Source organism: Tinamus guttatus, unplaced genomic scaffold, assembly GCF_059628265.1.
Source record: "Tinamus guttatus ecotype Peru unplaced genomic scaffold, ASM5962826v1 Tinamus_guttatus_pri_ptg001087l, whole genome shotgun sequence".
NCBI lineage: Eukaryota > Metazoa > Chordata > Aves > Tinamiformes > Tinamidae > Tinamus > Tinamus guttatus.
This window is the reverse complement of record NW_028289621.1, coordinates 1,200,363-1,270,173: the sequence shown is the minus strand read 5'-3', so window position 1 is coordinate 1,270,173 and position 69,811 is coordinate 1,200,363. Positions and strand designations below refer to the sequence as shown.

Genomic DNA, 69,811 nt, shown 5'->3' with positions numbered 1-69,811 from the left:
GCCACTCTGGGGTATCCAGCTGAGCTGTTTTTTAAGGGGATCGTCCCAGATGTGTGACAAGACCCACTTCATCCCAAAGATGAACATGGTACCAGGCCCTCATCCTTTGCAGCTGCCATCAGCTCAGCGCGGGCGGCTGGTGGCCATCATTTGTGGCATGCTGAACCATTTGCATCAGTTATTTCTTATTTTACCCAGGGAAGAGCTTTTGGCCTTTGTAGGAGCTCTTGTCTTCTCGCTCCTCACATCTCTTTATTGCCTGGCTTGGTTCGCATTGGCTTTTCTTTCCCCACCCCCTCAAAAATCTTGGGATTTGCAGTATTAAAATTCCATCAATCCAACTTTTGGAGCAGTGTTGACGCAAGGGTGCAGGCGGGCAAAGGACAGGGCAGTGATCACTTGCTGGTGTCATGGTCCAGAAACCACCATGGTCAGGGCCAGGAAGGAAGAACATAAGGAATTATGACCTTCATTAGCTAATCCTCAAATCTAACCTGATTGCATTTGGCATCACCAACAGCAAATCCTCAGAACAGAAAAGCTTCATGGGCAAGTTGTGTTCTATTAACATGACCCCTCGTACTCTAAGCTTATTGTGTTCACCACATCCAAATTGTCTTGTAGGGGAAACAGAAAATTCAGCTCATGCTTTACTGTACTGTTGTGCCCTTTTCTTGCTGCGTAGAGGGAATCCACTGCCAAAATATGGCATAGAGCTTGCATCTGCTGCTGGGATGCTTGCAGCTGAGAGCCTGAAGGTGATGGTCCTCTTGAACTATTGAACTGTTTCCAGCAGCACCCAAAAATCAGAAGGGTGGCATTGCTTTTGACCCGCGCCTTTATTTTTTTTTCCCCCTTTGGCCTTAGGTGACTTCATAACACGTCTTTTACAAACGTGTATATGTGTGCGTGTATATATATGTGTGCGTGTGTGTACATATATATACACATATATATATTCAAAAGCCAACCACAGACTCTGAAAGCATTTAGCAATAAGTTGAATTGCAGGAACAGGAGCTTATTGCTTCTTTAGCAGTAAGTTGAATTGCTCCTGCAGGAGCAGGACTAGCGCTCGGGCATGAAAGCTCCTTTGCCGCAGCGTGCTCCAAGTCCACCCAACGGCATCATCCTTGCGTAGGAGCTTCCATGCCTCGCTCCTGCCAGTTCTGTATGGGCAAAAAGGGACCTGCTCCATTGGGTTGTAAATAATGAGAAATGAACAGAGAATTTGCAAATTTTTAGAAGATTTTCTTTTTTTAAAAAAATACTCGGTGCCAGAATTGTAAATACGTTGAGCGTTGCTGCTCGGCTGGCCCCGTTCTGGTGTGCGATGAGGAGCCGAGGGGACTTCCCCGGAGCGCCTGCGTTCTCTCCCTGCCAGCGGACGATGACATTTTGATGAATGGTTGAGTGCTGTCACTTACCCAACTTCCTTTGGGTCATTCACATCAGGGTTTTGTGATGCTGCTATTAATTTATTAAAGAAAATTTGTTGGTTTAATCACTCCTACTTAACTTTTTTTTCACGGTCTGTTGGAAAATAAGCAAACAAACGTGCCCTTCCTTTCCTCCATCTGTCCCTGATTAAAGTGTGTCCTGACCAAAGGAAAAACAACAAAAGTTAGAACAAGTAACTTTCATTCATCTTTCTGCTCTTGCAGTATAGTCCACTGTTGCTTAAGCCCCTGAAATTGGTGCCAGCAGATATCCCTAGACTCCCTAAGCTTGGTAAATACAAAGAAAGTGATAAACTCTTCCACCATTTCCCCTGGAATATCTCTCAAACATGACATTTTTTAATAAGTGTCTCAATGTAAGAAGCTGATTTCGTTCTGTGCACCTTAGCAAAGGCCAGGCTGTGCTTGCAGCAGCTTTGTGCCTGCTGACTTGTGCTGGGAAAGCTGGTTGTGGCATCCGTGCCCTGCTGTGTTCAGGCTAGGAAGCATGAGAAGATGTTTGAGCTCGGGAGCACCCTGTTTTACACCGGCTGGGTGCAAGGCTGGCCCTGTCCGCAGGGACAACACTTGGGAAGAGCCCTAGGGCCATGACTGGTTGACAAGGCTTCCCGCTGCTGCGACTTGTGAGTTAGCAGCAGCTTTTATCTGAGTGGTAATTTAGGGATGCTGATGCATATGTGGGAGCAGTTGGTGTGAACAACGTGGTTATCCTGGTCTCTTTCCCTATAAAGCCGTTGCTGCCTTCTTTGTGGACAGCTCTACAACGAGGTTCACCTCTGGTGCAGCTGGGGCTTTCCAGCTCCACGTCCCCATAGCGTGTACCCTTGCAGCAGGCTGAGTGCAGTCATGTGCTGCACTAAAGTCACCCTCCCTGGTGATGGAGACCCAAATTCCAAAGGAAAAAACATCTTTTAAGGAAAAAAAAAAGCAAATCACAGGTAGATCCTCCTGTTCAGAAATCTTATTTAGCTTTTAGCTGGTGAGAGGTGTTGGACAGTCCTGTAGACCAGCGATGCTACTCTGGCGTTCCCAAAGCCGTGGCCATCATGGGATATAGACGCAGATGTCACTTGGATGGGTTTCCTGGTGTGGTCACAGTGTCATTCGGTAGCCGCTCACCAAGCCAACAGCTGCGCTCGGCTTTGCCTCCATGGGAGACAAGGGTGGAAAAGGCATCAGAAGCATTTTGCTGGGAAAAGGCTTGTAGGGGTGGGCTGATGTACGCACCGCTCCGTGCCCCAAACACAAGGACCCGCAACCCGAGCCCACGGGAGGCAGCAAGAGCCATCGCGTTTCAGCCGACCCTGAAGAAATGGGGAGAGCTGAACAGCTGGGGGTGAAAACTGTAATGGGGAGATCAAATGTGGGGTGTAGGTGGCATGGCAAAACGTGGGCAGTTTTAATGATGATCTAATACCAAAGGTGCACGCAACACAGAATGCCTTCTGTTTTTAACTGTGATGTTGTTATTGGCTGCCTGTCCCTTGTTTTTCATAGTTGCAGGTCTTCTGCTTGTTTGCTTGCTTTTACCTACCCTGGAACTCCTGTCCTGAGGCTCTCAGGAGTCAACAAACACCCGTGAGGTGTCATGCCCTGTCAGCTGTGAAAGCAACAGCGTGAAGATGGCCCGTTTTCAGGTGGGTGACTTTAGATGTGTATTAATGATGGACAATCAGCGCAGCAAGGTGGGCACTTAAACAACCATGTCAGAAGATCTTTTACGGTCAGCCAAATGCATGAGATATATGTGCTGAAAAAACGCTTGCTTAAAAGCTGTCCGAATTTACGGGCCCTGCTGATGGCTGCATGGGAGCCCCCAGCATGGGGTCCTCTGCGCTGGTTTTCTGGCTCAGTGCAGCACGTCTTGACGTTGAACACGTTTTGTCCAACAGTCTCGTGGGGTGGCAGCTGCTGCTCTGCCACTCCACTATTACCCTCTATATGGGCTACAGGCACCTACGTAGCTGCTTAGGTGACCTGGGGAATGAGTCATGTATGCAGTGTCACAGAGGACACGCTAAACCCTCTGCTCTGAGCTTTCCTGTGCTTGAGTCGTAATTAGGTCAACAGCAAGTTGGGTAAATTAATGCTTAATTAAAATGCAGTCTAATTGTTCAGTGTGTATTTCTTACAGAATCTAGTTGTGACATTTTGAATTATTTAAATTGTTGACACACGGAGACCAGTCTGTCAGCTGGCACCTAGTTGCATTTGTTGAAGTTTAGGGGAGAGCTTTCCACTTGCTATACTGATGTTCTTGTCTCTTGCAGAAGAGCCACACTGCAACCTGGTGCTGGTGACCGGCTAGTGCTAACGATGCTAATGAAAAGGACCGAGGAGGTTAGTGGGGCTCCTTGTCATGAAGGGTTGGGCAGCAATTCTGCGACTTTTTGGAGAGAAAGGTTTCACAACAACTCCTGCAGAGCCCTCACGTCCCAAAGATTGTGATGTTGCTCAAGGGAACAGGTGACTATATGAACACCATGCTGAGATTCCTGCTGTGCTGCAGCACCCCATGGTGAGCAAAAAGGTTTTTGTCTGGGTCTTCTCCTTAGCCAGATCTTTATTCCTTGTGGGTGAAATACTCATGGGAGTATTCTATGGAGTCTGCTTTAAGAAGTAGACTGGAGTGTGTGTTGGGCCTGAGCCAAAGTGCCTGTGCCCGGGGACCACGTGGTGGCTTGGAGAGACCTTCTCATGGGAAGGGAGTAGAGAGCTTGGCTTGTTTCTCCTAGAAAGCAAAGATGGGGAGGAAAGCTCTCCATAAAGGCATCAGGGAGTAGCTATAGTGACTAAGGAAGGAGTTATTTAGGTGACAGGAAAGAAAAAAAAAAAGCCAGGCCAGAAATAAACTAAGAATGAGAAGCAGGTTTCTAACAAGCAATTGTTGCAGGTCAGGAATGGCACCTTCTGATGCAGCAGGGACAACAGTGACAGAAAAGCCTGCTGGATGCTCCTGCATTGAGGAAGGGCTGCATGCCGTGGTGCCACGGGAGGACCTCTATGTCCTGCACCTGGCAAAGCCTGGGATGATGAGACGTCGTCTGCATGATGCCACCCTGAACCTCCTCGGTGACCAGTCCCAGAGCGTGGGAGGAATGAACATCTTGAAGCAAGGGTGATATTTGTGCGCTATGATCCTTCCCAGTCCTAGGGAAGCAGGAAAAAAAGGCCACAGCTTGGGAGGAACTAGCAGGTGAGACAGCCCCAAGTGAATGCGTGTCCCGCCAGGAGGACGAGCACCAAGTCAAGGGATCGTGGAGGCTGCGTGATCCCAGCCCGATCCATGAATGAAGCGGATGAAGTAATAGCGCTTTTGCACACTCCAAAGCCTCCAGAATTACGCTCGAGCTTGTAAGTAAGTTGTATTTACCCACAAGAGCACATCTGTGGACACGGAGCATTGCTGGCCCAGCTTTGGTCTGCTCTGGAGAGCTGCAGCATTAAGGTCATGTCCTGCTGGTGCAGCTCGGAAAATGCTGTGAGTAGCTTTCAGTGGCTCTGTGATGGCTCTGTGCTTGCATTGCCCTCCTTTCCTTGGGTCCCTGCTTCCAATTGTGCAACTGAGAGCTCCAGGCTTTCACTTTAGTAAAATAAATCAAATAAATCGTGCTGCTGGCCTCTTCAGGGCTCTTCTGTTAGAAATGGGCTCAGCTGAACCTGGCAGGCAGCATGGGTATTGTCTCCTCAGCATCAGTGTTTCTACATAATGACCAAGACTTCTGGATAGAAGACACAACGCGAGCCCCAAGGCTTAGGACGTGTGTCCAGTTCGGCAATTATGAGCTGGAGCATCATCAGATAAAAGGCAAGGGGAAGCCTCTGAGGGGCTTTGGGGGAACCGGCTTGAATGGCAGAGACAAGGCAGGAAAACATCCTTCTCTGGGGCTCCTGGTGTCCCCTGTTTCCTTGTAACAAGCTAAAACCCATCTGTTTTAAAGCATGAATCACCAGAATGCCCAGGAGTGCAGATGTACAGCTGCTGTCTCTGAGCAGATTGGTAGCTGGTTCCAACGCCATGATAGCACAGAACTTTGCACAAACTTAGTGGTAACGTAGCTGCTATCCCCCAAGCAGAAGACCTGGAGGTTTCTTGGCACAACCTGGGAGCAAATACAAGGCAGAAGGTGCATCATGCAGGGACCACTTGGACCTTGCGTGAGCATGAGGGCTGTTTTGGGCGTTGGGACCCTGTGATTCTTGGCTCCATTTCTTCCTTCCATGTGAATTTTATATGGTTAAGAAGTGCATTTTGCACAAGCAGGAGGCAGAATTGCAGCAAACGCTGCCTTGCATCTCCTGCACCGTGACCACAAAGCTGGGCCAGGGTAGGCACTCACAGTGACTCTGCTTTGGCTCCACGCTCCTGGCATCTCCAATTTATCTGGCATATGTTTGACTGTGACCTTTCTCTCTAAGCGCAGGCGGATGGGGAGCTCCGACACTGCTCCTGGGCTATTCCTGGTGCTGGAGGACGGATGTGTTTACTGAATTTAGCCTTGAAACACAGACCTTTCCCAGGAACCTTGTGGTGCAATTTGGTATGTATGTTTTCACCACCACTGTGTGAATTCCAGGGTTTTTAGGGCAGAAAGATATCTGGGTAAAGGAATTCTATTAAAGGAAACTGTTCTGTGCTCTGTGGGAAAAAAAAAAAGTATTTATTATTTGTTCTTTTCCTAAATGAAAATGTATCCTGCATTTCAGACCCAGGGGCCTTCATGAGGTGGGACACCCAAGCACACCAAAGGAGTCACATGCCTCTACCACCCACATTCACGGTTTCCCAGGCAAAAAAAAACATGTTCCCAGGAAAAATATATTTTGCAGATGGCCACTGATGGGCCCGACCAGGGGGCTGGGCTGCAGCCTCCAGCTGCAGGAGCCGAGTTGGGACCTCGGGCACCTTCCAAGATGCAGGAGCCGGGCTGGGACCCTGGGCACCTTCCAGCAGCATCGGGAAGCTGCTGCCCAGCTCAGTGCTGCAAAGCTGGGGAGGTGCCTGCTGGCCGTGGGGGCGGACGTGCGGAGGCATCCAAATTTCATCCGAATCCATCCCGAACCCAGTGGATTTTGACACGTTTCGCAGAGCTGTTCCCAGTAGTCTTGTTAAGCACAGGCATCGCTGGGCTTGTTTGCTCCGCAGCTTTTGAGAACTGCGGATCCTCCAGAGAAAATCGGGGTTGTGCACGGACGTAGGGAGCGTGGCGGAGCTCCCGAACGTGCTCTGCTGCCCGGGAGGCGAGCGGCAAAGCTGCTGCAGCCGGGAGGTTTCTAGCTGCACTGCGCTATTAGCTATTGCTATTCCACTCTGGGAAATGGGAAGCAGCGGAGCTGGGGACTTCCCACCTTCTCAGGGTCCCAGCAGCATCCCGAGAAGGACCTGCCGCTGCCTGTGCCCGCTCTGGCTCTCAGGCTGGGTTTTGCAGTGGCACCAGCTCCGTGCTGGGCTCTGCGGTGACACAGGAGCTGTGCTGGGCTACATGGTGGCACCGGGTCGCTGCCAGCCTCTGTGGTGGGACCCGATGGGCACTGGGCTCTGCGGTGGCACTGGAGCAGCACCGGGCTCTGCAGTGACACTGGGGCAGCAGCAGCCTCTGTGGTGACACCAGGACCTGCGCTGGGGTCTGTGATGACACTGGGCAAAGCAAAACCCCAGGGGAAGCCAGGCAGGGGCTAGAAGCAATAAGAGCAGAGCATGCGAGTGATGCCTTTGAAAGAGCTTTACTGAAAATATTAATTATGGGCTACAGCAAAGGGATTCAACCGCTATGCTGCAAAGTACAGCATGAAGGCAAGAGGGAAATAGGCTAATTCTGTGCATTCAGTGGAGCTGGGGAGCCTAATGCTGAAGTTGTGGTGGAGTTTGGGGTGTGAGGAAGCAGAGGTGGCCACGTACGAGGACAGGGAGCTACCTGTGCAAGGGTGTTGGGGTGTCACTGCAGGACCAAGCCTTTCCTCCCCTCCGTACGCACGTAGAGCCGAGCAGATGCAAGGAGATGTCCTTAATTTATCACTCAGTTACTAGGCAGGTTTCTAGGCTTGCTTCAGCTTGAGTTTTCTGTTTTGTAGTTACAGAAATAGCACTGATCTTTTCTGGGGCGAGTTGTGGTGCTGGAGGTGCAACATCGTTCCTTTGCCACCTGCCCCTTCTCTTCCTGTCTTTTTCCCTTCTTATCTCCTTTGGGACAAAATTAGGCTGGAAGCATTGACCCGGCTCATAAAGCAGTCCCTAAAGAGCACTCCAGGGTCGTGGCCTCACTTCTCCTCCTATGGGCAACACCTTTGGGTTTTAACCGTTATTATTAATGCAATAACCATTGCTCATGCTGGCAGGCCTGAAGTCCCATTGCCCAGATGCTCCGCAGTTCTGGATGCTCCGCAGTTCTGGATGCACCCCAGTCCCACGGTTGTCCCAGCACCAGAAGGACCTCAGCGCTAGCCCAGCAACCAAGTGCTGCTCTGGGCTGTGTCCCAGCTCTGTCCCCTCATTCCCGGGTTCCTTCACCATCCCTGTGAGCCCAGTGCATGTCCCTGGATCCATCCTGCTGCAGTGGTGGAGCTGAACACGGTTCAACAGCATCGCACGCAAGCTGCTATTTGCAGCTGTAGAGCCCCAGAAGCAGCAGAGAGCATGGACCAAAGTTGGGGCTCTTCAAAACAACAAGGATCGAGTGATTCCATTCATCCCCACTCCAGTTTTCCTGGTGCTTTCCTGCTTTGCTTGCTCCCTGAATAGCATTGGATTGCTGCGCATCAGACAGGGGAGTAGCTGGTTAGACTGAATAACTCTGTGGTTGGGAGCACAAGACACCACTTGACGTTGTTTGCTGACAGATTGTATTAACGGGGCTCTTTGCACATCTGATTGCTGCAAACTTGATTTTCTTTCTAAACTTCCCCCATTCACTAGAAATTCCCATCTGGGAGTAAATGCTCCCACAAGAAAATGTGTTCTCTGGCTTGGTCAGAGGAAATGAAAACGCAGTAAACACATGTGTTTTGGGTTGGTTCACTTTGTTTTTTTTTAACAGACAAGCCCAGAACTGTGCTTGGTGGATAGTGTTTCATCTGGAGTTCACCCAGCTGTGGTGGTGAGATACATATATATATATATTTATCATCATAGGGAAGGGTTCCTTAGAAGCCAGTAAGCAATTCCATTAGCTGGATACATGGTGTCAAGCACCATCCAGGGTACTTCATGGGCTCTGGGACCTGTACTCCCTTCCTAGAGAAGTTTCCATACTTTCCTTTGCCAGAGTAACCTTTTGTTTCTCCTTTTAACCATCTGCCATTTGCGGGAGCTGCAACTGTGACTTTTTACAGCAAAATTTTCTCTCGAGGCTTCCTGACTTGAGCTTTGCAAAATGCAAGGTGTGCCAGGTGAGGAAATAAATACAGCATGACCAAGGGCAGCAGTTAAATACTGTCAGCAGGCTGAGTTAGGAAAGAAGTGGAGAGGGGCACAGCGGCTACGTGCAGGCATTAGTTTGCAGCACTGTGTGTGGGGCGTTGCTCTTCATAAGCTTCATGCTCACATGGAAAGGAAAAAAAAAAACATACGGCAGAGGGGTGTCTGTTCATTGCAATCCCCACTGCCTGCTTTTGCTCCCTTGTGCCGTTATCGGAAGCGTTTTTTGCTGCAGAATCAGTTTAGAAACTCTTCCTGGGTCCGTTGTGGGCTTGAAATCCAGCACCAACCTTGTAAATGGCAGCAAGTAGAAAAGGCCCAAGGGGACTTGGGGTAGCTCGGGGCTCCTTGGGATGCTCTTCCAAGGGCAGCCCATCCAACGGTGCCGGCGTCCTGTCAGCGGGGTTAGCATCCCATGGACACGGGTGGCTGCTTTCCTGCTGCGGATCTGAGGAGGACACAGGCTGTTATTACCAGCAGCAGGAGGGCTGGTGGCCCCCGTGACACCCCACACGCCCTGTGACGATGCAGGAGGAGGCTTTTGCTTTCCATGGGCTTCTTGCTAGCGTCTACGCTTAGCTCAGATTTCATGAACACATTTGAAAGGCAGATACAACACAGAAGTATTCATCCATGCATTCATCTATCAAAAATGCATTAATTCCTCTGTTACAAGAGCACCAAGTTATTTCTAGAGCCAATTCTCCCTCATAGTGATGCCTTGAAGAACATAAATTCTACCCATATGCTCATCCTCTGCAGTCTTACTATGGAGTAAGGAGAGGATAATAGTCCCTGTAGCAGGAGATCAGCTCCGAGTGTTCCTTCTGACCTGGAGGAAATGTCACCAGTGCCTGCAACTCGGATATGAGCAAATTCCTCCCCTGCAGCAGCTTCTGCCCATGCAAAGTGACATGGAAATGGATGCGATGGAAGGGTAAAGAGAAGGAGCCCCAGCCCAGGAGAGCTGCATTGCTTTACTTCGGCCAGGACAAAACAAAACAGAGGCTGCTGTCCAGTCTCTGTTAATGTATTTGTCTCTGCTGTGTCACCTTGTGGATAGCGGGAGCCTGGTGCTCCAGGCTGGAAGGGCCCTGTGGACACAGCCTGCCCCGTTCTTACCTTTTCTTGCACTGGCCAATGAACAACAACATGATGAGGCTACACGAGCAGCTCAGGATGACTGGGATGAAAATAAATAGCCACTTGTCCTCTTTTCTGGATGCTGTGGAGAGAATGACAGTGATTAAGGCAATGGCAGTTTGCAGGACAGGTCGTGTTGCCTCTTTGGAAGCAAAGTCTGCGTGTTCGAGTGAGCTGCTGCCCTCCAGCAGAGCATTTATCTGCAGCCACCTCTATGCAACCATCTCCTGATGACAGGACCAAGGCAAATAGGAGCAGCCCTTGAGGAGTCTAGGCTTTGTGAAGTGTCAGTGCTTCTTTGGGAGTTAAGGCATGGTCCTTCTTCTCAGTTTGTCCCTATTTCTCCTAAAAACAGCCCTCGTTTCAGCCGAATCCATCTGGAAGCCCTGGATAGGTGGAGAAGGGTCTCTAAGGGCCTTTTTTTCCTTCCTGGTGAGGAAAGGTTACTATTCTGGGTCTCGTTTGCTAAGTGCCATGGAGAAACAAAGCCGTAAGTGCAACTGTGCTGGATCAGACTGAGGGGGACTGCACCAGGATCCATCCCCGGCACTGGACACCAGCAGATCTGCAGCCACCAGCACCTTGTCCCAACCCGGCTTTACAAGCGTCACGGAAGCGATGCCGCTTGCTTTGGGTTTCCATACCCGAGAAACACTCTTGTGTCCATTCGCTCCAGAAGCCCTGGTCAGCACAGAGGATATTTGTTCGGCCCCTGACACGGACGCACGAAACGCGGCTTTGGTTTTCTTTGGGAATGGTGAAGGCCGTCTCCATTTGTGTTGACACAGACTGAGAAGCAAAACAACATGGAAAGCAAAGGTCAAGGAATTACATCCCACAGCCAGTAGCTCTCTGGCGTGGGCTGATGTTTCTGGGCACGTTATCCAGACTCTGCAAGCGGTTTGGCCGTTTTAAGTGATTTCACAATAGCTTTGGGCCAAACAGTGCCAGCAAGATGACTGTGGACATTATGCTACTAAAAATGTACACATTCAGATGTCCCCACCATGCATGTTGCTGTTCGTGTGTGCTAATGGAATCCTTCATGAGACTGGCTAAGTAGATCCATATCTTAACAGTGAGGGTGACAGAGCACTGGAACAGGCTGCCCAGAGAGGTTGTGGAGTCTCCTTCTCTGGAGATCTTCAAAACCCGCTTGGATGCAGTCCTGTGCCACGTGCTTTAGGTGTCCCTGCGTATGCAGGGGGGTTGGACTAGATGATCTCTAGAGGTCCCTTCCAACCCTAAGCATTCTATGATTCTATGATTCTATGATTCTATCTAGAACAGGAGGGAACATGGGGTCCCTATGGTTAATTAATTTTCACGTTTTTGCTCTTAAGACTGCAGCTGAAGGATGCAGCAGGAAGCGGCGCAGGAGCACGGGCAAGAGGGTGGCGGGACAGGGATCTCCTCCACGGGCATCCTCCCCATCCCGGCCAGCAGGCAGGATCCCGATCCCGGCCAGCCCCTTCCCGGGCTCCTCTCGTACCTCCCAGGCGGCCGCGCTGCCCCCCGGCTCCGCCGCCAGCTGCAGCTCGTACTCCAGGCACTGCGCCGGCGTCTCCCCTCCCGGCGGGCTCCACGTCACCCGCAGCTCCTCCGCACCGGACACGGACACCAGCAGCCCCTCCGGAGGCGACGGCTTGGCTGGGAGGGAAGAGCAGCGATGCAGGACACGAGCGGATTCGGTTCATCCACATGGGCATCCGGCCTCACACCCGGTTCTCGCTCTCACCTGGGCTCGCTGCAGGTTCTTACCTAGGTTTTGGAGGCGAACGGTGACGTACAGAGGTCTCAGCTGCGTGGCCGCCGCCGACCCGTTGACGCAAATGGTCAGGTCCTTGTATTCTGCCTGGCTCAGGTTTTGCAACGTGCAGCCCACGTTGATGCCGTGGTCCTGAATGTAGTGATCGCACTGCTCGGCGTGGTCCAGGCCCTCGTACCTGGAGATGTGTCAGGAAAACAACAGAGAAAAAAAGAATAAAGAGTTAAAAAAGCAGTAAGTATAGCAGTAATTTGCAATACAGCCTTCCCCCCACCTCTTTTCTGTTTTTTTTCTTTTGGAATGGTTGGGTTGGAATGCCCAAACCTAAGCCACGGATATCTCCTCCATCCTACCACCCTTTAAGTTTGGAAGTGACTCCAAAACACATCGTATGAGACATCTCATCTCCTGGAGGCCTGTTGTGGATGGAGGCAGGGAGGGAGGGTGTGGGAGGAGGGAAATAAGAAAAAAAAAGGGGAAAATAAAAAAGAATAGAGTGCGTTCATAGCTTGTGAGGTTGTTTTACAGACTGGGCCAGGCATGGCGCGTATGAGGACTGTGGTGCTGGCTTGGACCTGCAGCCTCTCCCGCCTTCAGGCCTCATCCCTGCGCTCTGGATGGGGATGCAGAGCACGCATTGCACACACACACACACACACACATTGCACACACGCGCATTGCACACACAGACACGCATTGCACACATTGCACACAGGCATTGTACACACACATTGCACACATTGCACACACGCGCGTTGCACATGCGCATTGCACACATGCATTGCACACATTGCACACACACGTTGCACACATGCATTGCACGCGATGCACACATGCATTACACACATGCATTGCACACACGCATTACACACACGCACATTGCACACATTGCACACATGCATTGCACACATTGCACACACACGTTGCACACATGCATTGCACGCGATGCACACATGCATTACACACATGCATTGCACACACGCGTTACACACACGCACATTGCACACATTGCACACATGCATTGCACGCATTGCACACACGCATTGCACGCACACATTGTACACACACATTGCACACACGCATTGCACACACACGTGTTGCACATGCGCATTGCACACATTGTACACACGCATTGCACGCAGTGCACGCATGCACTGCACACACGCATTGCACACACGCGTTGCACGCATTGCACATGCTCATTGCACACATGCATTGCACGCATTGCACACACGCGTTGCACACACACACACATTGCATGCATGCTGGCCCCAGTCCCCAAAAGTGCTATTTTCTGCCGCCTTTTAAGAGCCCTTCTGGGGTAGTGCCACTGCAGCCGGGCTGCTTCTGGCCCCGGCACTCAGAGTGCTCCAACTTGATCCATACCAAAACTCCGTGTGCCGGGAAGCTGCAAAAACTTACGGGATCAAAGAGAGGCTGCGCCGCCTCCCTCCCACTCATGTTATACAACAGACTCCGGATCCAAACGCCTGCTTCCATTACGAGCATTTAAAGAGGGTTTATTTTATTTACTTGTTTATTTTCCAGGACTGAATCATGAATTTCCATGGTTTTCTTCAAAGAACCTTTGAGGTTATTAACTTGCTTTTCAAGCAGTGTTGCTGCTTTGCGCAGCATTTCCAAGAGCGATGTGGAAGGAATTTTTAAATCACAGACAGGTTTCTGCCTGCAGGCTGCCTGGGGGCAGCAAAGCCAAGTCACCCTCCATGCCCCATGCTACAAATGTAGCACTTGCTTTGGCCAAAAATGCAGAAATCAGGCTCTTTCTTAAAGAAGGAATCATTAAGTTAAGCAGGAGCAATGGGGAAGTACATCTGATTCCTGCACATGGGCAGCACGTGCCAAGGTGGCCACCTTGATGGCTTGGTGACCTAAGGGGTGGCCCAAATGCTCAGGGTATCTTCAGTGAAGGCACAAGACGTTGTTGTTTCCCCGTTTTGTTGGTACCTACCAGTAATAGAGGCCGTATCGCGCCCCGCGGGGCGCCAGCAGCCCCGGCTGCCACGTGCACTGCAGGTATTCCCAGTCATGGTAGATGCAGTGAAAATCCTGAACCTCCGACTCCAGTTTGCCTGTCAAATGGGAAATAAGGGCTGTTTAGAAAGGTGCTATTCGGGCTGAGCCAGAAAAAAAAAAGTAATTTTTACATCTTTGAGCAATTGCGCATTGCAGTCAGAAGAGAAAAAAGGGCCAGTCACTATTATAGTGGTATTATATCTATATTATAGTAGTGTATATCTATATTATATAGATAATAAAAACGTTATTTGGCCTTGGGGGTCTATCTGGGCATCCCAGCGGCGTCCAGAGAGGAGCAGGACACGAAGCAATGAGCAAGGAGGAGCAGCAGGAGACCTGGCTGATGCTTTGGTGTCTCCCCAGCGCGGTGTCTGTGGCCACCAAGCTGCAGGTGACAGTAGCCCGGGCAGGGGCTCCCAGCCACGCTCACCTTGCAGCGGCGCCTGGAACCTGGCCTGGATCCACTCGCTTTGGACCTCCACGTGGTCGGTGCACCGGCCCTCGAGCAGCGTCTGCACCTTCGCTTCGGCCGTCCTGCTGAGGTCAAAGCCAACTCTGAATTTTTGTTTCCTAGTAAAAATCACCTGGTTGAAAGACAGACTTTATAAGCACCTCCTCTGCCGCTAAGCGGGCCGCACGCTTTGCAAACAGAGCTGCTGCTCCGGCTGCTTTGGGGCTCGGCTGGTGCTTTAATGTTGAGTTTCCTCACGTGTCTACCCTGCTTCTCCTGCCCGCGGGGTTTCCAGCCGTGTTGGAAGGCAAGTGGCCGACAAGGTGCCAAATGGGTCCCCTCGGGCACGTCACTTCATTGGCAACCAGCGAAGAGTGTGGAAATCGCTGGATACCCATTAGGCCAGGGGACGTTTTCCCCCAGAATATCTTCACCGCCTTCAAGTGCCACCACCCACGGGGACAGAAGTGACAATAGCACGGAGCAGGCAGCGGCCTGGGGACATCCCCAGCACCCGGATGATGCCAGTAGCAACACGGGGCCCATCAGCACCGAGGGAATGGGAAGCAGAAGGAAGGATGTGCAAAAGGATGGGGCTCCCAGGAGACGAGGATGACACATCGGACAGCACAAGTGTCACCTGGGGATGTGCTCCGTGCCAGCAAGGAGCCGAGCCAGCAGCTATCGCACGTATCTTTGAGGTGTGTGTATATATATATATATTTATATATATGTATATATTTATGTGTACATATATATAATATATATATATATATAATGTATTTAAATATACACATATAGATGTATTATTTTTTTGCCTCTCGGATGTGGAGGCTGGTGCAGTCGGTGCCCGTCCCAGCACGGAGGAGCCCACCCAAGCTGCAGGTTTCGGCCGGGCAGCCCCGGCTCTTGCTTCCCCATGACCTGCTGTATTTTTCCTTTTAAAACAACTCTTCTTTGTAATCTCAGCTGCGGTCAAAGTTTTGGCAAGGCACAAGGGCTGATTTTGTTCCACCTTTCAGGTCTGCCTTGCATGAGTCACTTTTATATCTGGTGTTCAGGGAATTTTGCCCTTTTTTTTTTGATATTGCCTTTTTTTTTTTCTTTCTTTTTTTTGCTTGCTGCTTGACTTGGTTCCTGGCAAGCAAGGTCTCCATCCCAATCCCATCGCAGCTTCCAGCACCTGCAGGCTCAGCAAGGGGCTGAGATGGGCAACGTTATTGCAAAGATGAGCTAGATATCTAAAAGCCGTAAGTAAACAGGAATTAAAAGCACCCTCCTGGATACAGGGACCATTATTTCGTTAGGATAATTAATGAAATCTATGCAAAGAGAGTGGAACGGGCCCACGCTGAGCGGTTTTGACTTACCTTCCAGTCCCTGTCCCCTGCGTTGCGGTACTCGAACTTGTACCTGACCGTGCACTCGTTGGACGTTTGCACGTTGAGCGGCGGCTCCCACTCCACGTCCAGGGAGCCCAAAAGGCCGGGATCCGTAATCCGCAGGTCTCGGGGGGCAGCAACTGGAGGGAGAACAACGCGGGGGCTTAAACAGATGTTGACGTAACGAGAACAAAAAAATAATCCAAAATGTCATCACAGGGCAAATGCGGCTGCTGGGAGAGGGAGGGATTTGGCTGAACATTTAGTAGCACCTTATGCTGCAGATCAGGATCTGCACGGGATGTGCTCCGGCAAGCCCGGATCCTGCCAGGGCACCTAGGAACGGACCCCGTGCGTCTAAGGAAGCACTGGGAGAGTCATCATTTTGCAATGCAAAACTGCTCTCCCGAAATGACCTTCTGGGTTCTGCACGGCCTCACTTTTATCTGCAGGTGTTTACCCACAACTGCCCCCGCAGACGTCGCCGTTGGCGCTTGCAACAAGCTCCGCAGCAGAACGCGTCCTGCAACCAGGGCAATGTATAGCTGGGGTATAGCCATGCCTCACACCCATCCCATGGGGCTTTCACTGGTCTTTTCAAGTACGTTAGATGTTAATGAGAAAGAAGACCAAAAAAAAAAGAAAAAACCCCAAAAAACGAAAATACAGAAGCAAAAAGTTAGGACAAAGTCATTCTTATTTTGGGCAACTTCTATCAACTGTTAAAAAAATATACCTTTATAGACAATCTGGCTTTTATTAAAATATTTTAAGTTACTGCCATATGTTAATAAAGCAGAGTATCTTTTGGATGGTTTTCTCACTGAGATGATGATATGCTTCCTAAAAGCTCAGCTCCTTATTGAGAATTCCTATCACATGACATAAAGCTATCAAGACTATTCAGTTTTATTAGCTCAAACGAAGCCAATTTTTTATAACGTCTCAGGTCATTTTTCTCTGCATACAGTGTCCAGAGGCAAAGCTCTCCAGCTGGATTTCTGCACAGTCTCCGTGTGAGGATACAGTTTTATTGCAGTGATCCGAGCCCTGCTCCCGGCCGTGTTCATCCAGTGCTGTCCCTGGAAAGGACACAGCCTTCCTGACTCCCTTTTTGCATCCCAGTCAAGATTTACACCCTTTTTTCCTCCCTTTTTCCCCCTGTGAAAGCAGGCCCTGCGAACACCTTGCAGTGGGAGACAACTGCATAAATCAAATTTTAATGGGCTCCTCAGAGACTCTGCAGGAATCCGGGGGAAGATTTATTCTTCCCAACGAAGCCCTCCCAGATAACAGTGCCCCGTGGGCTGCACTGCTGCAATCCAGCATTTCTGAATGGGGCAAGCTCCATGGATGGTCTGCTGCTGTGCTAGATGGTAAATCTGGGATTCGTGAGTGCATTTTGGGTGGTGTTGGGGCTCGGAGCAACAAACTGGAGTAGTTTGGAGGGAAAAATGAGCTTTTTGGTATTTCCCAAGTCACTAATAAGGCACTTTTCCTCCCACCAGGGGAGATCCTCGCAGAGTGGGACTGCTGATGTGGGATTGCTGCCCAGGAGGTTGGAAATATCCTCCCAGGATAAATGTTGGGCCTCAGAGCTATGCATAGAGGTCCCAAACGCCAGTGCAGAGTTGTTATGAGAGCCACGTTTCCTATTTCTAAGCCATTCTACACCAAGACACCATCGCTCCGGCCACTTGCACTAACCACACTCTGTTACCCAGCCGTGCCAGCGAGCTGCTCCCGAGCATTTCCCGAAAAAATAAAAATCCCTTCTCCACCTCCTTTGCATTGCAGGGAGCCGCAAAGGGAGCTGCCAGGTTTTGCTTTTAGTTAACAGCTTTTATTTAGCAGCCTTCGCCAGGGCGTGTTCGGCTCTGCCTACGGCATCCGGGATCGGAGCAGCGCGGAGCTCCGCCGTGCGCAGAGAAAAACCTGCCACGAGAAGGATCAGCCGGGACCATCCCGGAGCTGTTATGAAACCCAGGAATACGGAGCTGTGCTGCCCTTGTAGCCAACAGGACGTGCAGCTCCTCGGTTGCTGCCGCGCAAACCCCGCTCCGTGCGCTATCCGCGCGCTCCATCCGCGCGCTCCCGCTCCATCCGCGCGCTGCAACAAGCAACAGCCCCCGCGGCTTTACCTGCTGTGTGGTAGGAGGATGAGGATGAGGATGGTGCCCAGGAGCAGCCCCACAGCAGCAGCACGGCCAGGGCGCCCGCGCGCCCGCGGGCCATGGCGAGCGACGGGGGGCGTCAGGCCAGCGCGCGGGGACGCTGCAAACGAGGCACAAAGGGACAAGGCGTTAGGGACACACGAACACACACGTGGGGCCCGAGGTGCCTCTGCAGGGTGAGCTCCGCCAGCCGCCGCGCGCGTTCTGCGCGTTTACCAAAACGGATTAATCATTTCCCCGAGGATGGCGGCTTGTGTTTTTTTAAGCTTTTGGCGCTGGTGACACACGGACGGCTTTGGCCTCGTTTGCAATCGTTTCTGGCCAGCTAAGCACATTCTCCAAAGGAAAGTCAGGCTGCGCTGCAGCCAGCAGCGAGGCTTCTCCGGAAAGGGTGACGTGCCCAATGAGTCTCCGTCTGTCAGCGGAGCACCTCATAGGAGGTGCCTGTGTTCTGTGGCATTTTCACCAGAAAATACTAAAAGCCAATGCCTAGTCCTGGTCTTAGCAAAGAAAGACACATTTTGCTCAACTCTGGACAGGGCTTTTGGCTTTGGGTTCTTCTGTGCACTTGTCCTGCTGCAGTTGGCCAGGGCTCCAGCAGCGGAGCCAAAAGCTACACTTGCATCACTGGTGGAAAGACTATAGGTTACTTTAGATATATATATATATAAAAAAATAAGTAAATACATATATCTTGACTCTTGCTGATAGCTTAAGGCTAATGCTTAAGCTCTGCTTGTGCAAGAAGATGGCAACATCTACCTGAGCCCATGCAATACATCCCTGAGGTTATTGCGGGTAATAAACTCAGTATTAAACAGTGCACGCAGTCTGGATTATTAAAACACCCCCAGGGCTGCTCACTGGTGTAAATGCAGGAGAGCAACCTGCTCCTGCACAGGGTCTGGGCACGGCCGTGAGGACAACAGGCAACACCAAAGCGGGGGTTTGAGGGATGTTACCCAACAACCTGAAAGGCTTATCCCCAATTTAAGCAAATATCGAATTCCTCCAGGCACTCCCCAGCTGCAATGGCAGGATTTTCCCGCTGGAAATGGAGAATTTCCGTGGAGAAGCAAGGATTGGTGTGAGCCTGCAGCACGTCCAAGGCAGCCTGGAACACAGCGGCTCTGTCGGCGCGACGGGGGATCCAGCACAAGGAGGGGACGCCGGGGAAGGCAGCGGGAATTGCTCCCCAATGGAAGCACCGAGCGGGGCTTGTGGGCAGGACGCGATTGCTCAGCCCAACTACGGCTCGTTTAGCACTTGCACGTGGTTTCAAAAGGCAGGTTAAAAGAAGCAGAGGGCTGCATGGGAAGACGTGGGCCAGCACAGCCGGGACCCTGAGCACGGTGTCTCCGTCTGCCCGTTGCGTGGTGGCTTCCCGCATGCCCTCCCGCCGTCCCTGTCCCCTCCAGCTCCAGGCACCCTTTGCGGGGTGGCTTGGGGCCACGCTGGGACCAAAGCCACCGCGCTGCCCTGCCTGCAAAAAGAGCCAAGCTACAATAAAGTAATAATAACATCATGAAAATATAAAGGTGGCGCAGGAGCGAAGGACGCGCTGGTCAGAGCCATGCGGCAGTGGCGGCTGCCCTGGTGTGTGGGGGGCTGTGGCTGTCCCCGCGGGTGTCCTGCCCGTGTCCACAGGCCTCTCTGCTGCAATCGGCCGCGTGTCCCTCGTTTCCATGAGCGCCAGGTCCAGAGTCCTGGAACTGGGTCAGGTCCTGAGAAAAATCTGCATGGATACAGCAGGAAAACCCCAAACCGTGAGTGGTCGGTGCTTGCAAGGACAGGACCCACCCGTGCAGTGGCCTGGCCGGGCTGGAGAGCTTGGAGCGCCGCCGTATCCAACCCCTGCGGACATCGGCTCACAGCTCCTCGGTGCAACTTGGACATTTAGGAGCATCTTCCCATTCCACGAGACGTGATGCCAAAGGGCTCCGCTCCGAACGGGACACACGGCTATGGAAGAGCACGTCCGCCCCGAGCCCAGCACAACGGCTTGGACGTTGCCAAGCGCTCCGGCAGCTGGAGCGAGGGGAAACCCCGGCCCCTGTCCGGGTAGTCCCGGCGCTACGTGACGACGCTTTCCGCTCACCAGGAATTTCCACTGGAAGCCGATCCCGCTGGAAGCCAGCAGGACTCCCGGGTGCCAGTTTTTCCCCCCTGGGCACAGCAGGAAGCGGCTCCTCCACACGGTGCCGGGAGCTCCAGGAAGGCTCCGCGCTGGCATGGCCGGTTCCCCTTCCTCTTCCCTTTCCATTTCCCTTTCTCTAAACTCCCTCCAGCCGCTCTTGGCAGTGGCCCCTTGGCAGGAGCACACGGAGGGAAGCAGAGGGAGGCTCTGCCGCGCCAGAGCATCCTGCGTCGAGCTGGCGGAGCGGGCACAGACAGGACCCAGTGCCCGTTGCTGCCACGGCTGGTGCCCAAATGCTCTTTGCTTTAGCGTTTTGCTAAAAGCGTGGGGTTTGGCCCCAGTGCTGAGCGAAGCAAAAGGAAATTCGTCCCTGGCTTGAACAATGTGATGCATCCGATGGACAGAGCGCGTGGTGGGGACAAGTGCCCTCGGCCGGGATCAGGTGGCTTTTCTAGCTGGCAAGGCAGTGCTGGCTTAGGACAAGCCTGCCTTCTGCTAGACACACTAGGAGCTGAATAAATCTCCCTCTATAAAACGAAAAACACAGGATAAAGGAGATATTTTGGGAAAGAAAAAAAAAAAAACCTCACCATGTGTTGCAGGGACCGGGATGCACAACAACAGCGTAAAGACACAGAGTGGAGCCACAGCCACCTGCAGAGCTGCTGCTCGGATGTCACCGTCAGCGCCCTGAGCAACCAAAGCCATTGCAAGAATGCAGGAGTCTTTGCAAAGGACAGGGAATAGCAGCAAACTCGTTCCGACTCCTGTGGCAACGCCGGGATCCAGAGCTCACTATTCTGCATTGCACCTGAGCAGTTACGCTGCGTTTCGGGACCAAAATGAAAGCGTAAAGCGAAGCAGCCCCAGGCACCCGGCAGAGAGCGGCCGCCGAACCGCAACAACTCCAGCTCTTACCATAACGCTGCGGGATTCTCCCTGGAGCCGGGGAGCGCGCGGGACGGCGCCGTTCCTCAGCTGCAGCGGGAGCGGGGCAGGAGCGAGCCCGGCACGCGCTCCGGCTGCTGGAGAGCAACTTTGCAGCAGCTGCATGAGCCCGGGAGCGCTCCACGCCCGGGACGCACATGCAGGAACCGGGATCGGCGCCCGGCTCGGCCTCCCCGCGCGCACCGGGGCTGCCGCCGGGTTTTGTCGGCCTCGGGGGGTGCCGGGGGTGCCGGCGGCTGACGTGCTCCAAGGGGCGTCCCGGGAGGGGGGGACGCGGCGCTTCCCGCTAACTCGTGACGGCCGCGGGGCTGGCGGGCGGCCAGCGCGCACGGAGGCCGCGCCGGGGGATGCGCCCGGGACACGCGGGGCTGCAGCGGGGGGTCCACGGGCTGCTGAGCTGCTGCTTTTGCTGAGCGGGCTGGAAATAGCGCCTGAAAGCAAAATGCTCCAGCATTTCTGCCATGGGATAGTTTGGACCCCATGCTCCAGCATTTCTGCCATGGGATAGTTTGGACCCCACTTCCTCTGGGACCCAGCAAGCTCCAGCAGGCTCCTTCTCACCGAAATGTGGCTTCGCTCTATCCTTTTCCCAGGAAATCGGTTCTGACCCAGCTGCCCATCCCACAGCTGAGGAGGGGGGAAAATCCCACCTGGGGATCCGAGGGGACCCCGCGGGCTCTGCCGCTCCGGGTGGCCCCGGCGCTCGGGGGCTTTGCCAGGTGGAAGCGGAGGGAGGTTTCCGTCTCCCAGGTGCAGTTTTGCCTTGGCAGGAAGGGCTGCTCCCACCCAGGAGCTCTCCCGGCTTCTTCCCACAGTGGCGAAACCCCTCGACGTGCCCGGCCGCACACGCGGAGCCGGATGAGCAGGGAAGGGGGGAGCCCCAGGGTGGCTTTGCAGCCCCCCACTTGGCAGAAGGGACAAGGGACAGGGCCACGCGGCTCCGGAAGGCAGAATCCTGCTTGGAAAACTGCCCCGGCCCCGTGCCAGGAGATGCCCCGGCTCAGCACAGAGCTCCTTGTGCTTCCTCATCCTATTGCAATGGGAAAAGTGTTCCAACAGGCTTTAAGATATATATATATATGTATATATATATATAAAACTGCCCCGGCCCCGTGCCAGGAGATGCCCCAGCTCAGCACAGAGCTCCTTGTGCTTCCTCATCCTATTGCCATGGGAAAAGTGTTCCAACAGGCTTTAAGATACATATATAACATACATACACACACACAAATTGTAATTAACCATCATTACCAACAAATGATAATCAACATTTGGATGAAATGCCCTTAACAGAAGGGAGTGCAGCTGGCTTAAGAGAAATCTCCCTATCAGGGGAAAGAAAAATACTGATTCAGTAGCAGATCTCAGCAGCTTGTGTGATTTGGTAAAAGATATTCCTCAAATCGATGGGGAAGCCGCCTGAATTCTTGGAGAGAGGGGCTGTGTCCTCCGAAATCCCTCCTGCATTGGCCAAGCAGCAGCTTTTAGAGATGCTTTTGGTCCAAGCAGAAAAACTGCTCTCAGAGCAGCCCAGCTGCTTCCCGCTCTGCAAAAGCAAAGCGCCTTTTCCCTAAGTGCAACAAGGGTTGTCACTTTAGATATTAAACGCTAAAAAACTGATAGCAAAGGCAAAATATCTGCATGAGATAAAACAGAACACATGCAGCCAGGTCGTGGGTCAGCGTGTCTCCGTCCTTATTTCTAAGAACATAAAACAGCAGTCTGCAAAACATTAACAAATCTAGAGAGCAGAGTGGGATACCACAGCATGCAGGAATTGCCCGACTATTCACCAGAAATACAATCATCTTCTAGCTGATATTCCGAGGAAAAAGACGTTTACGTTGCCTGAGCCAAAATCACACAGTTTATCATTGCTGGCAGCGTCTCGGTTTCACCATTGTATAAATGTTTCTTACTGGGGAAAGTACAGAACAACCTTGATTTCAACCCAGAACGGAGCACGGGAGCCGCACACGTCACCTGCTCACCGGTGGGAGGAAACTGCATTTTTTACCCAATTCAGCACAACTTACCCATTTCTAAACGATATTGCTGTAAATTGCAGAGAATCCCCTGGGTTCCTTTTGCTTGAATTTCTTCGGAGCTGGAGAACGCACGGGGTGGCTCGGCTGATGTTTTTCAAAGATTTGTGCACTTGGAAGCTTAGACCAGAAATCACATTATTTACAACCAAATCGGCTAGTGAGGATGAGATAACAGAACACATGCACAACTCCTGGTTTTACTCTCTGGATAAATCATTTATCACTGCTCCAACTTGAAAATATTGATCTAAAGGTTACACTAACTCGGTATCTGTGTGTGCGCAAGATATATTTATGAAATCTTTTATCTATTCTTTCTGATAGTGAAATAATTATAATAAAGCTCATCTTAACACTCTAAAGATAGATGTTGATTGAGTCACTGAAAAACACAAGTATTCAGTTGGGCACATTTAAATATCAGTTTAAAAAAATAAAACTACAGCAGTTCCACACACAGTCTGGCTGCTCCACTTCAGCACTATAATGAAAACTACATTTAGGATGACACAAATTTCAGTCTTTAGCCATCACCTGTGAAATCCAAAAAAGTTAACATAGTTGAAGTCTTCTTAGGCTGCCTTTGCTATAGCTATAAATTAATTATTGGGCCAAATTATGCACCATTCTGTTGTGAAAGCAGCGCTGTGGCAGGTAGAACAAGATATTATCATTTATGCTCTGGCTGCATAAATAGAACGTTATTAGTATGAGATTTCCATTGCCAGTATGAGACCTAACTAATTAAAAAGAAATAATTATGTGCACATTTTGTAAATAGGTTTATTGTGCTCAAGTTGTGGCAACATTAAGCATCTCAGAAGCTTTTGAAAAATATTCCTTGAGGGGTCCTAACAGCCATTTGAGCAATACTTTAGGCAGAGTATTTCATTAAAATATGCTTAAATACAGTGTCAGAAATAAGAGAATTATGTGAAACAATGGTGAAGGAGTTGGAAAATACTAAGTATTTTTTTAACCCTCAGACAATATCAAGAAACCAAAGAGTATCAGAGTATCTGAACAGCATAGCTATCTGGAGCACTGTAGTCACATCCATCACTTAATGATTAAGGATAATTAAGGGGTAAAGACATGACGATGAATCTTAACTAACGCAAAACAGCAGGTGGAAATAGTGAGACACAGTTTTTCTGCACGCTGGACACTGAAGAATGGAAGAGCAGACACAGCACGGGAACGAGGCAGAAGCGCGGAGCGGTGCTTGGGGGAGCAAGCGTTGTAATAAGGATCAATAAATCAAATTTATCAATAAATCAATACATCAATTCCACCCAAATCTTGGTGGAATCAATGCAATCTTCCAGCTGCAAAGCACCTACTCTTTGCTTCCATGGGAAGCCTGCCGTGTCGCAGCGCTGTTGGCAGCTCGGGATACAGGACACGGCTCCAAGGAGGGCTTTGCTCAGGGAAGTGTCACAGCTGGTAGTGCCAACACCAGGGAACACGCTCGTTCCTGCTCACCTGGGAAAAAAATACACTGCAGAACTGCACAAACTCCATTTCTCTCAAAATGCACCAACGAGGGAAATGATAGAGCTGAAATTATAGAGCTTCTGCTTCTAACATTACCGTTATCCGACTGTGACCTTCCCCAGGAAGGCGCCTGAGGACCAACAGGGATCTCCTGGGTTGTGGATCCACCACGAGAAGCCGATCGCCCATCGCACCCGGAGACCCAGAAAGCCTCTTCACACGGCAAAAACTTTCCTTATAGATGGGAACTAAACACTCATGGAATATTTAAACCACCAAACTTCCAACTGTAACTACAAAAACCAAACCAAAAACACCCACCACATACCAGCTGCTTAGATGCCTTTTTCAAGGGATGTTACTGCTTCTTTGTAATGTTGTTCTTCCATTCCCGTTTTGCAAAGTCCCAAATTGTGCTTCATTGGGAGGAGAAAAAAGGACTGCTAGATAGGTGCAGGTATAGAATGAAAAACCTCACAGAGATAAAACATCTGTGTAAAAGGGAATCTTTTACTTGGAATATTTAGATCTTTGTAATTATGCAGAAGGTGCTGAAGTAAACAATGGAATTTGGGCTGAAAAGTTATTAAAATCTTGTATTTTAACCTGTGTTTGTGTAATTTGCTCTAGTAACTCTCTGCAGCTCTACCTGCTGCTACTGTTAAAAAAAAAAAAAAAAAAAAGCCATTTTGGTGTCCCTAAGGCCAAATCTGGCATTTCATGACTCCAAGTGATGCAAAACTTGATCTTTCCTATTGTGAGGTCCGAACCAGAGCAGGGGAGAGAAGCTCATCGCCTCTTTCAGCTGGAGTTTCCATCCTGGATTAAGATGGATTAAGAAACTTCTTATTATAACTCCTAAGCAAGACTCAGAAAAATGCCTAGTGCTAAACACACAGGCTGCAAGAGTGGAAAGTGTGCAAATAAATAAAGAAAATAAATAAAACTGCTACAAGTGAAGGCAGCTCTGTCCTCATGTATTCGGAGCACCCATTTGCCTGCTGGTCGAACAGAACCTCTATTAGCCTTTATGCAATGAAGTGTCCCACATTTTCCTGGATTAACAGTTAACATTTGTTCTGTTTGGCACAAGAAGAGAACATATTTCCTGATATGTAATCAGGGAGGTCACATCTCTCAAAACGGCAGCAAAAAGACATTTGAAAGAACATACAACAAACTCTCACTGACTGACTTGCCATAACTATGTAAAAATGGGAAAAAAAATCAAATTCAATAACTTGACTACATTAAAGTTATGAAACGGTTTGTATTTTATACACAGACTATGTACATTGGTTTTGGAAATGTGGGTTTTATCCATGCAAATTCAATACAAAAGCTATTTACAAAAAATAACAGTAAGAACGTTTTTCAAAAGAAACATATACATGTTTGGAAGCTCCAGCAATAATGGAAGTCCTGAAAAAAGACTTAAGATACAGTATTGTACAGGTAGACAATCCTCAGAAATGTGGAAAATGCACTTTACAAGAACATGAAATGCCAAATTAAAATGCACTATCAAGTAGATGTAAATATATACACAATTTTATCATCCTACTAAATGATCACCCTGTGCCGCAGAACTACTTCTGTCAGGTCTTGCACACATTTACACACTGATCATTTGGTTACATTTTCCGAGTTTTCATAACCACAAGTTACAAATTAAAATAACCGAATACCGACCGAGTGAGAGTTGTAAAGTAACCACGTTTTCCTTGTTCTACACATTACACAACAGTAAAAAAGTATTCACATTGTTCCCCACGTAATACACCTCACCTTTCTGCAATGCCTTCCAGGGGCGTTGCAAAGATTTGCATTGAGTGTTGGTGGAAATGACATTAACAGTTGCAAGCCAGGAATTCCCACAGTTGCAGCAACGTTTCCTGTAACACACGGATTCAGTAAACAGAACTTTATTAACATTTGCATATGCGGAGCCCAATCTTGCACATGCTCCAGAAAGACTCTTAACACGGAATAATAGGAGCTTCTGTGCCAGCAACGGCACAACCAAATCCTAAACAAAGTCAGGAAAGATTGTGCTGGTTCGCTCCAATTTAAAAACAAAGCACAATTAAAAAGTGTTTTGGGATTTAATTCCAAATATTAGCTATTTCACAATCTGCCTGGAGAAAATTAGCACAGCTTTGCTGGGGAGGAGTGGTGGGGAGAAAATGTCAAGTTTGTCTCGTTCACGCAATTTGAAAGAACTGCAGAAATCCTTCTTAGTGCCAAGAATTCGTTAGAAGAGACTTATTTTAGGCTACGGCTCAGTTACAAAACTATTGAGGGAAATTCTGGTTTCACTGAAGTCAATGGAAAGTTTCTTAAAAGGATTTAAATTGCTGTTGGTTCATGCTATTCTCCAGTAAGGTTTGCTAAGATACTAAAGGAGTTGTGAAAGCTTTTTGTTGTTTTTTTTTTCTGTGTTTTTTTTTTTAAAGAAGCATATATAGAAAACACATTAAAATATACTTTTTAAAATGTATTTGTTTATAAAATATCTTAACTGAATATGACTGATGTCACTGTTTTTACAATATCTTTTTTTTTCCTTCCATAGCAATTTGCTAGGCAGACTTAGAGCAATTCTTTGCCTATGATGTTTTCAAAAAAGTCTAAAGTTCTAAACATCTGTTGAATAAATATAACATGTAAGCACAGTTTTAAATTATACATTGTCAGAATTGTGCTATGAGAAATATTTGAGATAAAGAAGTTTGCATTTTCTTATGTCAAACTACTCCAGTACAGTGGCAAGTTTAAACTACAATTAAGTTGGTCAGAAATCCCACCTCTTTCATCAGTCAAAATCAACAGAAATTGTTTTCTTCACAGGAGCAGATTATTTTTATTACCTTCATGTTTCCAAATCTTTGTTTCCAGAGATCTGTACTATAAAATTCTTGATGAAAAATGGTAACTTGTATTCTCTCATATTTTTTTCTTTCCATGTGGAAAATAGTATTTCTGTTTTTATGCAATACTTTTATAGTTGCTGTTGATTTACCAGAGATCGCTAATCTCAGTCATTTCTTTCGGAATTCTGTTAGTTTATGGCAGACCCTGCAGGACATTACTGCCAAAAATTCAGAAATTAAAGCTTTGCCCATGTCAGACAAGTTTAGCTGAGCCATGTCTGCCATGGTGTGCAGCTTCTCTTTCCTATAAACTATAAAAGTGAAATATTTACTGAAGTCAGCACGATCTGCATTGACTTCAGTGGAGCTAGGATTTACTCAGAAATCATGATGATTCATGCCATAGTTATTTACTGTTCCAAATGTATCTCTCTGCATTTTATAATACTTCCACTTCTCAGTTTTATTTTGGAGGAGCCTCAGCCATAGGGGTATAATGGGGTTTCTGGATCCTCTGCAATACCCCAACTAGCACATGGAATTAGCTCTATTTTATGGTAACTATGAAGCATCTCTGAGATGCTGCATATAAACTTACCAAACTTGAAAACAAACATTTTAATGCCACTACTTTAAGATCTCACAACATTTGGGACATTATTGCTTTAAAAAAAGATCATTCCCTTGTGAAATATTGCAGCCATTCAAACATCCAACGAAACAGAAGAAAAATAAAAATAAACAAGGCCATAAGCCCTCTGTCAGTATGCTGCTTCACTTCGTAATTTACAGTTTCATATCACATTATTGCAGTAACTTTGCATAACATTTACAATTTAAAAAAGAAAGCATTTGTGTAACTCATATTTATTAGGAAAACTTAATGAATTTTCCTAAAGCATTTAAAGTTCTTTCCTTTAACAGTATAAACTTCATATGGCCATAATAGTAACCAGGCAGGTCTCTGATAAATGTTTTTAAAAACTCCCATCCGCTGTGCCAAATATTAATCATTTTACATCCTAAACAAAATAGAAAAAAGGTTATCTTGAATATATGAAGTGCTGGGAGCAGGGATTCTGGGATCACCAGTGCCAAAAGCAACCAAAGGGAAAGGAAGAAAGGGGATGGTAAGTGAAGCCCCACGCAGGGAAGACAGCAACTATTTCCACTGGCAATTTTAAGGGGGAATATCAGCTTTTTTTGTATCTCTTGCAGTTGTTCCCCCATGCTCCCTCATGAAGGGGATGGCTAATCGTGACTTGGCTTTGGAGTGTTTGTGAAAGCAGCTAAAGATGAGGACAGATCCATGTGCTCATGCTGGACCGTCCCTCCATCTGCTCCTGTGGATACTGGGAGGCCTGAACCTTTGCTGAGCTAAAAGGAAATTGTGTGGGAATAACAAATATCCTCCCCCCGACGCCTGCTGAAAAGCATGAAGAGGGCTGGAATAATTCCAGAAAAAGGCAAAGCAAGACTGCTTCTAGCAAGTTGGTGTGGAAGAACACCAGAATGCGTAAAAATGTAACTGCTGGTTTAGTGGTTTTATACAAATCAAAATGAATACCTCAATTAATTTCAACTAATAACCATTTTTCAAGTTATTTTGGAAATAATGGCTAAACTTTAAATAACTGGTAATCAGCTGGCATACTGCAAGAGAATTCTTAATTCTTACATGTGATTATAGCTATTATCTCCCTGAAACACAGTACTGTTTCAAGAAATAAAAAATAATCAATGCAAAAACCTCTCTATAATCAGTGAGTTATGAAGAATGAATTTAGCTCTAATTGGGAAAAAAAAAAGAAGTATTACTTTAGGATCAGAACACATTTAAGATATGAAAAAGAAATAGTAGTGTCAATCTGTTCGAGCCACATGATCTAGGTGACAATTTAATTTCTTTCCAGTTAGCAAATCTGTGGCTATTGGACTAAAATAGAGCATTTTTTAATCGTCAAGGATCACTCCAAGGAAAATGAAAGACAAAAAACGATTCTTAAATTGTTAAGCTCTGCAAGTGCAGAAGAGGCAAGTCTTGCCTACTGAATTATATTAAGCGTAATCATTTAGCCTTAGCAAGACTTTTCTGAAATCGCCCTTAGTGAAAAACACTCATTTTAAAAGCTTAAGTACCCATTTTATCTCAATGATTTGAAAAACAATTAAAGATAAATAAACCAGCATGTTTTCTTAAGTAAATATTTATGTAAGCAGCCATTGGTAATGACGACTTCACAAATTAAGTTTTAACTAACTGTTCAATAAGCCGTACTTTGCGACTACACTATATAAACAATAGTGTATTTAACTATTACACATGAACCAGTCTGCTTCACTTTGTTTTAAAATATTGGGACTTCAAAACAAAAAAAATTGTAACTGGAAGTTTTTTCTTTTTTTTCCTCAGCAGGAAAAAATTCCTGCGTAAAATTCCTTTTACTCAGGACTATTATAACCAAAATAAGGAATAAATGACATCTCTCCTTCATTCTTTTATGCATTTTATCACATGGTTTCTAGGTGAACTGGCAAGAGCGGAATTAAATTCTGTTACACATCGGCAAACAAATCCCTTGACCTAATTAACAGGTTATGCCAGAAAATCAGTGTCAGAGTCAGAACCTAAAGTGGTTTTTTACCCACTACCTTTTGAGCCATCTATTTGTAAAGAACAAAGTAATGCAAACAGACTTATTACAAAAATTACCATATCATTTGCAGCTTTTTTGGAGAGGAATTGAATCGTGTATGGTTTCAGAGAGTTCTCAAAACACTGAGAACCTGTGCAGAAACAAATATATTAATTTAATTAACCACCAGCACTGTGGGAATACTTTTTCTTTCTACATTTGTCCAGAAACATCTAATGTCTCAGCACAGTGATGTTTTTACAAACTGATTTGTGTGCTATGCCATGCATTTGTGTAAATTCTACAATAAACCCTGTAAAGAGTAAAAATAAACATCCCAACACTGATATTTTTCAACTGAATTATGAATATACCTGTAGTAAAAATGTAACATGGAATCAGGAACAATATTACATAAAATCCTGAAAGTCACAGCATAAACCTGAGATTTTGGCAGTTTTATCAAAAATGTCCTAAATTACTTTGTATGCATCACTAGTCCTCATGTCCTACTCACCATGTACATTACTGTTTGTCCCAAACAAAGGAAAGTAGACAACCTTTTTTGTCCAATAATACATTAAAACAAAAGTGATTAAGTATCAAATTAAATATCATAAATAAAAGGTATTTACAGTATTTTCTAATCATTAGACAATAAAATAATCAATTAAATTGTGCAACAAACTTAAAATATCCAACATCAAAAAAGTGAAGTATTATTCAAATCTTCACATACTGACTTTACAAAAAACTATTAAAATATTTAAAAATTCCCATTGTATCTATTTTAAACAAAGAAATTGCAAAAATGTTTAAGACTGTTAAGAGTTATCAATTACACAGGCACTTCACATGTAAACAATCTACAGTACAACCGAAAAAAATATTTGGCACCAACCTAGAAGACTGGAAAAACTCAAAATGTGTTCTTTTTCCCCATTCTATGCTGTTTGTATAATTACCAAAAACTCAGACTAAATACTGGCAATGTTAGAAGTGTGTAAAGTTACAATCAGGAGTGCAAGAAATAAAGAACTTAAACTTTAAGCTTTCTGAAAGCGTAGAAGTGGATTACATGGGATCAGTCACTCAGATTTTTACCATCATATCAATGCTACATTTTTGTTTTACTTTTAAGTCAAATGACTAATCTTTCAAGCAAGGGATTAGGGTCTTGAACTTCTAAAGAAATCCAAACAACATTTTCAACGCAGGAAAAGAAATCCATCTTTTTGCTGTAAAGTCATGGAGATGTTACAGCAGCTTTTATGGCAGCTTTTGATTTATGTCAACTGGAAAGAGAACTTCAATCTCTTTGTGCATCCAATTACAAAAAGACATTATGTTCTGTTAACTGTCAGCTGACTCCAAGGTTTTAAGCACAACTCCAGAGTAAGGCTCTCTACAGCATCTGGACACATATTAGTTTTTGATGGCTTGGATGTTCCAGTTTGGGAAGCTAAATTGTCCCAGAGCAATCCATATCAACAGACCGAAGGGTAAGTTGTTTAGCTTCCAAGAAGTCATGTTACATGGAGGAAAGCTGGGATAGTTTCAGCGTAGGTAATTCAAGCAGAGCTTGAACTGTGAGGCCAACTTTCACCAGACCCCTTTCCTCCAGTATGTGATGAGGCAAGCAGAGTCTTTCCTGTGAAATAAAGTAGATATTTTAGGGTTGATTCATTTCTTTTGCAAGCTGGGTAACAAAAGCATTTTCTCTGATGTCATATATACCTCAGTACTAGATATTTGCATAGAAATGGTTTAGATTTTAGATGTGGCTCTCTATAGTAACAGAACGCTCAGAAATGAATTCAGCTATAATCTTAGTTGGAGGATGAAAACTTCAAAACATGAATGCATAACTGGCAAAAAAACATTTCAAATGATAAACTAAACCCAGTCATCTTTCAGTTTTCAACGTTGGGTTGCTAAACTAAGACTTTCAAATATTATAACAATTAGCTTGCATCAGTGTTTCCGTGGTTTTACAATGAGGTCAGTATCTTTTTTACTCCATGGAACTAATTAGAAACTCATAGAGATGAATGCCATGTACACACCACCAGAAGTCTTGACTTCTTTTCATATTTATAAGTTCCCTGATCAGCACTGTGAACACTAGACTGCTTGAATTTACCCAGAAAAAAGCCCTCCAGTACTGCTGACATATGCTCTGTCATTATTGTGAATAAGTAGTCAATAAATCAATCAGTATACCTGTGGAACACCCAACTTTTTACAAGCATCAAGGAAGTTTTCGACATTTCTTCGGCACTTTGCCATACTGAGTTTAGGCTGTAAAGACAGGAGGTTAGATCTTTGTCACACATTTGTAAAGGACTGCATACATCTGATGCAAATTCTGCAACGGTTGCTAATAAATAACTAGAAAACAAAACCAGTTCTGTGAATACTCAGTTTGTGGCAATTGTTTTTAAGCCAAACTTCTGAACCTTGTTTCGTGCTTCTTGAAGGAAAGGTGAAGGTAGCCAATTAATACGGTAAACATGATTCATAGTACGGAGTTTTAACAGCCTGTTCTCACGTAAGATGCAATTAAAAGTGAGATAAATGACTTACCACTGCTGGCGATGGTACGTGAATGCTGGCAACAGAACGTGGCCTTATGTGATTGGCTAAATGGCAAAGAACGACTCCATCCATCAATGCTGCTCCAATATCATCCGGCAAAATTACTTTTAACCGTGATTCAAGATTCTGTTAAATATGGAAAATTCTATAGCTAAGTCACTTTCAACTTTGGAATAATTTTAATTCTAAATTCAGAAAGTATTGTTTAAAAAGGTCATGCTAATCCAGAAACAAAACAAATGCATTCACGCTCTACTGAGTTCAAATATCCCTCTCTTTATATTATTAGTCTCATGTGTTTTTTTCTGCTCGGTTTTTTAATGGCACAATTAGACACACTAAGAAAGACAGTCTGACAGTTACTACCATAGCTCACAACTCCCAAAACCATGTGATGAAATAACTACACACACTAGGAAAGCACAGAATTTAAGGGCAGAAACGTCCAACTATGGTTGGACTTGATGATCTTGAAGGTCTTTTCCAACCATAATGATTCTATGAGTCTAAATTACGTACAGATTTACTAGAAGAAATAACAGGGGAATACGATCACTTTAGGCACGGCTGTTTCATGTGCAAAGTGATAGATAAACAGGGCAGGAAATGGTGGCCAGGAAGGTCCCACACTTGTGTTGCAAGACAGAGAGGGGAGGCAGGGAATATATTTTTTTTATCCCATTCCAACTACAAGTCTTCACGGATCAGGATGTTGGCCAGACAGAACAGAGTCTTTGCAGAAGTCACAACCCAAACAAGAATCACCATGGAAAACAAAGCTACTACCACAGTATTTACTATTTGCAATGAATTTAGTTAACTACAACTATTAAATAGCTTGAAAACAGAGCTGTACGGAAAACAACTTATTGGAAGCTTGAAATTTAATAGCATGATAATATGATGTGATAATAGATAAGTGATAGCAAGTTTCCAGACACAAACATTCTGGCATTCAGCTAAAACATTTTGTGGTTCCCCTTGTACCAAAATTACTACTAGTGTCCTCTGGGGTAGAAAGGCAACCCAGTGATACCTTTTGTTCACCTACCTTGTCGTTGGGATCAACAAGAGCCCCAACCAATCGTGGAGCTTAAATCTACTGTAACTGCCTGTTGTTAGATCACTGGAAAGCTCTGTTGCACAAAATTTCTTGGAAAGAAGCATCACTGCAAAGGTGCCCTAGTACAACTGGAATGATTCCTAGGCCTTTACTATAAAGAGTAAGGGTAGTACAGAGCAATCTAAATACACTGTACCCAATAGCTTGAACCAACACACTAAATAAGAGTACATACATTGCGAAGTTGTCTGATTTGTTCCCTTTCTTCCCTTAAATGCTCCATTTTCCTCCTCATTGTAAATCCGGGATCCATCGCTCCATAGTCCTGGCGAGATGTACGGCTAAAAGCTGTTGAACGTCACAGAACTTAGTTTTCAAAATTCAGATTAAAAAGAGTGCAATGACAAGAAATCCACCAAAAAGGACAAACTGGGCAGAAAAACAAAGCTGCAGAACTTTTCAGAACTCATATTTCTTAAAATCCTAAGGAAAAAGCTGCTCTCTGAAACAAAGCTTTCAAAATACGTGGATCATCTTACTTAACTGCAAACTTGTAATTAGAAAATATGGAGGTAGAATACACAATATACAGATTTGTGTGATCTATATAATTCCTTTTGTACATTAATAAGCTTATCCTAAAGCCTAGCTTTGTCTGTTAAATACTCTTTACTATATATACATTACCAATTTTCACTGCCAGAAAGCTTTTAATATGATCAATTTATTCTTTTATAGACTGCTGGCAAACAAGAAATAATCTTTAGCCATTCCATTCTATCCTTAAGTATTCCAGCCTGTAGTTTTGAGCAAAAGATTCACTATTTAATTCTTCAAACTTTCTTACTTCTAATACTTTGGAATTTTAGCAAGAAAACTTAATATTCAAGATTTGGGGATTTCTTCTGTAACACAACATCTTTTGTGAGAATGTGACCTCTTTTCAAAACTATGCCAGGTCAAGAGCAAGGCTTAAAAGCCATACCAAGACTTTTGCTCATGGCCAAGACAAAAAATGTCACTTGTCACTCACGAACAGAGGGGAAAGGAGAGCTTTTTAGAAAAGGTTTGCAGATGCGAACTGGCAAGAGCTTGTAGGAAGCCTGCTGCTGTACCAGTGAATTGACCTAAACTAAACTAAAGCGTGCAGAAAAGTGGGAGCACAACCTTGCTTGCTGCTATCAAATCTGCACCTTCCTGCAGCCAAGGCTGCAGATAACTCAAAAGCCTCTAAATGAGCCTGGCAGTGCTTCCCTCCTACATGCAAATAACACAACTCTCTCTAGCACAGAAGTCTCACTTGACTGCCCAGAAAAACACAAGCAGTTAAGGCCCCTGATGGAGCCACCTGTACCATCTTAGCCAGACATTCTGTACTGAGGGATAATGAGCAAGCATCACAGAGGTCAAGCTTTAGTTTCATTCAGTCTGTGCGTTAACGAACTGCAGAGTTAAGATCATTTTTCTTAATGATTTTGCTGAAAGACTTTTTCAGTTAATACTGCTCTTCTCTTGAAGCAACAGAGATTGCACTGTGACCTTGCCAAACTACATTTTCCAATCCAATATTCATGCTGACAGTTCCACATAAAAGAATACGACACCAGATAAAAAAAAAAATAGTAGTGTATTATTCCTTCCCAGATTTCAGTGGAATGAAAATCTGCTTTAGACAATCCCATCTGACACAATTATTTGACGGGGGACTGGCAGACTGGAAGATTTGGGCACAAGAAGGCACAAAGCCATTAAATTGGCACACTGCTGCTCCCTAAATCCCTTCATAGGACAAATTACAAAAACCTACTTCTCTTGAAACCCTCCTGCCTCAGCCATCAGGTCTGAGCAACAATTGCACACTGTCCCCTGTTCTTTGCGGGTGACTAATTACGCAGAAAATAAATTAATGAAATAACAAATCACTGTGCAACTTGGGTAACTTTCAATTATTAGTTTGCCAGAGCAGCTGTCTATGCCTTTCCCAGCACTATGCTTGTGATAAGCACACTGAGTGCACTGCTGTCCTGCAGCCTCTCTTTGTACTCGTTCCAGTTCCTGCATCTGCTGCCCTTATTGTCCGTTCCAGCCTGGGGAATAAACATCTGTTCTGTCCTGCTATGTCAGAGAACAGCAACTTACCTGACCTTGGTTTGAGACCAAACGGACCATGAGTGTTACTGTCTGTTCTTTCATAATCCTGTTGAAAGAGATAAAGTCAATTTTCTTCCACTCAAAGAATTAAGTTTTGTTCCCATCAAGATAAAGTTTAAATTATTTCTGCCTACAGTAAGTCCTTTTACTAAGCAAAACTTAGCATCAACTTTTTGAAGAAATGCTTACTCTGAATTGCGAATATCATTTTTTTTTCATATCATAATCTGAGAAATGCACTCAGTCTGATATGTACACGAGACTTCCTCTTTCTGCTCATTTAACTGTATTTGAGAGATGCTCTCCTCATTCTGCTCTGTCAGGTTCCCTTTTGACATGAGATGAAAATGAATATCTTCTTTGGAATATTTTATTCAGTTTTGCAACCACAATGAGATTTGCATGGATTTTCCTTAGAAAGGAAAAAAAACCTCAATGAATCAAGCTGTGAAGCTGCAAGACAGAGGTCAAGACAGAATTGTGAAGGATGAAATGCTTAAAAAGTCTCAGCATCTCTGGGTTCCCTATGATAGGCAGAATACTAGAGCACAGGGTACTTAAAATCTTCTGAACTGCTAGTTCATTGTGGACTCCTAGAGGCAAGGTAAAATACGTTGAAAAAATTAACACTGGGTTAATATCTGTCTCTGATTCCAACTTATATGACATTTTAATAAATGTGAAATATTTATAACTTCAGTCTCAAAGGAAACTAACAGCTTAATATCTGTATGTATGGGAAATCTGATGACAACAGTAATGTGCATAAAGAAATGTTCGTTGAATGAAAAACAAAACCACAAACTTGTACCTCAGACGACACAGGAGACTGTGGGGACACATTAGTATTATCACTGTCTTGCTAAAAAGAAATCAAAGAGATGAAATTATAAAATGAAAATTATGATTTAACAAGAAAAGCATGTAATTATGAAGTACATACACAACACATGAAACATGTAACATCTGTCAAGTATGGCACGTTGGTAGCAACTGAATTTAAAACACGTAGTGCTGTTCACTTTACATGGGATATTACTTTTACATTACCTCTGCCTGATAGCTGAATTGACTTTCCTATTACTAAAGTATGTAAATTTTTTCAATACATCACTTTTTACTTCAGTACAGCATCTTACTGAATTTTTTTCAAATAGAGGAGTGTAATACTGATTTTGCTATTTTATATAGTTTTAATTTTATTTATATGTTTATAGTTTTGGAATACAAAGTTTGCTTGCATAGACTCTAGCCAACTGTTCCATAACTGTCTCCTAAGTATTCATAAAATACAAAATAAATAAAAATCTTTATGTATTTTAAGTGATTATCATTTCTCACCTCGTCATTTTCATTTCCACTTGAACTCTTTCTGGAAGACTTATACTGCAAAACACACACAAATATTATTTTAAAATTCAAGTACAGTTTTCATTTGAACCAAATGGCTTTGCATCAGGCAGATGTTATTTATTACTGGCAAAGTGGGAGAAAAAAAAGAAAAAACATTAAATTGTCAAAGGAGGGAAAAAAGAGAACATGTAGTTCCTAGGCTAGTCAGGAACTTCATTACACTGATTAAAGGGTACATGTCTTTCAAAGATACATATTGTTACACTGTTAACTCTGATTGTATACATATTTGATCCAAGTGAAAAGATCTGAGCAACTGTTGCTCTCAATCATCCATGTACTGTATAACCCCCAAAAGTCACAAGAAAGAAACATACTTTAAAAACATTTAAGATCACTTAGCATTGCAAATGAAAAAGGGATTGCAGGAAGAAATTTACAGAAATGGTACCTATAAAAAAGCAAGTTATTTCACTGTCTGCTGTAATTCTCAGCTAGATCTATGCATTCACAGAGAGAACTAGTCCTATTGCTACATAGAAAAGGGATATGTGTGTACAACCAGCCTACCTGTTTTTATGATATAATATAAAATACAGGCTGGATTAGAAGACTATACATCAAATTGGAAGGATCATAGAATCAAGGTTGGAAGGGACCTCTAGAGATCATCTAGTCCAACCCCCTGCACACGCAGGGTCACCTAGAGCACGTGGCACAGGACTGCGTCCAAGCGGGTTTGAAGATCTCCAGAGAAGGAGACTCCACAACCTCTCTGGGCAGCCTGTTCCAGTCTCTGGCACCCTCACTGGGAAGAAATTTTTCCTTAAGTTCCTGCGGAACTTTTGATGCTTCAGTTTGTGGCCGTTTCCTCTAGTTCTGTCGGCGGCCACCACTGAAAAGAGGCCGGCCCATCCTCCTCACTGCCTCCCTTGAGGTACTTCTAGACACTGCTCAGGTCCCCTCTCAGCCTTCTCTTCTCCAGCTGAACAGGCCCAGCTCCCTCAGCCTCTCCTCATAGGGCAGATGTTCCAGGCCCCTGATCATCCTCGTAGCCCTGCGCTGGACTCTCTCCAGCAGCTCCACGTCCCTCTTGTCCTGTGGAGCCCAGAACTGGACACAATACTGCAGATGTGGCCTCACCAGGGCTGAGTAGAGGGGCAGGATCTCCTCCCTGGACCTGCGGGAGATGCTCCTCTTAATGTACCCCAGGATCCCATTGGCCTTCTTGGCCACGAGGGCACACTGCTGCCTCATGGTCACCTTGTCGTCCACCATGACACCCAGGTCTTTCTCTGCAGAGCTGCTCTCCAGAAGGTCGGTCCCCAGTCTGTACTGGTGTCTGGGGTTATTCCTCCCCAGGTGCAGAACCTTGCACTTGGCCTTGTTGAACTGCATGAGGTTTTTCACTGCCCAGTTGTCCAGTCTGTCCAGGTCCCTCTGGATGGCAGCGCAGCCCTCTGGGGTATCAGCTACTCCTCCCAGTTTGGTATCATCAGCAAACTTGAGGGAGCACTCTGTGCCTTCATCCAGGTCACTGATGAATAAATTGACCAGGACTGGACCAAGGACTGACCCCTGGGGGACACTGCTAGCTACAGGCCTCCAACCACTCTGAAGATAGCTCTTCATGAGAGACCTGACTTAGGTGATGCATGCAAGTAGATTGTAGTTAAATGAGTTTAAAAAAGAAAAAATAAAAAGATCTGACTCTTAAATAACTGTTATTTAAGATATATTAGTAAATAAATGCATAAAGCTGTATTTATTAGTTACCCACAGAAGATACTCATCATCCTCAAAGTTCTAGCTCTGAGCACTGCTGAAGTGCAGTGCTGAAGCTCCATATTCAACCAGGATGGAGTCAAGATGCAAAGTTTAACTATAAACTTGCATCAAAAACACATTTTGATTGATTAAATTATCTTCAGTAGGAAGGTTCTTTGTAAACAGCTACAGCAACAGAGAGATTTTTCATGCATCAGAAGTTTTTTCCAGGTTTCAGCCAAGCTTCTGTGCCATGCAGCATAAAAGGGCACACAGGTTCTCATGGGCACAGACGTTTTTCTACTCTTCTGCTGAGCAATAATGCTGTACAAGAACAACATAAGAAACCTATAATAAAGATTACTTGCATCCAGAAGCACATGGAGTTGATGGCCATAACAACACTCATTGCAACAATTTAATATGCATTCTGAAGATACTCTTTCACATTTGAACTCATGTTAGGACACGGCTCCCTAAATTCTTGAGAAAGAAGAAAAATAAATATCTACTGCACCCAAGAATATTTCTCACACATAGCATGCTCTGTTTTTCCTAGAATTTAATTTGTTGGAAATTCCCTAGCACTTCAGGAAGGCTACTGTTTAGATGTTTGATGGCAAAGACCCAAGACGGTCATTTCATAAACCAAGTAAATCCAATTTCAACTCAACCTACCACTGGTCACAAGTATCCCATTTCTCCACAGGGTGAAAATAAATGTTATCTGACAATGCAGCAAATCTGAATCTGTTCTGCAACAAGCAGACACTGACACCTGGTGACCAGTGATACACACTGCAAACAGAAAAATAACTGAAGCGAATTTCCTCTCTAAAATGCAAGAAGTCAAAATGTGTAAGTAATGTTACACAAAAAGATGATGCACATCTTCCTTAAATGCAAGTAAAATCTCTCAAGTTTGACCCACACCAGAGAAGAACCAAAGACCAAAGGTTAGTTTCTGGCTTTTCCAGCAGATCACTGTATATTGCTTTATCTCAAGTAAAAGAATGAAGAAGGCATTTAGTGGATTTTCCCCCTGGTTTTCCTGCATTCTGACCTCAGCTTGAATACATATACGTTCTCAAACTCAAAAGAAACAAATGAAAAATTAGTCATATGCAAAATTTAGCTTCATTATAACACTTCATAATAATTTTCTTCCAACATAAAAACACAAAACTTTTGGCATGGACAAAAAAAAAGAAAAGAAAAAAAAAAACACTTTTACCTTGAAATACTCTTTTCTAATTTGTTTACTTCTCCTCCTTTCTTCACTCTGCCAAATCACTGGCTGTGTCTCTGGCCAATCCACTGGATCTTTCTGGTTTTCCAAGGGCTGCAAGTTTCAGAAGCATTTTTATACAACACGTAAGTATACAATTCTCCATAGCACAAATTATTATGAACTACAACTATAAACTGTTTGGCTCTCCCATCATCTAGCTTTATGACACAAAAATAATCCTAGTCTCAATGATGGTTCAGGTGGAAATCACTTCCTCCCTCTCAAATTCTAAAAAGAAAAAAAAAAATCCTATAGGAAAAGGCATCAATGAAATAATTAAAACAAACCTTCTTCTCTCGAGCTAATGCACTGAACCTAATTTTCACAGGTTTTTTAGGAAATCAGTTAAAATTACCATAAAGAATTGCTTGTAAAGCCAGTTAGAAGTGTGTTTAGCCATTAATGCATTTAATTTCTGAATCTTTATATCAACTGCAATGGAAAAAGATGGCCATTACAAAACTACATTTTAAAGTATTTGTCTGCTGTTCTTATCCAAAAGGTAATACACAGCAAGTGGGAGTATAAAAACTCTTTAGAACAAGTTGGATAATACTGTGCTTTGAAGGAGACAGCTAAAGGAGATTTATTCATAAAAAACAATGAATATGTATGTCTACGTATACTCTACGAAAAACAAAAGTACCCAGACCAGAGGAAATATTTCATAATAAACTAGACATGCAAAAATTGCATTTCCAAAGATTTCTTCATTTTTGAATATGAGGTCATATAAAGCAATCATAAACAACTAATGAATTAAAAAGCAAAACAGTAAATAAAAAAAAAGCTTAATTGCACCTGCATTACAAACATAGTACAAGTCAAATTGTCTTGGAACAGTAAGGGTAAAAGTTCTTCATAGGAAATAATGGAACTTTTACTATGCTTTGTTACTGCTTGATACGGTTTTAGACACTTACCTGCCAGCTGTATGGAGACAATGGAGAATTCCCTTCATCTGCTGAGATACTAAAAATTAAAATGACAGACATTATTAAATTTCCTTACTACATTTCCATGTACTGTAACATGAAGTTACTTTAAAAGTCAAAATAAAGTGAACACAAAATTAAAATGCAGCTTCTCTGCAACACTATAATACTCTGGCTTGCTGCATAATGATATTATAGACTGTGGCTAGAAGGATGACAATTTGATTAAAATCTCAAATAGCATTTTACTCTCTTTTATAGCATGCTGACAACACCTCTTAAATAACACACTACTTTGTTAAGCAAAGGCTTATCTGAATAGTTTTGAGTGATCTTAAGCAACCACTAAGGAACAAATATTTTAGGATACAGCATTGAAACTGCAAAGCCTCTAACATATACTGAGGGAACAAGGATAATGCCTGAACTTGGTGTCACTTTGTTTCTTCTGTCACGACCGTTTTGTGAAGCTCACTTCTGTTCTCCTTACCTGTAACCATGTCATCTGCATCCTGACAGCTGGGCAGAAAACAGGCTTAGCAGCTATTGGGTACATGAAGAGGTGACCAGCTGGGGACTGAATGTAAGAAGCTCCTAACACCTTGGTGAATTCTAGTAAATTCTTAACAGAGAGCAAACTAGCACATGATGTGAGGCTAAGTTTACAGCTGTTATCTCATATTCATTTTCTTTCCCTTTCTTTTCCATGTAAACCAATGATCACACTTTTTAAAGCTCTTTGGCATAGGAAATGTGTCCAAGTGATGCCCATTACCTTAATACACAATTTAGTTGAGAATTCCAGGAATTGCTGGAACAAATAATTCAAGCCTGCTGTTGAAACATGGTTGTATGTATTAACTAGGACATGTTTTTAGAAGATGAAGTTCTTCACAGCTTCTGTTCTGTTTGTATGTACCTTCCCCAGTGTCTAGGGCTTCTATCAGTGCAATGAAATAACAACTAGTCTGTGACAACCACCTCGCACACACACCTCAATGATAATGCAGTTTTGTTGGTGGTGGTATTTTTAGGATTAAAAAAGTCCAACCCCAGATCTCAGAGTCTTTTTTTTCCCCCACATAAAAAGAGTAAAACAAATGTAACTCTCCTTGAACTCCCCTGTAATACAGGGCTTGCCATAGCTGTGCTCTGCGACAGAGAACAGAAACTGCAGGGTAAGAAACCAAGGACAGGAGAGCTCCAGGTGCAGATGAGCACCAGCTGCCGCACGGTTCGTGTCACTCCAGGACAGGGACACAACCATCTCTGCAAAGTCTCAGGTACCAGTGAGGGAGAAGGCAGCCAAGCCAGGATGCATCACTGAAATATCAAAGCTGAGTACCCTTCATTTGCACTTGGACTACACAGAGCTGTAGTTACCACCCATGTGCTCTCTAGCAACAACAGCTCTAATCAGGGGTTCTTGTCTCCTAGACTAAAAGCCAAACTGGGGTTTGAACACAGGTAGATGGAACAGATTTCAAAGGCTGCCACCAAAACCCTCTCCTACTCAGGACAACAGCTCTCTCTAGCTGGCTGTCAATCCTCCCCTCCTTTAGCTAAAGGATTAAAAGACAATTTCCTGACCAAACTGATCTCCAAAACTGGCTTAGGATTCCTCAGGGAAGTGGAAGCCAAAGACTTGCAAGTTGTTTATCCGGGCAGTAAAAGAAAGCTACAGTTTTGCAGTTTCCTCGAGACAAGGCTCTGACCCTTCTCGTTTTACAGACACAGCACAGAATAAGTGCACAATTCCTGCAGACAACAGCATTATGAAGCACAATTCTGTTGCACCAACTCGCAAATTCCACACAGACACATTCCCCCACAAAAACTGAAGGCTTTCCAGGTTGAACTCCTGACACGTTTTTCAGATGTGTCCCAAGAACACAAAAGATCTGCCAGGGAAATTCCAGATGTCTAAACACAGATACAATGACATTTTGTATCCGAACACATTACGTAGGGGACAAAAGCTTCTGGTTCCAGTCCAGAAAAGACCTTGGGATGTCTAAAATGCCACCAAATGCCTGTATTTAAGCAGGTGAACTGTTTCCTGAGTCAGACCTGCAAGAATTTCTGTATGCCACCAACTTGAAGGGCTCAGAAAACCACCTCTGGCTTTTCTCCTGAAAGCAGCTAAAACTTCAATTTCATCTTCAGCTAAAACAACAGGACAAAAGACAGCAGGGCTGATATGAAATAAGCATTAAACAATAAAAAAAAGAAAGCTGTGATATAGCAAATTGTATTAATACCATTTTTCAGATTCCACTGGCTGCTTTGGTCTGTTCCTTGTGCTTACTGAAGCTGAGTGATTAAGAAGCCTGGAATGAAAAAAGAAAAAAACAACATATTTATACAAGAGCTTTGTAATTAAACCTCTTTATTGAGCATATAATACTTTCAGAGTGCCACTTTTCCTATAAAGAAAAGTTTTAAACATGAAAGTAGCATTTTTCATAAAATTATAATGCATATATGAAACCCAAGCCCAATCCTGCTTCCATTGAAGTCAAGATGTAGTTTCCAGCTCTTGTAACATGTCAGATTTTGCTTTTTAAGCAAGGAAAACCTGATCATAACCCAAACAAAATGCAGGCTCCTCTTACTTTTCCTTGACACATATTCACCACCTTTGGTGTTCTCCCACCTGTGTGAAATTATGCTGCCCTCAACACAAAAGGCCCCAGATGTCTCTAGAGGAAAAGATGATGGAACTGAAGTGGACAGGAGAGGATACAGAGACTGAGCAAAAGTTAGTCAGACTGCAGGAGCAGGGAAGAGGATACCCAAGTAGGACCAAAGTGCAAAGGAAATGCAGGAAAAAGAGTGACGAAAGCAAGATGTGTGGAATGGGATTTTGGGCACAGAACAGCAAGAGAAAATACTAAGACAGAAAGAAGCAAACAAGGCAGGAGCGAACCACCAGAAACTCCATTTTCCTAAAATGTCATCAAGTAAAAAAAGAGAAAAAAAAAGTCTAAACTTGAATATAATTTGGAAATTCTCATGTGCAACAAGCTCCTACCATGTACATGTACAGACAGGAAGACCTACACTATTTATTATGACTGTTTAAAATGAAAGAAAACCAAAAAACCCCACCACCCCCTAGAAGGTCAGAGATCAAACCAATTCGAAACACTTTTTCTTTTACATTAAACATCTACAAGCAGGTTGAACACTGAATAGCAACTAGAACCATTAATTTTGAATTCTAATGTTAAATTATACAGACAACTAAAACGATTTGATTAAAGATCATGAAAAAATGGAAGGCCAGCAACTATTAGTGGGCGAAGTAAAATAGACGTTTTCATTTTATATTTCATTATCATTACAGAGGGCAGGACAACAGTTAATTTTAAAGGATCAGTGATGCTCAGTCAGACATCTGTGTTAGTATGACAGCTTTAAGCTGAGCAATCTTATTTCCAGCTTAGATCTCTGATTGTACAAACCTCAATTTAATGGGATTACAACAAGTTAAACCTGTAAAACAAGATAATTTATGGTCTGTAGTATCTGCTCCTTATAATTTATTTTCAGAAAGTTAATTCTGAGGGTGCTTTCAGGTATTATATTATATACAGGAGAAAAAAATTACAAAAAATATTGAGCGCGTACGATGTATCAAACATCATAAAATAAAGTAATTTTGAATCACTGATATTCTTGATATTTTGAATCATTGATATCTCTGCAACTGAAGCCAAGGAGATACTCAGAGAGACCCAGTGGCAAGTTACAACCGCTGGAATAGAAAGAGCTTAATAAATGAGAACTGGATTCACCCTAAGCCATCACCAAAACCAACTAGTAGTGTTAATTTGATGACCATATGTCATTAAAGCCACTGTTTTTCCTAATACTTTTCCAATTATGTTCAAACATATTTTATTATTTTGCCAAAAAAAACCCTTCCAGTTTCAAAACTAAGGGTATTGAAAATGTTCTGTACTGAAAATGTACTGAAAAATTCAGTATGTCAGGTTAGTCCAGGCAGAATTATGAATTTCCTATGGAAAAAGGAACTTTAATTATCACTTCAAAAAAATGCAAACACATAAAGTAGTATGAAATTAAAAATCTCCGCAGACTAAGGAATTCAATGCAAAATAATTGGCTTAGCTGGAGAAGAAAAAAAAATCTAGTTGTATTATAAATGTAATTTTAGAGAAAATAAAATACCAAACAATGTACAAAACAGAAGTACACACGGCTCATTCTAGGCTCTTAAGCATAGTCCTAATGGTGCAAAGATTCCACCAACCATTTCTGACCCTGTAATTTCAAATCCCAAATTTTCTGTTTTGTTGGACCAATCCTCAGCCAAATGATTCTTCTTTATGGTGATACTTAAACAAACGCATAACCATAACACATTAGTGTAAGGAATTGCATACTTATGGTTCACAACAATCACTGAAATTCTGGCCTTATATAATTATTGTATTATTTTGAAAAGGTTATGAAACCTCATACAAACTTGAAACAAATAACTCAGCAACACACAGTGATACACATTTGTGTAGACTAAATAAAAATCCACACTGTGACTCACTTCTCTGATTCTCATAATCATCCACACATAACAACTGCTCCAAATTGCTGACTAGATGGGAAGTAAAGGTGATGGCAAGACAAACGATGTTATCGGGAAATATTTTCCAAGGTGTGAGAATTAAATAAGTGGAATCTCTTCTAAACCATCTCTTTTGTTTGCATTTCCTAAGCAAACATAATATCACGCTTAAGAGACACAAATGAGATGAACGATGCTAACTGCTTTAAGGACAGCTGCCTCCAAGTTTAAACAGTTAAGAACTATCTGGGATGTGGGCAAGGACACAATATCTTTTACAGGATCTTTCCCAGGAGGCTCATTGCTTTGTGACAGCTGATGAACTCTCATGGATTCAGGAAGCTTTAGGAAGTTGCTGCTGTCTGCCAAATATCCGTACTGCGTGTGTGTGCAAAGTGAAGCCTCCCTACAGAAGGATATTGGAGCTGAGCTTCTGTGCTTTCTGTTCAAACAGATCAGGAGCATTGATGGTAGGGTTTGAGCTTCATGTGACATGGTGACAAACTTTGAAATCACTTGATTCATCACATACGTGTCTGATCATAACCTATCCTGTCCCACTCTGGATGTCGTGTCTCCTGGGAGGTTTTTGTATCTGCTGTTTGCTCCCTCGTGGCTGCCAAATACAAAACAAGTTACTGCCAGTTATGCTAATTTTGAAGTTACTACTAAAATCAAAAGCTCTAAAAAGCCTTTTGCCTGAGGTTCTGCACTTGAGGTGCTGCACTTCCATATTCAAAGTCAATCCCTGGAGATAAAACCTGCCAAAAGGTGACGAAAATCGAGCTTCTAGTTTGAACTGCTTTGGACAGTCTGCCCAATAAAATGAAACATTTTTCTTGCATTCCATCTTAACAATATAAGCATTTTCATCTATTTCTTATTATTTAAAAAAAAAAAAAAAAAAAAACCTTAGGCTAACTTAGCCAGTTCCTTTGGACTGTTTTTGTCCAAGAAATGAACCAAGTTGGTTCTTTTGTCCATATTTTAACTTTGGAAATCTGAAGATCTACAAGCACTATATACCTTGATGCACGTCCTGCCGCCCTTGTCCTCTGGAAGAGTTTTTCACTGAATGAAGTCCTATAGCTTAATGGCCTTCGTCTGTATTCACATTTCATGTACATCAAAGCCAAAGACGGAAGAAGGAAGCAGGACAGGTTGATGGGAGAGGACAAGGAAGTCAATAGCATAGCAAGCAAAAAGAAAAGAGAAAGACTGCATAATATTAAAAAGAAAACACACTGAACGAACAGAAATATGGTTAGTAAGAAATTACTTTGTGATGCACACTATTCCGAGAATTCCATTTATGCAGGTTGGACTGTACATATTTTCTGCAAATAAATTCAGAAATGTCTTGACTTAATTTTTCATACTACCTTTACTGGTCTTCACAGCAAGAAATTATAAATTCATGAAATTATGGATTCACTAAATTACACTTTACTAACTTTAAATATGATTTCAAAATAGAAGCCAATTTGTACCTCGGTATTTAATGAAAAATTAGCAAACTTTAAAAAATAAATGCTAAATTAAATAGTAAAACTTAAAAAAATAAATTTATGTATGTGTGACCAGTTTAATAGCAGAGTAGAACCATTAACAAGACAGCTGCATAAGTTACAAGTATGTTTAACAAAAATAAAACTGAAGCTGCAGTATTTGAGGAGTGGCTTGGTATTTCAAACAATTAGACACCCAGGAAATATTAAGAAGAAGCAAACTCCACATGCAATATAACCATCACATAGAAGAAAAGATTAAGAAACAACACTAAGACTCTCCCTCTATTCATATATTCAGCAATATAGGAAAAAAAGAATCATTTTTGGCAATACTTCTAGTAGTAAAAAATATTAGCATTAAGATTTAGTTCTTTGTTTCCTTCAAAAGGAACATGACCAAATACTTAAACACCCTGGACAGAGCTATAAGTATAATTTATCTTTTCCTCACACTAGTGCTGTTACACTAGACTAACATGAAATGAATTCTTAAACGTCTGCAATGCAGAATGTCAAGACACCCCCTTCTCTGAGGGCATTGCCACTATCTCCTTTTGAAAAACAGCTGTACAGAATCTCAGCACTACAGAGACTTTCAAAGGAAACAAAACCTGTTCTGTGGTTGAATCCATTAGGTCAGGGTTAATAAATTGTTACTGAACTACAACTTCCATTTTTCACAAAGACAGCTTATGGTCTCAGAAGGACCTCACTGGTTATTTTCCTGCTTGGTGATGGACACAGCACAATTCCTGCCCTGATCCATCCACATGCTGTGCTACTTTTGGTACCCCTGCCTGCTCTTCCCTTGACCCATTTGTTACCTTGTTCTACTGCATTCCCTCATCCTGCTTCTTGCTCTATTCTCCCTTCTTAAGAAACTTTCAGTTATGATGCCAACACAAAGTGAAAGAAGCTTCATAGTTTATCAGGGTGAATAACCATGCTATCAAATTCTGCAAACACGTGCTCTGACATTTCACAGAAGAATATCTAACAAATTTCCTCTTCAGCCCATAGAAAACGTGGGTGCAGGAAATACTACCTAAATTACCTTTATTTCGATATGATAATCAGCTCCAAACAGGTTCAATAAACAGATAAACTAAGGCAATAATAATGTCATGTAAATACCTCACTAATAATCTCTTCATACCATCATCACCCATCTCTACATAAACATAAAAATCTTCTCTGAGGGGCAGGAGGGACTCAAATCAAGGGAAAAAAAATCAGGGGAAAAAAAAAGACTCAAACATTCATCTCCTCCATTCCACATGATGCATAGAGCTGCTTCTCAACAGTAATTTTATGCAAAAAAATGCAAGATAACTATCTTGGAATCATCTATAGTCTAACAGACTTGGAATAGTTTATTAACAGTCTAAGCTGTTATGCAGCTGAATAAGAGGTTAAAGAGTAACTAACATACAGGTTATCTAACCTAATACTGTAGTACCTGTGTCTTTGTTCTTGCTGCAGTAACTGAGCTGCTATTTTTCTGAGGTCAGTCACTTCTTTAATTTCATCATCTTCTTCAGCCAGCAGCTGTTCTTTCTGAAGCCTAGAAAAATTAAACATTACCTTGGCTTTAAAACTTACGGTCTTCTTTAGATTATGGAAATTAAAACAGGCTCTTCAGTCAAGCAAGACAGAAACAGGTAGGTCACTGAACAATAATTAGAAGACCTTCCTACAAGCTTGTTTTCTGTCCAAGCATGATACACTGCAAGTCTATAGATTTCTTTTTCCCTATGCAAGAAGAAAAGCATCCCCCATCCGCCTCCCAAAAGACCTAAATTTACCTTTTTTCATCTCCCCATTCCTCGTTCCGTTCTGTCTTCTGGGTTTTCTCAGGATGTTTCCCCCGCTCCTTACATATGGTGAAAAATAAATTTAGAATTCAATTAAAAAAGAACTGCTGAGTAGCTTTTCTTTTCTCAAGTTACAGTACCTTCATAAAAGAGAGCAATGGTCCAACTGGCATTTCTCCTTGCTCAGGAACAGGTCCCTCTTCTGCGTTCGGATCAATATAATCATACACCTCCTGGTCTAGTGAGGATTGATGAAGAGTGGAAAAGATAACATTAAGCAGTTCTCTGAACCAAGTGTTATTTCTGAGAGAGAGAAGTACTTATGAAAAATGTCAAATAAATATAATACAGTGAAATCCTGTTTCTTCTATCCAGAGGATGATTTTTTCCTTCTTTCTGGTCTTGTGTATTTATCATTTTATGAACTTGTTTACCAAGATGATAAAAATACTGTTCCAACTTGCCACAGTATCATTTTGTGCAGTTTTGTTAAATTACATTACCTAAGCAAGAGTGTTTCTGTTACCCAAGATGACAGATGTACAACAGATATTACCTTTCTGTGGATCAAGTTTACTTCCCACTACATGATTGTCATTCCTTAACGTCTGTTCCCTTGTTGATTCTGATACCTGGGAGTGAAGGCTGATTGTATCATCATCAGATGGCTGCAAAGACAGTCATACTTAATGCAAACTTAACATATTACTATCAAAGCCTTTTGTTCTATAGCACTTGGTTTTGATAATGGTAGTATTAACTACAACTGGCTAAACTTAGATCTCTACAAATACACAAATATGTTGTGTGGGCTTCTGTGCACAGCTTTAAACCTAATAAGCCATTTAGAAGTTCATATTTAAACAACAATAATAAACAAACTAATAAACAATTAAAAATAAACTACTAATACATACACTCAAGTTTAGTGAAAATAAATATCCATTTTCCTCTATTTTATTAATAGCAAAAGCAAATGGCACATGCTTTGTTCTTTGTGTAAAACTTAAATACACATTTCATATCTGAAAAAAATCTGAATAATTCCTTAGAGCAGAAATCAGTTATAAAATGTAGAAGAGTTTGGACTGGAATAACCTAAAGAAATTCAAGGTGATTAAGGTTTTATGTCTATACTGCTAAAGTTTCAACTCTACAACACAACTTCTTGAAGGATGTAACTGCAACTTAATTAAGCATTTCTCAAATGATATAAAGTACAAAGGAACAAAACTGTCCTATAAAACAGAAGTTAGACAAATTTAACAGTGAAAAACACTCACTTCTGTTGTAGACAACCTTTTATCTCCATTATCACTTCCAATGCCAGAGTCTGGACCATGATTTTTATTGGGATAAAAGTCCTCCATGCTATTTTAAAAAATATGAATTAAAGAAATTGTATTAAAGAGGATGTATAAATTCTTTCAAGTTTGGTGCAGACTTATGGTGAGCATGTGTGGTGCATGCTCAGACTTGAGCATGTGTGGCCCAGAGCTTCTAGGAGCACTTAGAAGCAGGCTATGGACACTGTAAGCTTTATTCATAACTTATCTTTCTTTCAGCCCTGAATGGAAGACACAGGTTGAATGCGGTATTTTAAGCAAGTGGCAAAAATAGAGCATTATTCCACACGGTGTACACTGGCAAACCAGCTGAAGGCAGGAAATAGAAAATCACTCCCACAGAATCACCCCAGAGAGGTACTCGGTTAAAAAAAATCAAGCAAAATATGCTGCATTTTTGGACTTCAGGAGTAATCCAGTCAACAGACCTCAGATATTTTACTGATGTTTAAATTAGATTCTGACTCTATATTCAGGGCAGTTAGGGAAACGTAGCATCAATGTTTTAACAAATTCCAGTGAGAAATAGCTGAGTTTTTCAATAAACTGAAACTGCACCTTTGTTGTAATTTGCAGATCTTCAGTGAGCATAAAGAAAAAAATTCATAGTAACCCCGACAGTCATTAAGCGCCTAATAACACAAACCTAGAGAGCATGACTTCTAAATAAACAGCCTTTAAATTACTGAAATTACAGCTATTAAGCTGTAATTAACTTATTGTGGTACTTCTGTTCCCTAAGCGCCACTTCACAGCAAATACTAAAATGGATTAAAAATAAATAAATAAAAAGCCTACAAGACCTACCTGTCTGTGAGTGGCTGGGAGGGGATTCGTTTACCCAGTGATGGAAGATCCAAAGAATCTGGTTTTTTATCTATTCTGAGGCACGCCTGAATGCTGAGGAATTTAAATATATGTACTTTACCCTTTAAACATATCTGTTTGGAAGCAAAAGAAATATTTATTACATAGCATGTTTTTGATGACACTCACCAACCAATACCTTCTACACTGATAAGTTAAGGCCCACAGACTTTCACTAGGAAGAATGCAGCTAGAAAAATAATGAAACCCTAATTGGTAATAACTTAGAGCAGCCTCCCTTTCTTAGGATCCTAAAGCATGTAAGCAAAATACAATGTTTCTATACTAACCTGTGCTGGTGGTATCTGCATTGGATTGTTATCCAAAACTATTACTTGTAAATGACGTAGCTTCCTGTAACAAATCGGAATTTCTGTAATTTTATTACAAGAAAAATCCAGCTTTACCAAGGGAAGGTCTCCTAATTCTGCAATGGAAAATAATAATAATAAAAAAAATCAGGTAACTATTTAATACTTTACATAACTTACCTACATGAAAGAAAGGATAACAAGCAGCTTACCATCTGGCAACATATGGAGATTATTTCTTCTTATGTTTAATTCTCTAAGTGACTGTAGCTTTCCTATCTGCTGGGGAAGGACCTGAAGTTCATTGCAGCTAATATCCTAAGAAAATAAAATGAATAAGTGAACTGAAAAACTTCAATGAAATTAAATGTGCAGCTATTCCTGCACAATTTCAGCCATTTCTGTTTCAGGAACTCAGTTGAAAAAGTTAAAACAAGAAATGAATAAGAACAGGTTTTGAGATTTATACAGTTCCCAAAAATCAAGAGAGTCAACCAAAAGCTTCAAAGGTAATTGCAGACAAATGATTTGGATTCTGTTCCTTTCATAAAAGTTCTCCTCTTTCCTTATAAAATTAGAACCAGTGCAACTAAAAATTTACAAAAGCAACAGCATGCTCACCAACTTTTGGGGTTTAATCACTAGAGGGTGACAAAGCTGCACTAAAGCAAACACAGTTTACAGCTACTTCTGCTACAGATTTATTTAATATTTGTGCAGGTAGCGTATACGGAATCAGCAATCATATGGATGTAAGGCCTATTTCATTACTAACTCAGCAAAACTGATTTTGGTGACAAGTTTCTTAAATGTAGGCAACAAAGCTTAGTTATCTACCCACCCGATGGAAAACACAGAAGCTAATTGGGAAGCCTAGCTGAGGAACAACCAGAAGCTGGGCTTTAATGAGAAAAATTAATCATCATCTTCCTCTCCACGCTCGCAGAGCTTCGGCACGGGCACTGCTCATGTGCTCTTGGCAGCAGAAATGTCTGCACAGAGCCAGATGTCTGAAACTACAGGTTGCTGGGAATGAGCTGTTGCAGGAGCTATTTTGAGTTCTTCCCTGTTCCCAGCACACAAATTAAAATAGGATTCCTTTCCTGAAAGCATCTCCTTGCATGCACACTGCTTTGCTGTCAACGTTTTTAAAATATAAGTTATGTTCTAAATAGGTACAATACAGATATTGCAATTAAACTCTTTAGTTTTAATCTAATCTAAAGGGCTTTAATCTTATCATCAAGCACATCCTCCAGGTTTAGCATTTATGAGTAAAGTCAGTAGTACCACAACTGCAACTCTAAAAGATGTTCACACTCTGTAAACAGCAGCAATGATCCCATCTTGGGATGCTAAAACGGTGAGGTGAACATTGAAGAATTTCTCATTTCTAACTCACCAAAAACAGTAGAAGACATCAGAAAAACCTCCCAAAGATTCAAAATATCTCCTATTAATGCCAAGTTACAACCTAAATACTCAGTAACCATCAAAAAACACATTAACAATGCACAAAATAAAGGTTAAATAACTTGGGCGGGGGTGAATCTAATCCAACATACTGACAAACACAGAAAATGAATTTACATTCTACAATCCCTTATGTAAAAGTTATCATGTTGTACGTTTTTTCTTACGTTGTAATATGCTGCATACAGTTTAAGTGTACTTAATAGAGTGCAATTATACTTACCAATTCCATTAAGTCTCTCAACTTTCCAATTTCTTCTGGAATGGAGACCAGCTTATTATTACTGACTACCAAAACTTTAAGTGGAAGATCAAACAGGTATTTTGGCAATGTTGATAAAAGATTTCGACTTGAAAGAAAATAAACAAACAAGAAAGGCTACATTATTACATTCTTTTTAAGCTCAACACAAGTCTGAGGTGCACATTGCAGAACATTCCTCCTGCTCTAGAAGGTATCCTCCACCTATTACAACTTAATCTATATTTAAGTTATAATCTCTGTAATGAATTCCTTACCAGATAAAGCTTCCTCTAGTTAAATAAGTTGCACATCCCCATTTCACTTGGTAAATGAGGATGTACTATAACTGACTCTCCTAACAATAATACATACACACAGAGAAATGTGTCAAAAGATAAAAATAGCCCAGTGACCTATAAACATACCTGTAAAGAACAACAGTAAAAGCTCAGGGTAGTCTAACTTGCATTCTTGAAGCTCTGTGGAAGGGCACCTGGCTGCATTTCCTCTTCTTCATGGAGAGGTGCAGCTAATCTAGCACCTTGCCACAAATGCTATCATCCTAATTATTAATACTGCATCTAGGCAATAACAAATCTTTCACCAATATTAAGTCACCATGGATCAAATATTGACAATATGGCATTATTGCTCAATTAACTATGGCAGGCAATACTCAGTGTGTCTCTGATGTTCACGTTTCTGCTGTTTCTGGTACCTTCAGAAGGATCTACTGATCTGACAGTCTTCCAATATAACCTTCATGTCCTCAGCAAATCGGAACAGGAGGGTTTAGACAAGACCACTGCTTCTCACAGCACGTAGCTGCAGCTCTCCTGAACCAGTACCAAAAGCCCTAAGCATCTATTTATTACTTTGCTGAGCAATGGTCTAGAAGGTATGATTTAATTAATGTTCATTTTTGCTGTGTGTATCGTTTTCCAACTGCACGTACATACACCTGCTATATTAACAGGGAATGTATTATTGCTGGCAATTTAATTTAAATTGGTTTGGAAAAGCTACCAACTGCAGGCTGCTGCCTGCCAGAAATTCGTATTGTTTTCTTGTGCTAAACTACTTGTACATGTAAAAAATGTCACTGGAACACCAGCATGTTCAGATGTGGTATGAAAGCAATTGCTTTCACACAGAAACATGGCATCTTTCCAGCAGTTTCGAGAAGTGTCCAGAAGCCAAAGGTTCTGTTTGCAAGAACATTCTGAAGAGCTGATGTTACTTTTCACACAATGCTAAGAAAAAAGCAAAGTTTTTAAGTGCTTCTGTGTAACAGAATTGTATCAGAACATTGCTTTCATACTGAACACCTAAACTTTTTCAATTTCCCCTCTACGTGACTATAGTTTATATGCTTTCAAGAGCAGCACAACCACTACATCCCTGGAACACTTCAGCTCTGAAATAGTGCAATTTTGACCAAGCTAGCTAGCAGTAAACTGCTATCATTATTCTTACAAAGAGCAATGCATCTTTGCTGCTAATGCTTCGTGGGCTAATACTGCTGCTAATACTACTGGTTGTAGGTTTTCAATAAGCTTTTTTATTTTGAATTCAGGCAGATATGACTGGCCTTTTCTGCCTGGTAATCTGTTAGCAAAAGTGTCATGTACAAGTAAAAGAAGCTTTTTATTTGCTTAGAAACTTTGCAATGAAAGTCAATTTTCTGCATGACTCAGAACAGTTGCCTCTGAAGTTCTTCGAGAAAACAAAAAAAAATGCCTACTTTACAATGAATTGCATAACACTTTTCTTTGCTCTTCTGCATCCAAAATTAGAATTGGAGATCATGTGTTTTTTTCCCCTCTGTAATCACAATACCAAAACTAGTAGGTCAGTATTTTAGCCTACGTTTAGCTACTGCCTGTCCACGTGTTTGGGCATTCTGAAAACACAATCCTCAGACACTAACATAAAAAAAGAAAAAGCAAGGCAAGGAAAAAGGCCATTGCACGAGCCAAACCTGAAACGACCTGCAATGCTCACTTAGATGATTAAGAAATGTATTCAGCATTCAGGTACCATCAACACAAACACATGCTTTTGCTGCTCTGGGGAAGAAAGTAGGTCAAGTTTCTTTCAGAAGAGATTGCAGTTTTATCATATCATTAATATTCTTTAAAATCTCCACAGAGCAGACAATTCTTAGGAATTATCAGCATAACTTCTGATATTTGGAGATCAAGAGATAAGGCATATTTTTATTTCCTTTCCAAGTATCAATTCAAAAAGTAATCTGAAATTTGTGCAAAAAGAAGTTATTTCTGGAACAAATCTCATATGTTCGATAGTTCTTCATGGAAAAGACTGGTGTGAACTTTAGGCAGTTATATAAGAACCAGGATATTGTGGAACACGATGCCTCAGCTCTTCTGGAAAGGTTCCTCTAGAGTCCTATGCTTCTGTACATATACATTGTACCTTAGATGATCTCCAACAGAGATCATATCCATTTACTATTTTCCTGAGAAGATTCAACTCTATGTTTCCCAAGTCTAAAAATAGCAATGGATATGACTAATATACAAAATGAGTAGGTCCTTTGGTCTAGAGTAACTTATCTTTTTGCAAACAACAACAAAATAAAATCTATATGTGTAGTTTTTCATCATTGTCTACCTGCATAACATGAACAAATAGAACTTCCAAGATTCCTTATAGGCAGAAATCATACTGCCAGGAATCTCATGATGCTGTCGACTCCTTCCAACAAAGAAGGCAACAAAAACTCCTGGTCCTAAAAGACCAGGAATATGGCAAGCAAGCAACAGAATTATTTTTATCTGTCCGGGATGGAAGTAAGGGCACAAAGGCTATTGGTGTTCTCAGGAAATAAGATGCCATCTCTCCAATGAAGCACAGAAGAAAGAATGACAAGGGTTACTCACCTAATGTTAAGGTACGTAAGCATTTGCAAATTTTTAATAGATTCTGGAATGGATTTGATGCAGTTGTGATATAAATTTAAAGTTTCCAGTGGTGCAAACAGCCAGACATCAGGAGGAATTTCAGTAAATCTATTCTTTGAAAGATCTGGGAACAAAGAAAAAGTAATTTTTAGTCAAAAATTTGTCCACAATAGGAGGACATGCAAATATCCAGTTACTCTTGTCACATTCCTAAAAATCAAGGTGCCACAATAAGTCTGAAAAATCTTGATTTTGCCAGAGGCTATGATGCTACCAGATATAATAAACACAATGAACACGCACAAAAATACTGTATCAACTCTATAAATAAGAACACTTAAGCACAACTGTATATCAATTATGATTGCCTTTCCTCTATCATGTCTTTGTTTTGTACAACTGTTTTATTTTTTTTTCCATTTGAGGCACAATAGTGAGTCACAAACTGCAAGCCAAGTAAACAGATTAATGTAACTGTCAAGAACAGAAAAAGATGATTCCAATTCCGCTGTGCACAACACCTGCAGTGATAAAGCCAAACCAGCACAAAATGTTAATGTATTTATTCAACTAAAGAACTACAATTCTTACCTAAATATTTATTCTTTATCCTAAACACAGTTACTGGTCTATCCTCCAATCTCACATTCACAACTTAGCTCAAAAAAGAATAAAATAGGCACGAACCACTGTCAAAATTTTTTAGCTATGAAAATAAGGATGCAATTAAGTCTAGACTAAGAGCAGAAGCAGAAGATCATTGACAAAGGAAACATAACACTTGGGTTAGAAATATTCTGCTGCTGCATGCCTGCAGCATGTAAATGTGCGTATTTCCAAGGATGTGATTTCTCAGAAACCGGACATCCTGTTTTAACAAAAAGCAGCAATGAGTTTTGGTTATGAGTCTTCGGTACCCACACAAAAATGACTGTGTTTCTGCCTAGCTACTATCACTGTATTTGTGGAAGAAGCATGAAGTTTTGTTTGTTCTACCTGACAAGATGCAGACTCAAAGGATGGCACAAGGAGACAGTACTTTCCAGGGGTATTGGCTTTGGAAGCAGCAGCATTAACTTTCCTAATGGCTACAACAAGTGCGACTTGAGAGCCAGCTGGCTGTCACTCCACCACTACGTTATTTCTAAGAAATATTCTCAAGCACAAGTATTGCAAAGCCATCATTTTCATCCAATTGCCCTATTAAGGAATATTGCTGACACTGAATTCAGTAAACTTTAACTTCAAGAGGCAGGAAGAGAGAGATTCCAGGACTGGAATTCTTGATGTACTTGAGCGGGACACGGAATTAACTCCAATAAAACATCCAACTAGAATTGAAAAGTCTGCTAAAATGGTTTTAGCATAATTGGAGCAAGTTTTTGAGAAAGATCTATGCCCATCCGGCTAGAAAGATTTCACTTTTCTGTTATGTAATGAAATCCAAAAATCATGCTTTAAATTAGGAAAAAACACCCATTATCCATCAATTGCAAAATAAAAAGTCAATAAAAGATTGGAAGGCTAGTATGGTTTCTCTTCCAACTGATTTTTTAAAACTTTTATTTCAAAAAAATATTACAATAGGTTCATGAGTTCAGCAAAAAGTAATGAGCAAAGCAAGAGATTCAAGCCCATATATTTTTGCATTCATACATCATATCTACTTACTGCTTTTTACAGATAGAGAGCACTATTATTCAAAATGAAAAAAATTCCTATTCCAGAAAAGCTTTTACAATTAACAATAGTTTTATTTATCATAACAGATGCTAACCCATCTAATGAAGCACTGATGTGAAGTTTATGCAATTTACGTAAATTTTAAAGACTAAAGATGCAATAAATGATTGAGAAAATACTGTAAGAAATGGGGGTTATCTCCATTAGGAACTGGGAAAAATCTGGAAATAGAAGGTTCCTTTAAAAGTAAGAGAGATTTCATCTAAAGGAAAATGGAAGCAGTTTGGTGGCACTTAAAATGAGAAGTTTTTCAAGGGTTAATGGGCTGAAGCAGCAAGGAAAGTGCAGAAGTGCATGTGATTAACAATGACAACTCACCTAGCAGTGAAATTATGAAATTCTTTGCTTAACTCAGCTTAGACTGGGTAACTCGAAGTTGTGGGTGTTATGAAAAGCCTAAATATAAGACACCATCAAGGGTTACCCGTGAAGCACAGCATATTTCAATTCACAAGCTCTGCAGAAGTAACGAAAGCCAAAAGTCAACCATTACTGAGGTTAATTTAAAAAAGAGGAAATACAAGAATCTGAGGAAGTTTGTTAAAAAATTAACTAAATAGCAACTAAAAGAGTGAAGCCTTCACCGACTGCAGGGAGACAATTTACAGGCACAGTACTGGAGGTTCAGAACAAAATTGATTAAGGAAAGGAAAGTCAGGTTTCTCAACGAGGTGGAGTCAGTGGAGTAAGTGGGTCCTTCTCATGAGCTTCCATAGTCATGTTCCTAAATCCAGGCATTTGGCTCATGCAAAAAGTAGGTCTAAGTAAGGGAAGTAAATGAGCATCAAAATGGTGCACTGGATCAAAATAGAGACCAGTCTACTCCAGCAGTGACTTTGATGTAACAAACTGCTGGAGTAGACTGGTCTCTATTTTGATCCAGTGCACCCATTTTGATGCTCCATTTCCATCCCTTTTAGACCACATTTTGCATGAGCCAAATGCTGGATCTGGAATGCAAGGACTAGCTGAGAGGCCTACACTTGACCACCAAGTTGAGAAATGCATTTTCCTAAAAATATGGATTATATTGGTCATTTTTGATGCATGCTCAGTCATTTAATCAGTCCTCCAAAACACGCACTGTCTCCTAATACACTATTAAATGAAACACTGAGTATTGTTATAGGAGTGACTGTTCTAGTAATACAATATCAAAGAATTTCAGCAGAGGACTGTTTCACATTAGATATTAGCATTTTCTTCATATTGCTTCTCAGTTTCATAAGCTTCTGCTTCTCTGAGCCATTTAGAAGAAAGAAAGAAAAAGAGAATAAAACACTGCCAAGACCGTGGGCGGTTACAAGCTAATTTTTTTCACTGAGTGTTTGACAGAGCACAAAATAGATTCTATTTTTGTGAAAAATACATTACAAAAGATCTAAGGTGCTGTTTGGGTTGCAAATCCATTAAATCAAGAGCTTGGAAATACCTACATTTTATCCGTGCCGCTAATACTAGTTACATAGTCTGGGCACTGAATGTGGCAAAGGAAACTGTACACAACCAAGCAACTGAAGATGTGCATAATGCATGGCCAGGTAGCACAGGCCACCAAAACTGCACTTCACATATTCCAAGTTCTTGACTCTGCAAACTAAGCAGCACTACTAAACAATAACAAACAAACAAAAAAACTCTTTAAAATTGGATTTTTACCACGCTAGGGGCTTGAACAAGCAACATCGACATTTGAGGCATGGCTGTTCCAACAGACAGTGGATGTGTCTACATGAGCCATTCAAGCTCATTCCAAGCTCATCAAAACCAATTCTGGTTTTTAATTTAATGCATCTCTGCTTGCCTCCTGCTGGTTCAGGTATATGTGTTTTTTACTGAAATTTTCACTTATCGAAAACTAAACTAGAAGGTCTGGGTCAAACGTTGGAGTGATCGGTGGGCAAATGTGGGTGTCGATCTGCTGCACACCAAGCAGTGATGAAAACAACAACTGAAGTCAGTGAATTCCCTGTGTGAACTCGGTGAATTCCAGGCTTTCCCAGTGCATGGCAGCGTCCTGCTCCAACTCGACAGCACGTAGCTTCAGTTATTTTAGCATGGTATGACGAAAACAAAAGTGCAAAGAACACATGAAGAGGGGAGAATCATTTGAAATAACACATAGATCAAACAGCTGTGCAGTTGAAGGGACATTACTCTATGCCAAGGATTAGCTTCCCCTTCACTTCTAAAGGCTTCTTGCAATCTTGTTTCATAATAACCTTTCGATAAAGCCCCAGGAATCTTTTGTAATTCGCAATGCTAGGCAACAACTCCCACACGGAGGCTATCTGCTTCCCTAAACTAAATGGCATGTTAGTATTCCGTCTAGCCTAGGATTCTTAAAGCAGCTTAACATTAGAAAGAGAGAAATCTGTTCTCGTGATAGTTCAGCAAGAATTTTTATTAAGCTTGTGTATTATAGCTCAGAGCATCTCCTATTTAAATTGACATGTCTACTTACCGGTTGCTCACAAGCATTCAAAGACTTAATTCTGTTTTTTTTATTTTTCAAATTTCTATTTCAACTTTTTCATAGAAAAATTACAGGGAAAAATTATCATCAATCCTTTCCTCCATGATGCAAATTTTGGGTTTATTAGCAATACTCAAATGAACACGAAACTCCCAGAAAAAGCTTATGTTAATCTCTGTATGATTCGATATAGACATTCACGGCCTTTGCCTAGTTTATAATCTAGAGACATGAGGCAGAGAAAAAGGGCTACAGCAACGCAACTGTAACCAACATCTACTACGGGGCTTAGACCTTTTGTGATGATCAAGTTACTTATAACTGGATAAACTAAATAGAAATGTTTAAAACCAGAACGTTTCTGGACAAAGGATACTGGAAAACAAGGAGAGCATAGAATAAAGCAGGGAGAAAAAGGCTCTGTAAAAACTGGGCAAAACAACAGTTCATCAGCACAGAGCAAAAGGGACTAATCACATCTACGACGTTCTCTGGAGATACGAAGGCCGCTGCTGTAGCAACTCCAGCATCTGCTCTTATTTGTCAGTGCCTCCTGCTGACAGTGACCGCCGATTCCAACCCACGCCAGGCCTCGTGGCAGCATTTGAGAGGGGCTGCGGCTACTTTTGTTAGTTTAAAAGTAAATACATTAATATCTCTCATTACTACATGTAACAAGCTAAAGCGAATGCTTGCCTAAACATTTTAGTCCTATGTGAGCCTTTAGTAAAAGGTCTTGTCCATCCCATATTAGTTCTACCTACAATAAAGCGATAAAGCGACAAATTGAAGTAGATGTTTGTTTTAACACACAGATGGTCGGGGCTCGGCGTGTTCTGCAGTTACATCTGCTGGTCAGCAGGCTACGAACAAACCTGGGAGACAGGGTTCCTTGGAGCCTTGTGCTACAAAAAGCTTTGCAGGGAAATCGTACTTCACTCAGCAAGCGACACCTTCCCAGCCCTTCAATGATAGTGAGGATAATTACACCTGCCCAAGCAGAAAACTATTGAGTTCCAAAACAGAATAATTTTTTTTTATCCAAAGTGCTACAACATTTGCTAGATCTGCCAGAAATCACTAGTCTTTTCTGATTAACACTAGCGCTGGCAGTCAAAGTAAACCAGAACTTAAGGCTCTACATCTGGCAACCTGGACCTTCGTTTTCATAGCAGGCAACAAACTCTCATAATCCCAGGTCAGCTGGAGGAGCGGGGAGAGCAGACGGCAGGACAGCCAAAGAAAAGCCGGGAATTTAGAAGTCTCTCCACACTGCCACGCAGAATATTTAACACAAACATAAATTATTCATTATTTTTCCATCTTCTGGGGAATTCTAGCCTTCAGGCAGTCTGGTTTAGTTACCTTTTGGCTAAGAACATGTTTTAGCTGTGCGTGCCAGTCTTGCCAATAAAATGAACTTACACTCTTGAACCAGCTCTGAAAAAAAAAAAATTCACAATCATGTGACAAGATATCAAGTGAAAAAAATCAGAAAAAAACAGAGGTTCATCCATTTTTGTTACAGCACAAGATTTTATAATATATTTCATAGCTTAAATACATTTCCTCCCTCGTCAAATAATAAGCAACAAAGCAAGAAGGCAAGGAGGAGAGAGGGAAAAAAAGACAGGAATTCTGCTCTCTCTGGGAAGCACAACTGCATGGAAACCAAAGTGCTGTGCAGCTGAGAGTTGCCATCATCACAAGTGAAACTACCCAACAAATAGGACTGGGAACTATACACATGCAAACTAATTCCGCATAAAATATCCTATGATCGTCTCTATAGCTTTCTGCAGAACACACGTGTTTCTAGATTCTGATTTGGATTAATAGGCAAGGAACAGGCAGAATGTGACGACATTTGTTTCAGATACAAGAGGTATGTTTAACATTGAGAATATATAGATTTCTCTTAAATAAAAACATTTAAAAAAATAGCATAATTCTGGAATATCAATCCAAATGGACATTCTATTTGAAAAATAAAAGTGGGATAAAAAGACCAACGGAGAAAAGCTTTAGTTTAAGTCACCAGTTTTTAAACAGGCTTGATTTCTAGAATGTAATCTAGATTTACGCCATACATGTATATTACTTCTGCACTAAAAAATGAGTTTAGTGTTGCTATTCAGTCAATTGCTTGTCACCTCTTCAACCAAAATTGCTATCATCGACAAAAATAACTATATAAAATAACTATTCATACAAGTAAATACCTTAGTTTAGAAGCGTATGTTCTATATCCAGCAGTACAAATTAATGTTCTCATGCAAATCACACTCGGTTCTAATTTGCAGATGTTGTTGCTTTTAATCTGTAATCACATGAATGACTACACACTTACACAGGGCCAGAAACATGATGTAAAAAAATCAATGAGTCCATGTAAGTAACACTGGATAACAGTATCTTAAACCACAGTCATATTTTACCTCCAGACGACACATGCAGGAACCTCAATGTGGGAATTCTGCCCGTGGGGCTGAGATTATTAGCAGCCCTGGCAGGATGGCTCATTCTGAAGTCATATGGGGAATACATTGGTGTTACTCCTCAGCCATATAAAAAGGTAGCAGGTGGCAAGAAAGGAGAAATTCCAAAGCAAATATATTTATAGGCAATTCTTCACCTGCTTGCAATTGCTTGCAGGTTCCTCTGGAATTAAAAAATGCGATTAACTTTGTTGTGACAAATCGTAAGCAAGTGGGCCTGAAGATATCACTGTAAATATCCTGAGTAAAGAAATTTGTTTCTTGAGCTGTCAATCTAATACCATTCATAGGCACTAAATTCCTATTTAAGAGAGTGCTCATGAGGGAGGAGGAAATTGCAAAACACAGTAAATGGACTTGGGTCAGCAAGGCAATAAGGCACCAGCACTGACCTAAAAACACTGGAAAACACAACTCTTAGCTAAATACAGAGAGATTATATCAATGTACCATACTCATTGACTTAATTGTCACGGGGATTAATGTTGCCCACAGGGTGAGAAGCAAAATTACACACATTAATAAAAATGAATGGAATATTCATAGACCTCTTGATAAATCTCAGTATGCCTCTTAATATTTCATGACCTATGATTTTTTTTTCCAGGAGTCGCTTAAGAACAGCAGAGGCCTTGTCTTATAGCCAGATGACAAGTTTGGGGAGGGAGAAAATCAAGCCTCCCCCCCGCTCGCCCTCACAAAACTGCAATTAAAATTCAGATTTGACAAAAGATTTATCTTAATGCATAAGTGTCAGTGATATAGAAATAATGTTTACATTTTGATATATGTTGGGGTTTGTTTTGGGGGGGACAGGGGAGTAAGTAGGAGAGGAGGATGTGGTAGTGGTGGGGGGGGGTTATTAAATGCTTGTCCTGGGTTCAACAGATCTGAAAGTGAGAGAATCACTAACTTAAGAACGATGTGTGTGAAAGTGAAACCCAGCAAATATTTCTGACTTCCAGATATGCCTCAGTCTACAGATTATTATCGTGTCTTAGTCAGGGGATATTGCGACGTCAAACAGCAGTAACTGATACAAAACGTCTATTGAAAAATATGATGATTGCCTCTGAAGAAGCAGCGCATTCTAGACCAAGCTTTATACACCACACTGATACTTGGTAAAGGAAATCATTGATATTCCAGCAAGATACCACTTACCTGCTCATCATAAAAAAAAAAAAAAAAAAAAATCAATGTATGGACAAAGCCAAAATAAAGACTACAAAAGCTATTGTTTACAGGCAAGTTTTAGAAAGATATCTAAAATCCTTATTTCAGAGTATTGCTTCTTGAATCAGTGCTACATTAAATGAGCATTGCTACATGAATAATCTACTTGCATTCACCTACATCAACTATTTAAATAAGTGCTTTCAGAGCAACGAGCAGTAGGAATATTTTTGTCAGAGACTCTCTTTAATATTTTCACCCAGCATCTTTCACACTGAAGACTCAATGGTGGTGACAGGGCTCTACTACATTATAAAAGATAAAGATATTATTACTGCACATACCTCTTACTTAGATTATAAGAAAGAAAGCAAATTATAAACACAAAATATAGATCCTTGATGAACTGGCTTAAGGATGATAGAAAATGTCTTTTTAATAATGGATTCCCTATAAAAATTGTTTATTTTTAATGCTTTACTGATTGAATATTTATATATAGAAACCGCCTACCATATTGTTGAAAATATTTTTACAATATTACAAGGAAACGGCTATTACTTAATAAACTCCCTTTCTCATTTAATCTGGTGCTTCCATTATAAATAATTGAGACACTTCTACCTATCCATATTGTGCATCACGCATACAGGAGCATCATGTGTGTCAGGAAGGATATGCTAATAACCTAAAAATCATTAGCAGGCTTGGTACTGGATACTGGAAATTGGATTTTAAAATCAGTCCTTCGCAAATTCGACCCCCCTCTACAGCCTACTGTATCACAGAAGCATCTGAACATCATTATTTAAACCTCTGCACAAAACACAGCCCGCAAAGAGCAACAAAATGAATATTTGACCAACATCAGCAGAACAGGATTGTCAGAGATGGATAAGGTACCATAATAGGCAGTCTTGCATTCAATAGGCCAGCTATTTGTAATCGATTAAAAAATAAAAGAAAAAGTATATACAAAAAAGAGAGGCCCAAACCAAAAACACTCCCAGGACTGAATTCACTCAAAAAAAAAAAAAAAAAAAAAAAAAAAAAAAGCATTTTGTGAAGCCACTACTATTTCTCAACAAAAGATGCTGGATCTCTCCTCAATATTTTGTTCTAGCACATTACTAAAATTACCCATTTTCAGTGACTACTCCAGAAGCAAATAAATCTAGAAGTACAGCACAGACGCGCCAAAACACAGCAAACCCTAATGAAAAACACAGCTTTGTTTTCCTGCAGAGCATACAGAAAAAGGCCTCCGAGTTTACTCCAGCTAAATGCTTGGGTAGCTCCTGGCTTCCATGGAGAACACCTATAGTATTTATCTACCAAGCCGGTGAATACATTAAGCTACACCAGGTGCACGCACACCCCTCTCCCTGCATACGTAAATTTTGGAACGGGCTGGGAAGAAGGAGCCGCCAGGATCCTGCAGGCAACAAAGCTTGGGAGCAAAGGACAGGGCACCTGGATGGCGCAGAGCGCGGAGCTCTGATGTCTCGAGGGGTTACATCCCGCTGGTGCTCGCGACGCGCGCAGGAAGCGCCGGGCCTGCGTGCTGCCCCACGGGGTGCCCCCCGGCGCGGGCTGTGTCCCCGTGTCCCCGCACACGGACGGGTGGCACAGGCGCTGGCTGCGAGCGCGCCCCTCCCCGCTGCGGGAGAGCACAATGAGCTCGCGGTGCACGCACGCACGCGGACACCTCCACTGCGGGCACGCGCACACATACATGTATATATACACATACACACGTATATATCTATATAATATAAAGCGGGAGTCCCTCTCTGTGCAGCACCTTGGCGTACGCGCACGGCGGCTCCTCCGTCACGCAAGCGCAGTGATGGGGGGTCCCCTCGGGCCCCGCGCCCTCCCGCACGCGGCGGGACCACCCTGCAGCCCCCCGAGCAGGGGCGGCCTCCTCCTCGGCTCCTTGCACACGCTGCAGGGGGGCTGCGCAGCCCCCTGCCCCAAGCCTGGACGTGACAGCAGAGCGCCCTGCACGTCCCCAACGTGTCCCCCCCACTGCCACCCCAGTGACCTCCCTACAACACCCCCCGCTGTCACCCCAGCCCGCCCCCACTGCCACTCTAGTCCTTACCACTGCCCCCCACGACCACCTCAGTGACCCCCACTGTCCCCCCACGACCACCTCAGTGACCCCCACTGTCCCCCCACGACCACCTCAGTGACCCCCAACTGCTCCCCCACGACCACCCCTGACCCCCTAGTAACCCCCTCCACCGCCCCGGTTCCCCCCACAGCGACCCGCCACACCACATCCCCCCGCTGCCACCTCCCCACACACCGTCACAACCCAACTGCCACCGCAGGGACCCCTCGCTGCCACCACGGCATGCCGCACGCTGCACACCCCCCCCCCAATCCAACGACACCCCCTCTCTGCCACCAAGTGTCGCCCCCACCGCATCCAGACCCCAACGGCCACCCCGGCCGCCCCATCCCCTCCCGGCGGGGACAGCCCCCTCCCCGCGCCGCCGTCCCCACCTGCTTGCGTGGTGTCGCTGAGGTCGTAGCCGCCGCCGGGGAAGTCGCGCAGCTTCCTGCCGCTCAGGCAGAGGATGCCCGAGCTGCCCGCCTCCTCCAGGGCCCGCTCCAGGCTGCGCACCGTGTGCGCCTGCGGCAGCGTCGCCACGCCCCAGTGCGGCCCGGACGAGAAGGAGAGCGTGAGATGAGCGGGAATGCCCAGCCCGCCAGGGCCGTTGTGGCCGTTATTGCCGTTATTGCCGTTACCGCCGTTGCCGCCGCCGCCCCCCTGCCCGGCCGCCATCTTCGCGCCCCACAACAACAACAGCCGGGCGGCCGCGCCGCCTCGCACCACTGCGCAGGCGCCGCGGGAGGGGCGGGGCAGGCCGCGCAGGGGAGGGGGCGTGGCCTCGTCGCGGCCCGCGCCAATGGGCGGCGGCGGCGAGCGCGAGGGGGCGGGGCCGGGCGGGGGCGCGCGCGCGGGAACGGCGGGGCGGCGCGCGCCGCTCTGAGGCGGGGCGGCGGGGACGCGCCCTGCTCGGCCACCAGCCGGGGACACGGCGGGGCCTTCTTGCCACAGCGCTGCAATTAGGCGGTTTTCGGCACAGTTGGGGTTTGTCCCTCGTTGCCTGTAATTTATAGTGATTTTTTTTTTGTCCAATTTAAAAATGATCCGAACTAGACGCTTTTGAGCATCGCCTCGGAGCTCGTTGTGAGCAGCACGTAGCTGCGAAGCTGGTTTCCTGTTGTGGGGTAAAAAATAATAAATAAAAAGGGGAAGAATCTCACATGGCCAAAAAAAAAGGTTAAAAAAAAAAAAAGAAGTGTTATCACCCTACAGGGAGAAGTAAAGGGAAAAAAAACATAAAAAAACCCACGAAAGTCTCAAAGATGCCAATGCTCCTGACTGAAAGCATGAACACAGAATGGAGAAACATTAATCAGAAGCTGGCTGCGCATATCCAAGCCCTTGCTAGCCTAATGAAATGCTCCATGGCGCCTGGAATACTGTATGGGTGAATAATTATCTCTATTACCATGTAATCTGCACTCATTAGGTGCTGCATATTTATCTGTCAGGAGTGACTGTGAAGCCATAATTAGGAAATCTCAAAGAAAAGCCCGAGATTCGCATTTTTGAGGCAATTGCTGCGGGTTTGATAAGCGGAATCTGATGTGCTTTGAGCCTCCTGAAGTTCCTTAAATGGCTGGGGTTTTTTACATGCATCATGACTAATGTGGTGAGTTGAGGGAAATTCCTTCTCCAAGCAGCATGGCAGAGTTTGGCCCTCAGTGAGCGCTGTGTCAGCGTGAGACAGCTGAGCCGCTATTAGTCAAAAGAGAAACAGCAACAGCCCCATAATACTCTGTGGGCGATAACTGGCCAAAATTCAATATGACAGAATTAGCCAGGATCAGAACAAGGGTTTCGCGTAGGGAAGGATATAATGCTGTGGTGGTTTAGCAGGATGGGGGCATCACGGCTGCTTTGCAGATTGCCTTTCCTGCAAAAAGAGACAGGTACAAGATGAGTGTGCGGCAAGGAAAGCGTTTCTGGGGTTCTTGGCGAGCTGTGTGGCGCTCTGCTTCATTTTAACCTTCCTGTGCATGTGTTTGTGGACCGTGGGATTAAAGCTGACAAAATCTACCGATTTACCCATCCGGGCCAACCCCTCTCCTTGCTGCACAGCCAGGCCAGAGATCTGTGATGCTGAACTCAAATTCACTTCCCTTACTGCGGCCTTCGCGGTCTCTCAACACTTCTTTCCCACCTGCTGCTTTCTCTTTCATTAAGGCCCCATCGCAAAGTCACTAGCCTGGTGGTGAAGGGCTCCCAAAGCCAAACGTCTGCTCACAACGAGTACTAAAGTCACTGCTGCGCCATCTCTTAGTTTCCCCTGCAAACCAGAGAAAATGGCTTTTTCTTGGTCATAAGGCAGCCAAGGTGAGCACAGGAAGGGCTGGAAATGCTTGGAGCTGCGCAAGCCCAAGAGCTTCTTTCTGCTGCTGCGCTGGTGACCATGTCTGTGCTTCAGGATACTGAAAACCAGCAAAAAGGCCCCGCTCTCATAAATAACTTCCACTCCGAAAGCCTTGTGGTTACCCACATCTGCTCGAGATGAGAAAAAAACCTCACAGGAGATAAAAACTCCTGTAAGATACGACATCAAGAAACTGCAGTGCTGGCCCAGGAGAGGCCTTAGCGCCCCAGAGGGATGAGATCTCAACGAAGGTTTGATCCATCCGGCTTTCAGCGGCGATTGCAAGAGGTGGTTGCTCACAAGCCTTTCCCTGTTGGCTTCGAGCAAGCGCGTTCGCCACCCACACGTCCCCGGATAGTTCAGTGGCCTCGGGCGAGTCCTCGTGATAACAGCATCAAAGCGCAGGAAGGGAGCAGAGACACAACCCCGGCGGGGTGTGCGGTGTCTGTGTCTGCGCAGAGGGGTGTGATACCCCCAACACCTACACCCAACAAGCAAATAGCCTCCCCTTGTATCCCTATATCCCTAGCTAGATCCAAAGGTAAACGCCACACTCCCTATGCTAAATATCACACTATTTGTCTGCGGCATCATTTTGAAAGAGCTGGGGACAGCTCGGAACCACTCCAGCAGCTGATGTTGGAACAGCAAAGCAAGGTTCCCTCTGGCTACCCTAGTGAGCAACATCTATTCTTAAAAGTCTTTTTGCCCAGGGTACTGTAAGACAGCAGATCCATTAAGAGAAGATCCGCGGTACCTTTTCCATTAGGAGCATCTGTTCGACTGTACAGCTGCGAATGCTTCACTGAGCACCAGAAAATACACGGGGGGAAGGGCAGCTCCTGCCCTCGAGGACGTAAATCCAAGTGCCACTTATTGCAATTACATGCACCAGAAATACCTCCTCGCGGTGCCGCTGGGGCCTTTCTCCTTTGCTGGCTGTTTTAGCGTGATTTTCTACAGGATTTTTTCCTTTTCTTTACCCTCTTTTGAGTAGCTTGCTTGCCAGGCTTGGTTTTGGTTATATTAGAAATATAACCCTCTCAATGACTCTGTATTTCAGAAATATAACCCAAATAGCTGTGGTGATCTTGTCCTAGATATCCGTACACAAGATCATCAATTGCTCTCTGTTTTAATGTAATTATTTCAGTGCTTTGGTATCCTGCAGACCTTCACATCCAGACATGCATTTTTGTGGGGTGATTTTGAGGATGTTCTGCATAGTCC

The 69,811-nt window shown here is 43.3% G+C and overlaps 2 protein-coding genes across 4 annotated transcripts; both read right to left on the bottom strand.

The window, feature by feature from the left end:
• Window positions 1-9,992: 9,992 nt before the first annotated feature.
• Window positions 9,993-17,409, bottom strand: IL13RA2 (interleukin 13 receptor subunit alpha 2). Its single transcript, XM_088538562.1, has 8 exons — window positions 17,379-17,409; window positions 15,647-15,798; window positions 14,256-14,409; window positions 13,758-13,878; window positions 11,779-11,963; window positions 11,510-11,667; window positions 10,662-10,806; window positions 9,993-10,099 (listed from the first exon to the last, which is right to left on the bottom strand). Exons 1-8 carry the CDS (start codon window positions 17,407-17,409, stop codon window positions 9,993-9,995), a joined length of 1,053 nt encoding a protein of 350 aa, XP_088394688.1.
• Window positions 17,410-29,851: 12,442 nt separating this feature from the next.
• Window positions 29,852-66,939, bottom strand: LRCH2 (leucine rich repeats and calponin homology domain containing 2). Of its 3 annotated transcripts, XM_088538532.1 has the most exons (22): window positions 66,621-66,939; window positions 56,193-56,337; window positions 53,266-53,392; window positions 51,782-51,887; window positions 51,549-51,685; window positions 51,199-51,332; window positions 50,329-50,416; window positions 49,602-49,713; window positions 49,186-49,283; window positions 49,037-49,104; window positions 48,691-48,795; window positions 46,747-46,824; window positions 43,391-43,459; window positions 41,118-41,166; window positions 40,138-40,245; window positions 37,125-37,169; window positions 36,595-36,645; window positions 35,772-35,829; window positions 33,868-33,980; window positions 32,558-32,695; window positions 32,195-32,272; window positions 29,852-31,622 (listed from the first exon to the last, which is right to left on the bottom strand). In XM_088538532.1, the coding sequence occupies exons 1-22, from the start codon at window positions 66,901-66,903 to the stop codon at window positions 31,503-31,505; spliced, it is 2,310 nt and encodes a 769-aa protein (XP_088394658.1). In that variant the 5' UTR covers window positions 66,904-66,939; the 3' UTR covers window positions 29,852-31,502. The 3 variants fall into 3 exon arrangements, with proteins under 3 accessions (XP_088394658.1, XP_088394656.1, XP_088394657.1); XM_088538530.1 differs by lacking the exon at window positions 46,747-46,824; XM_088538531.1 differs by lacking the exons at window positions 36,595-36,645; window positions 46,747-46,824.
• Between the last annotated feature and the right edge of the window lie 2,872 nt (window positions 66,940-69,811).

Coding starts and splice junctions, on each gene's coding strand:
- LRCH2 (XM_088538532.1), bottom strand. CDS start 66,903: ATGGCGGCCGGGCAGGGGGGCGGCGGCGGCAACGGCGGTAACGGCAAT. Junction 41,167..43,390: donor CCAGTGGAATCTGAAAAATG/GTATTAATACAA, acceptor TTTAATTTTTAG/TATCTCAGCAGATGAAGGGA. Junction 37,170..40,137: donor TTAGAAAAGAGTATTTCAAG/GTAAAAGTGTTT, acceptor TGTGTTTTGCAG/TATAAGTCTTCCAGAAAGAG.
- IL13RA2 (XM_088538562.1), bottom strand. CDS start 17,409: ATGCTCGGGAGCAGCTCGCTGGCACGGCTGG. Junction 14,410..15,646: donor CAGGGGACAGGGACTGGAAG/GTAAGTCAAAAC, acceptor TCTTTCAACCAG/GTGATTTTTACTAGGAAACA. Junction 10,100..10,661: donor GACACAAGAGTGTTTCTCGG/GTATGGAAACCC, acceptor TTCTCTCCACAG/CATCCAGAAAAGAGGACAAG.